The 70337-nt window shown below is 35.1% G+C and overlaps 6 protein-coding genes across 7 annotated transcripts in view; 5 read left to right on the forward strand and 1 right to left on the reverse strand.

The window, feature by feature from the left end:
• LOC116123181 (ankyrin repeat-containing protein NPR4-like) overlaps positions 1-3424 on the forward strand; it is a 7730-nt gene extending 4306 nt beyond the window's left edge. Inside the window, exons 2-3 of the mRNA XM_031408988.1 lie at positions 2105-2567; positions 2654-3424. Of these exons, the coding sequence (XP_031264848.1) occupies positions 2105-2567; positions 2654-3424 (1234 nt within the window). The remainder of the gene's footprint in view (positions 1-2104; positions 2568-2653) is intronic.
• Positions 3425-26104: 22680 nt separating this feature from the next.
• Positions 26105-38177, forward strand: LOC116123182 (ankyrin-3-like). Its single transcript, XM_031408990.1, has 4 exons — positions 26105-26387; positions 35678-35791; positions 37144-37644; positions 37891-38177. Exons 1-4 carry the CDS (start codon positions 26105-26107, stop codon positions 38175-38177), a joined length of 1185 nt encoding a protein of 394 aa, XP_031264850.1.
• Positions 38178-45301: 7124 nt separating this feature from the next.
• On the forward strand, positions 45302-48879 carry LOC116123086 (ankyrin repeat-containing protein At5g02620-like). The gene is given in 7 exon segments (XM_031408870.1): positions 45302-45413; positions 45556-46414; positions 46503-46812; positions 46814-46980; positions 47116-47265; positions 47413-47855; positions 47981-48879. Coding segments are annotated over 6 exon segments (1977 nt in total). The 5' UTR covers positions 45302-45413; positions 45556-46146; the 3' UTR covers positions 48620-48879.
• A 526-nt stretch (positions 48880-49405) lies between these two features.
• On the forward strand, positions 49406-51655 carry LOC116123127 (p21-activated protein kinase-interacting protein 1-like). The gene is made up of 3 exons (XM_031408927.1): positions 49406-50124; positions 50493-50790; positions 51315-51655. Exons 1-3 carry the CDS (start codon positions 49459-49461, stop codon positions 51389-51391), a joined length of 1041 nt encoding a protein of 346 aa, XP_031264787.1. The 5' UTR covers positions 49406-49458; the 3' UTR covers positions 51392-51655.
• An 830-nt stretch (positions 51656-52485) lies between these two features.
• Positions 52486-55764, forward strand: LOC116123234 (probable arabinosyltransferase ARAD1). The gene is made up of 3 exons (XM_031409035.1): positions 52486-53480; positions 54257-54622; positions 55271-55764. Exons 1-3 carry the CDS (start codon positions 52566-52568, stop codon positions 55457-55459), a joined length of 1470 nt encoding a protein of 489 aa, XP_031264895.1. The 5' UTR covers positions 52486-52565; the 3' UTR covers positions 55460-55764.
• A 484-nt stretch (positions 55765-56248) lies between these two features.
• On the reverse strand, positions 56249-58592 carry LOC116123173 (14 kDa zinc-binding protein-like). Of its 2 annotated transcripts, XM_031408980.1 has the most exons (6): positions 58473-58592; positions 58257-58376; positions 57579-57665; positions 56903-57050; positions 56609-56726; positions 56249-56507 (listed from the first exon to the last, which is right to left on the reverse strand). In XM_031408980.1, exons 1-6 carry the CDS (start codon positions 58547-58549, stop codon positions 56440-56442), a joined length of 618 nt encoding a protein of 205 aa, XP_031264840.1. In that variant the 5' UTR covers positions 58550-58592; the 3' UTR covers positions 56249-56439. The 2 variants fall into 2 exon arrangements, with proteins under 2 accessions (XP_031264840.1, XP_031264841.1); XM_031408981.1 differs by lacking the exon at positions 56249-56507 and having other exon boundaries at positions 56847-57050.
• Positions 58593-70337: the final 11745 nt, after the last annotated feature.

Raw genomic sequence — 70337 nt, forward strand, 5'->3', positions numbered from 1 at the left:
CCAATGTAAAACAAATAATAAATCATAAATGAATCGATATATCATAAAATCTCCCTGTGGGTAAAGACATTACATATTATGATTCATTATCCTTTAATGATGAAACTAGAAATTATTAATATTTCATAATGCCTGTGGGCTAATTAAGAAATAAGAATAATTTTTATTTCATCCCTAATTAATCATAAAAATATAACATTCCCTGTGGGTAAAATGATTATACTAATATGATTAACTACAAACGATGTTATTAACCTTAATATGATCACAACTAATATTTATAAATACATATATTATAATAATTTAGATGCTGCGGCTACTCTAAATTAATCAAAAATATATACGATCATAAAACACCATATAATTTATAACATGAATTTGTATAATATAACACAAATCAATGCAAGCATAATACATTATTTATGCATAAAAAAGTAATATATAACATAAAAAACCATCATATAAGCTGTCACCGACTTCCACGCGCCACCGTGACCAAAGGACGCGCCCCCACGCGCCGCCAGAAGGCAGCACACTCTCTCACGCGCCCCCACGGGCTCTTCACGCGCCTGCACGCGCTTACACGCGCCCAACCCTAAACCCTCACGCGCCTGGCGCAAGCGCAAGTCTTGCACGCGCCTTCACGCGCCGGGTCTTGACCAGGGTCGGGTTTACCCGTTTGACCGGGTCGGTTGATCCGGTTCGCCCCATTAGACCGGTCCGTTGACCGGTTTGACTCGTTGACCAGTCCGTTGACCGGTTTGACCCGTTGACCGGTCTGGGCTGTTGACCAGGTCGGGTTTGACTGACGGGTTTGGGCTGAGTTGACTGGGCTGTTTGACCCGGTTTGACTTTTGTCTTTGACCGGGTCGTTTTGACCCGTTTTCCTATTGGGTCGGTTCTTCTTGACCCGGTTTTCTGCAACTTTTACCCAGATTTTCCAGATTTTCAACAGCCCGTTTCCGGCCATTTTTCAGGCGTTTTCGATGGGAAACTCAAATGTGGACTTATAAAATATATCAGTGACATCCCAAATGACAATTTCGTCCTAAATCGATGCCATAAATGGCTTCCGAAAACACCCAAACAATAACTACCAACCAAAACTTTAAACTAGCATAACTTTGCATCCAGAACTCCGTTTTTGACAAATAATATACCGTTGGAAAGCTTTTTCAACAAGGATTCCAATGACATCAAAATCGAAAACAAATTCTATTTATAATAAAAGTTATGCTTGATTTACAGTACGGGTTTTAATGGAAAAATCCTAATTTTATGCAATATTTTTCAGATTTGCAACAAACAACTTTATGCTAGGCAGAGATTCATATAATGCTCTGATACCAAATGTAAACAAATTCATATTCCATTTACTCATTTACAATACAATCAATTTCAGTTTAAAAACTCCATAGAATATATGCGGAAATAAATGACAAACCTCCAGCCATAGCAATTACTTTTGATCTTTTTGTTCCTTTATGAATTACAGGATCTTCCACTTGATTGCAATTTTTGGGTGATGGTTTTGGGAATCAAAAATTAAAACTGCATCAATGGGGACCTGTAAACTTCTCTTTCTTATATGCAGTTGTCTTTCCATCAAAGACAACTGCTCAAGAGAAGAGACACGACTTTAAAATCCACATCAGCACAAAAGTGTAGGACTTTAATGAAATTATATTACAAGTGTAGGACCATAATGTAAAAAGTCTAACACGAACACCTGTATATGCCAATAAAAAAGGTTATTTCCTCTACTTTTTAAAGCCTTAAGCACGTCTTTATTAGTCATTTGCTAAATGTCTTGGGTTTCACATTCCATTTTGACACCATGACCTAACAAACCTACCGATCTATTTTTTTTATTCTGTTAAAATTTTACTTAAATCAATTTAATTGTACATATGTGCTGCCTCAACGTCAAATTGCTTCTTTTCTTCGAAGGTTGAGTTGCAATTTCTGAATTGTTTTGACATTCTTAATTTATAAAAAAATCATTTTATACATAATCAATCACTAAATATTCTCTTATTTCTAGCCTTTTTCTCTTTCATTCTTTCAATGTCTTTACAAGATATGTCTTTCTTCAATTTTAAAGATCTTTAAAGCCTCAATTTTTCTGTAAGCTAATTGAAGTTGGCTCAACCAAACCTACAAGTTCAGGTAGCGACAAGGTCCGCCAAGAACGGCCCCAAAAGTTGCCCCCAGAAGCAGTTGAATTAGTCAAATGGCTTTTGCAACAAATCAAAAGTTTAGATGAAATTGACTACACGGTAACATTTGATGCTGTTGAAAAAGGAAACTTTGATTTTCTAACCATAGTTATTCGTGAATTTCCTGATTTGATATTGAAAGTTGACCGAAAAAACCATAGCATATTTCACGTTGCTGTTTTGAATCGCCAAAAGGAAATCTTCCGTACCATTAATATTCAGCAGATAAGTTCAGCATTGAAGAAATTTATTCTTCAGCTCAAAGATGACGAAGAAAACAATATCTTGCATTTGGCTGGAAAGATGCCATCACGAGAACAGTTGCAGCAGGAGTTCTTTTGGTTTAAGGTAAATATTTACATCACTCTTCTGTACATGAGTAGAAAACAGTTTTTTTTGTTCATTGATAAGATTTTTTGTATCAATAAATGTAGGAAGTGGAAAGGATTGTGGATCCAATGGATGTTGAAGCTGAAAATAAGGATAAGAAAACTCCTACAGATCTGTTCAATAAGAAGATGACAGATTTAAAGAAAGAGGGTGAGAAGTGGATGAAGGAAATTGCAAATTCATGTATGATTGTGGCAACACTTATTACCACAGTGGCTTTTGCTGCAGCTTTCACGGTGCCAGGTGGCACCAAAGATGACACGGGGACTCCTCATTTCCTTCGGAAAGTTTCCTTCATAATTTTTGTGATATCAGATGCAATAGCGCTGGCATCATCCTCTTGGTCCATACTAACAATCTTATCCATTTACACCACACGATATACAGATGAAGATTTTGTTATGTTGCCTAGGAATTTGGTTGTTGGACTGTCAACACTATTCCTATCAATAGCGGCAGTAATGGTGGTGTTTTGTGCAACTATTTTCATTGTCTTCAAAGATGGAAAGATTTGGGTTCCTACTCTTGCTAGCATGATTGCTTCTTTGCCTGTCATATCATTCACCAAGCAACATCAGCAACTCTTTTATGGTGTAGCCCGTTTGACCTTTGAAAAAAGTTTTCTTGCAAAGACAGGTAAACACTCTCTTTTCGACGATGATGACAACGATGAAGGGAAATCATGGAACCTTAAGGAGCAGAAGGACGCAGCATGCAGGAACTTTCTTTTGAAATGCTGGGACTTTATACATTATAGGTGCTCCAACTTCCTTGAGGAATGCTGGAACTCTACATATAGTAGGTTCTTTGATTAATTATAGAGATATGTGCTCAAAGATAGTAGTTGTAACAATTTCCATTTAATAATAGTTTATATCTATCAACTTATGCTTGTCTTATGGGTAAGATGGATCCAATATCCCTCCCATACTTGACCTATATAACTTCTTTAATAAGTTGGCTTTTCAAACTCAGTTTCAGGTGGCAACAAAAAGATGCACCCACCAGCAGTTGAACCAGTCAAACATATTTGGCAACAAGTTATGTTGTTGGGTGACTTGGAGATATCACAACTAATCGAAAAACCTTTATTTGATGACGGAAAAAAAGGGATTGTTGAGTTTCTAACAGTACTTATCAATGAATATTCCGGTTTGATACTAAATAACCATCATGGCTGGAGCGTATTTCATTATGTTGTTTGCTATCGTCAAGAGAACATCTTCAAACTCATACATGAAATAGGTTCATTTAAGGATTTCATAGCTACACTTATAGATAAGGAACTGCAACAATATGTTGCATTTACTAGATGAGAAAGTAAGTTAAGAGAGTTCGCTTTGCTAATTTAGCTTGTGCGATAAAAACAAAAACAATAGAACAAACTTCACAAGGGTGAACAAGAACCTTAAACATAGAGATTGTGAGGTTGAGTGGTTAAGATCCCTTTTAATCTAGTAAAACAGGTAGTCTGTCTGTCGTGGACGTAATCATTTTTAGTGAATCATGTAAGATCGATTGTGTACTGCGCATGGTTGTAGTTTGCTTGTTGGTTGTGATATTAATGGCATTTGTATAACTATGGTTCATTAAATCCGCCCATAAGGTGTTCGACAAAAGTCCCAAGTGAACACAAGTGCATATTAATATGTTTTCGGGCGCACCGTCAACGTATATACCATATCTGACTTTAGTATTGGTATTACGTTATTCTGAATATGCTTTTACTGCTCTTGGCAATGACTTTGCATTCGAAAAATGAGTGTTGAGTATGAATTTAGGTGCAAATTGGAGCTGCTCTTTCATTGTTCTTGGTAAGGATTTTGCATTGGAAAAAAGTTGGTGATTTGAAAGCCAATACATTCAGTACATATACAAACATGATTATATGAATGAAGAAACAATCTCTTAAATTTCAAGGCCTCTGTATATATCAGTGTTGGTATGATTTTCTCATCAATTTCAACTTCCCCTTTTTAATAGCAAGGAATATAACATCATTTGGTTTTCCAACTTTGCTCTGCATTTCTTCAGGTAATGTTAATTTAGATGATGACGAGATCCTTCTTGATTGAACAAATTCTGCGGTTAAAACGTCTGAACTCAATTATATGTATTTTGTCTTAATTTATTATGGTTGATCAATATTCATTTCTCTATCTACATTCCAAACAATGGCAAATACAATCTAGTTGTGGTTTGTTCTTCTAGATTAGGGGGTGACTTCTGAAAGTTTGAAGAATTGTATTTTCAATTCATTGATTCATCACTACGAAGTTACATCCTTTATATAGAGAGTATATGATCTCGTTAATCTTCTAACTATATCAATTACAGATTACACAATATTTTGTCTAACATAATTAGGAGATTACATAATTTCTAGAATATTATGAGATCATATACTTGACATAACTAAAGCATTACAAAAGATTTACACAATATTTTGGAAATCTCAACACTCTCCCTCAAGTCGATGCGTAGATGTTACACATGCCCAACTTGTCTAAAACTTGTGAGAATATGCATTAAGAGACATATCTAGTAAGGATGTTAGCCAATTGATCCTCTCATCACATCTTGGACAATTCAATAATCTTTTTATCCAATTTTTCTTTGATGAAAAATCTGTCAACTTCAATATGTTTCATACGATAATGTTGAATTATTGGATTATGAGTAATATCACATGCTACTTTGCATAACTCAGCTGATGCAGGATCTTAATAATCAGTCTGCACTTAAATCTCTTGGCTCTTTACATAACTTTGTTGGTCTGCAGGCCAAAACAACAAGAATATGCATTCTTGTGGCTGTTGATTGCATTTGGACGGACTAGCCTGATTTTCAATCCTAGTTTCAAGAGCTTGAGTACGATTGAATAACTTTATCCCCTGTAGTAGCTCAGTAGTTGCAACACCGGTGCAGTAGTTTTTCTATTTTCATTTTTAAGTTCTTTAGATTTTTTTTAAAAAATCTTTTGCCTTATGAGTGGTTGAAAAAATTTCTTTTTCAACTTTTCCTTTTTAATTAATACAACATACGATTACTAAGTTCTTGTTAAGTCTACCAGTCATTCTTTGTTAAGTGTTCTTACATTGAACGATTTGCAATTTGATAATATCCCTATATATAATCGAAAAACCTTTATTTGATGCTGCAAACGAAGGGAATGTTGAATTTCTAACGGTACTTATTAATGAATATCCTGGCTTGATACTAAAAGTTGACCATCATGGCTGGAGCGTATTTCATTATGCTGTTTGCCATCATCAAGAGGACATCTACAAACTCATACATGAAACAGGTGCATTTCAGGATTTCATAGCTACATTTACAGATAGGAACCGCAACAATATGTTGCATTTAGTGGATGAGAAAGTAAGTTAGAGAGTTCGATTTGCTAAGTTAGCTTGTGGGAGAAAAACACAAAGGGTAGAACAAGCTTCACAAGAGTGAGCAAGAACCTTAAACACACAGATTGTGAGGTTGAGTGATTAAGATCACTTTAATCTGGTGAAACAGGTAGTCTCATGTGGACGAAATCATTTTTAGTGAACCATGTAAAATCGATTGTGTATTGTGTGTGATTATGGTTTGCTTGTTGGTTGTGATATTAATGTCATTTGTATAACTTTGGTTCATTAAATCCACTCAAACAAGGTCTTTAATGTATTCTGTGCGATAGTCCATAAGGTGTTCGACAAAAGTCCCAAGCGAACACAAGTGCACATTACTAAGTTTTCGAGTGTGCTGTTAACGTATATAACTTATCTGACTGTAGTATTGGTATTATGTTATTCTGACTATGCTTTTATTGCTCCTGGTAATGACTTTGCATTGGAAAAATGAGTGTTGACTATGAATTTGGGTGCAAATTGGAGCCGCTCTTTCATTGTTTCTGGTAATGACTTGGTACGCTTGAAACTTGGTATGGAAATGGAAGTATACCAATTATAATAAGTGTATCAAAGCTTCATTTTACACAAAGGTCAACTCAGTATGTATGTATTAAACATCCACTATCTGTAAACCAATTATAATAAGTTATATCTATGTCAATTCTGAAAAAGATCCATTACGGGTTTAAGTCTTGACTTTTGAGTGTATGCATGCCAAGTTCTCTAATCTATATCTCTTTCTCATTTTTTTCCTTTTCTGCTTGACTGACTTTCAATACTCTCACAGCATGTCCATGCTCATTTACTTTACTCAGAAGATGAGCAGATAATTGATTTCAAATATTTCCTCATCTACTGCTCTCTCCAAGATAATTCTTTTTCTTTTCTTGCTCAATTTACCCTTAGCTTAGTGATACAATATTTCAGCATCGTTTAACATACTTTATGCTACTATAATTTCTTTCACATTATTATCGCTGATTATTAATATATTTTTGTATGTTTGTATAGAATTCATTTCCGGCTATCAGTTTTAACATTAAACTTTGTTGGTTGAGTTATATTCATAGTTGGGATTTCGGGCTTGCTTCTGAGCTAAGAAATGACAACTGAAAGTAATTAACATACCCAGAACCATTCAATTACGAAATCTAATCTCAATCATGTTATAGCTCAGGATGGAAATGGAGAGACGGCTCTTCATCTATTGGCAAGGAAGCCTCTGGCATTTGTAAGTAGGAGTCAGCTTGGGATTTGGCAGAGGTGCATTTACTCATTTTAGTGCGATTCTAATTGCTTCAGTAGCTTGTGTTCCTGTCACCTTGTTTGCCCTGCTCTAATTCCCTCTTTTTCTCTGATATGATTAGTCATTTATACACAGTCTAGTATTTTCTCTTGTCCTAGCCATCATTTCTTTTACCAGCTCAATCCAGATAATCTCCGGTGAAGTTAATAGGAAAGTGGATTGCATATTGTAACTAGTTCTGCCTATAACATTACTTTCTTGAAAGAAGAAATTCCGAGTATATAATATGGTTTGTATACCATCTTTTAACTTTGATTCTGACAACCTTGCATAGGACAATATATCTTCATATTTTGTCTTCTGCATCAATGAAATTAATGCGTCAAAAGCTAATTTGATATGAACATGTCAACTATGGTTAGTGGTGACCTATCATCGAGTTCTCTTTGGAATAATAATTTAATAGCTAATTGACTTGAAGTCTTTCTTTAGAATTTTTTTCTTTTTGTCAAAGTGATCAAGAATGTTAAAATTATCTGACATCTGTCTACCACTGCTTGACCAAAATTATTGTTCTTTGTAATTTTTATTTTTATTTTTCTTTCTAAGTGTCAGTTTCACGTAGAAGTTAAAATCCTTGACAGGGGAGGTTGAAAGGAATTGCTTTACTGCTTATGTCTCCTTGTCGTCTTGCAGATATTTTTGATTTTGCATCCATAAAAGTTAATTAGAGGCACCAACCGAAGAACAACGCCTTTGTGTATGTGCAGAAATTTATGAACAAATTTCATCAAGGATTTAAGGGAAGCAGTTAAATGTTTGAAGAAATTTAGTTCTTTTCATGCAAATTCTGAAAGCGATACTCAAGGCAGAGAAACTAGGATTGAGGAGATTAAAAAGATGGGGCAACTACTAAGTCCACAGTGATGGATTTGACAGTTGAGGACAAAAATTGTTCGTCTTACAAAAATACCTACTGTTAATTAATTAAATCTCAAATAAAAGTTACAAGTTTTGGTCATCATGTAAAACCTGGAGAAAAATCGGCCCACGAAAAGGGCACCTAAAGTTCAACCTACAGGGAATCGTGACAGAGATTAAAAAAAAAAAAAAAAAAAATCACTGGGTACAAAAGAACCCGCTGAAGTTAAAGCTAGAGGAAGTCATGCCTCGGTGGCTGAGAACAAGAAAATGGCCACAAGAAACCACCTAAATTTCAAAGTCGAGAAATTTCTCTCTGCCTTTCCTCTGTTTCTCTCCTGTTTTTCTTGCCTTTTTCTCACGAAACAAACACAAATCTTATCATTGCCCAGCTTTGTCGCAACAGAAAAATAGTAAAGAAAATATCATTTATGAGTTGTCTGTATCTTATAATAAGACAAATCGAAGAGATTTAACGTCTGAGGCTGTGGATGGATGGAAATATGAGTTCATATGATTAGAACCATATCTCTCTTACAAATAAGAGTGATTGTTCTTATGATGAATGCTACTATATTTTCCCTTTATTAGTCTTTTCGAAAATTAAAAGTACCATAGAGTATTAGGATGAAATTTTTAATTTTATACTATAGAATATTAAATATAGTCTGTGGACAACTTTATGTAATAAATCCACTTTCATATATTTTAGTCATTATTTGAATATGCTTATACTGTTGTAGTGTGTCGTTAATGTCTATATGACTGCAAATTTTGTTTAACATCTGGAGGAATCTGAATATGCCTTGCCAATAGTAAAAATGGCTGCTACTGGTCACTTTTTTTCATTTTGACCAGAGACTTTTTCTTTACGAATAAGTGATCTTTAAGAAGCAATATACAATAATGAGTGATGCCATTGATAAATGAAACTGATATCTGACCATTTAAACATACAAATACCCCTCACATTTTCTGATTTCATTCCACACACAAATGCAATAAAAATGAAAAACCGAAAAAAGCTTTAAAAGAAGATAATATTTAAGCACTTGTCCTTAAATTCAACATCCAATAAAATTGCTGGTCATCAAATCAGAGGCAGTGATATGAGTTGGATAACCATTGACAAAGAATTCAGACAGGAACTTCACTCTCTAATCAAGGAAGAAATTACTGTGCATGAGGGTGCTTGCAGATCATGTACAAAAACCAGGAAATTCCTGTATTTTGGATCCGTCTCTTTCAATTCCACAAACCTTGACACAATATCTTCTTTCTATAGACCCTGTTGTCACTGCTAGCCCCACTATCAAATGTCACTGCAAATAACTTACGATCTTATATCACAATCCATTTGACATGTCATTATAACCTCTGAACTCACATCTTCTATGTGAGAAGAATCAGTCATAAGGAAATTCAAAGTCTTTCAATTGCCAATCTTCATCAATAAAGTGTGTTGTCAAACACAAATACTCAGAATCACCTGTAGTAGCCCACCCATCAGGTGTCCCCCTTTTTTACCCGATCAAAGTCATTCCACACAACAAATTTTAAACTGCTGGAATTGACAATGACTGCATCTGACATATCCCTTGCATCAATCTGATCTTTAACACTCTGCATAAAAAACAAACGAAATCCATTATTTAACAAAATAAAAACCTGGTAATCATGGAATTAATACAACCTTCATTACGCCCTAAAAGAGCAGCAATGAGTACAGGACGCCAAAAACAGTCATTAAGAAAAATAGCTTCAGAAGAAAAATTAGAATAAGAATGTCAGGTACACTTTAAAAGATGATTATAATGAAGCCCTTGTGATTGCCATTATTGCCAGCAAGCTTTACATCAGTGGCTTTAAAGACTCCACTGCTGAAATCCCTCAGTATCTTGGTGGAGAATTCATAACTTGCTACTTTCCTCAGATATCGCCACTTTTCTCCATCCACAGCGAAGATCCCATGACCCAATAGATCTGCAGAACAAAAAGTAAACAGCTTTTGATACTAAGAAATCAACAAAAAAAAAAAAAAAAATACCCTTTTGGAAGGCCCAGTAGGGATTGTCGTCGTTTTTAAGACACGGCTAGCTGGTGGTCGTCCGTTGGAATGCACGGCCGGCTAGTGGTGGTCGTCCGTTGGAATGCGTGGCTGGTTGGTGGTAGTGGCTCGTTGGAAGGCGTGGCTGGTGTGGTGGTTAGGGTTGCATATGTTTTGACGGAGAGAGATTTCATTAGGAGAAATTTTCCTGGTTAGGGTTTGCAAAATTTGGCAGAGGATATGATTTGGGATTGAATAATTTTGGGAGGGATTTGATTTATTGTATATCGGCAAATTGGAAAAATTTGGTTTGAAAAAAAACTGTTTTTATGTCTTTTAGTTTAGGGCATTAAAAAGGGTTAGGGCCCACTCGCCATGCGTCACTGACGTGGCGTGTCACACATGGCATGACACGTCAGTCTGTATAAATTCTTATTGAGGGGAGTTTGCAGAAAATAGCATTAGTGATTTAGTGCTTTGGTCCTACACGCAAAAGTCAAAACTCTAATGCCCTTTTCCGCCCCTTGAGACTCAAATTTCCTTTCCGCCTTCTCCAGCTCCGTTACTCTTCTCTTTTCTTCTCAACATTATCGAAGTCAACCCAACTTTTCACTTTTCAGATTTATCTCTCTTCAGACAAGCTTCTTTTCTTTCTCTCTCTTTTTCTTTTTAATTTTTAGGGTTTTGATGGCTTTGTACTTGGACAGATTCTAATTTCTGAAATTCTTAATACAAGTAAATTATTCATGTTGTTGTTTCATTTTTCAATTTCTGGCCTGTCAACTTCTAACATCTCCATCTATCTACTTTTTAAGTCTTTCTAGAAGAGTAGCATTGTTCTCATCCTCTCCACACTCCACTTGAGAACTTGGGAGCTCCATTAATTTGCAGTTTCAGATTGCGTCCTAGCAAGGTACTAAAAGAGATAGCTCTATCTTTCAATCCATTTCTATACTATCAGTCTGTTGATTTGTTGAATACTAGTTTAGATCTTTCTTGTTTTCATCCAACATATATAAGATTCGGAAGTATACATGATGCACGAAAAATTCTTGAAATTAATATAATTACTTTAAGATTTTTGATTAATATCAAAATTTGTGAGATGTGCTTAATAAACTCGTATTTCAACATAGCCTTAACTAGACTCCAATGAAAGTTCTATGTGAACAGAACTATTATTCACAACGACATCTCATAATATTTTATTGTATTGTATGGGGAAACGAGTTGTATAGCCAGGATTGTCAGGGTAAATATTTTTTCAATTAAGTAATATATTATAATTTAGTTGTAAAATATCATCCACTTGTCTTTGGAAGTGTATATAAGTTAGTTCAGTTTTTCATCGCCTTGAGCCCCGATTATTGTTGTCTTTCGTTGAACTATTGAGGCCTTTCTTTCTAAATATTGTTTACAAAGCTGAAGATAGCAGGCCACACTCCAAAAAGAGGTAAGTTTTTTAACCCACTTTTTCAATTTTAAATCTAGCTAGTTTCATCTGAAAATATGTAGGCTTATAATAAATTAAATTTAACTTTACATGATCTAAATTACCTTGCTGTATTTATCACAAAAATGGATACTAATGATCAAGTGACGGTTGACATCCCACCTCAGATGGATGAGTTACATGAAATTGAGAATGAGCTTGTGACATCTCCTCAAGAACATAATGGTATGATTCGAAATATTATCTTATAAATTGTACTTTTACATTATATATATAAGCGCAAAATAAGTATAACAAAATGTTGTGGAATCAAATAGCGATGGATATATGGACTGTATCACAAAATCAGTCATCTCATGAAGAAATAGCTGAGATCAGGGCATCTCCTCCAGATGAAATTGGTACGTTATGATATTATGTTATAGATTGCTTATAATTTTATTCTATACTTCTAAAGATGCATTTTTTTTTAATGTCCTTTTATTTTTAAATCTTTAAAGTTCTTCATAATCATGTAACATTAGAAATAATATCTTTTAACTTTTTTCCTCAAATTCGTCAGATTGCATGCTGGAAATCAAATTAAATAATTCAAAACAAAAAGGGTTTGAATTATATAATTTAAAAAAAATTAAAATCTAATAAAATTAAGAAAAAATAAATAGAAGTAGAAAAAGGGTTTCAATAATTGTTTATGATAGCAACAACTTGAGAAATATTATATTTAATGAGAATTTGGAAATATGTTTTGTTAAAGAAAAAAATGAAAAAGAAGTTTTAACAAATTGTATTTTGAGTATAAAAATTGTAAACACAAAATGAGCATAAAATTTTGGCACAATATAAAAACATTTTCAAAATCAAAGTGGGGTCAATTGCCCCTCTTATCCCTTGATAGCCCCGCCTATAACAATCAACCCCCTCGAGATTGAAGTCATGGGTCTGACACTATATATCTAATATGGAAGGAATGTATATGCCGTTTATTCTTAAGAAGTAATAGTGCGAAATATAGTTTTCTAATAAATTAAATTATTTTCATCTTCATCTTTGTGCTGCTTGAGTTGCTGTCATGTTATTTAATTATATCTTTTCACTTTCCTAAATTGCGTTGTAATCAATAGTTTAACATTTTATACATACATATCGTATATTCACTTATATTTTTAATAAGTATTTAATTTATTAATACTAAAAATATTTAAAACTAAAACATTATAATATCTATTTGTCAAAAATATGTAGTCTTATAAATTAACTAAGTTCAGCTTACATCTAATTATGTAAATACATAAATTTGCTTACATGGTTTTGATAAGAGCTTGAATGTTTATATTTTATTAGTGATTTAATTGGTTTATTTATGGAAAAATGTGTTTAAAATATGGAATTTGGATTATTTCTTTCATAAATACCATTTATGGGATCACGGGTGCATGTTGAGTGTTTTCAGGATCAAACAGGTTGTTGAAGGGAAAAAAATGATGTCGATAGGATTCACGACCCGTAGGAACAAACGGCACAAGAATCAGGATCGAAATGAGGGAGTTGTGGCACATCGAAGATATTACAAAAAATCTGGAAATTCTTTATCATGAGTATGTCTCGATGTTTCTGTCATAACTTGAGTTGTAGAAGTCAGAATTTGACGATTCTGGTGGCGTTCGAAAGCTTATTTAGAGAGCTACAATGTTCGTGTTAATGACTTCATCTAATTCTGAAGATTACGGATGCTTTAGACAGAAAGAACGATCGCCGCAGCCATCCATTCTTACCGCCGCGGCGATGGGTCACGGGTTTATGTTAATTCATTACCCTAATCCGGATCTGAATGGGCTAAATTTTCTAATCTTTTTCCTAAGCACGATCAAGAACCCCGGAGATATAAAAGAGAGTTTTTAAGAAATTAAAGGGGACTTTTGGAGGAGGAAGAAGACGGCTATCAAGTTGGAGATCGGGATCCTGAGAGCTCTCGTTCACTGATTAGAGAAGTTTTTATTCTTTTTCTTTCTTGAATTGATGTCATTGAACAAAATGATGGATTCTGTTATTTTCATTATGAACAAATTCTCTTTTCTAGGGCTACAAATGTAGCCCAATTTATGAACATGTGTTGACAATATTATATTGATTTTATATTGAGCATGATTTCTAAGTTTTATTATTGTTAGACCAATCGTCACAGTCTAAAAATTAAACCTACAGTCCCGTAGTTAGCGGTAAGCAGGATCGAATCCACAGGAGCAAGACTAACAACCTAATGTATTTTAAGTAGCGAAAATGAAATTGGCAATGGATTAATGAAACTAAATAGACTAAATGCAAATAATGAAATAGCGCAATTAAAACTAATGAAAACTTTATAATAAAAATGTTGCCGTTACGTTTTGGTCCGACACGAGACCGACTCACACAAGTCTCCTCCACCCTCTACGATCCCCTAAACCTACAAGGCAAGGTAAATCAATGAAATGGTTTCCCGACACTCTAGGTATAATCTATCCTGTCTCACCCATCACTCAAGTTCGTTGTGTTAAAACTATCATTGAACGTCGATAACGCTACAAGGCAATACAACTAGTTGGTACGCGATTAACAAATACAATCTGTCAACACGTAATATCCAATCAACCAACTTCACAAAAACCAACAATAGTAGAAATTAAATAAATCCAAACACAACTCAATTACAATCGATGCAAGTAATGTAAGCATATTCATCTTTTTATTCCAAACCAAGGTTTATCATTCAGCAAGTTCTATGAAATATTAAATCACAATGGACAACAATATTGTCACAAATTATGCCAAATCATATAAGTATCGAAATCAATCATGAAACGAAAACAAATATAATCCAAGCACAATACTACCAATGTCCTATATCGGCTCATCCAACTATCGAGAGCTGATGAGGAGAGTCGTGGAGTCAATCCCGATCTCGCCTATGCCGTAACGACAACCGGAGCTTAGCCGCTCATGGTGGTGATGACGGAGGCCGAAACGGTGGAAACGGAGCTGACCATGACGAGAGGAGTAACCGACAGCGATATGATGCAAAAAGGGGCGAAAACGCCCAACGGACAGCCCGGAATACGAACAGCCGCGGTTCGCCGGAAAACGTTAATTTTCCGGCGGGTCTCCGGAAAACGTGGCAAATGGATCCGAAGGTACCATGGAAAGCTCTGGTGATGGGGAGTTCAGATCAGGTCCCGGGAGGTGAGAAGTCGCCAAATGAGCAGGATCTGGCCTGGAAGATGAGAGATCGCGCGGCTAAATCACGAATTCCGCGGTTTTCGCGCGGCTGAAGCTAGGGAAGTGTAGATCCGCGTGGGGGAAGTGAGATCTACCCTTGGGAGCTGGAACGTCACCGGAAAATGGCCAAACTGCCGGGAAGACAAGATCGCGGTGGAAGACGAAGCGTCGCGGCGTGGTGGTTCTCCGTGGTGGTTTGCCGTGGTTTTTGCCGTGGCTTTGACATGATGATCTGTGGTCGAGGAAGATGAAACGTCGCCGGAGTCGCCGGAAATGAAGATGAAAGGTCCGAAAAGTGAAGATGAACAGCCCCCTGGACGCGATCTGCACTTTTTTCTTTTATAGCACATATTGCAAAATTTCAGTTTAGTCCCTGCACATTAAAAAGTGACAAAATCAGCCCTTTAAAACATGACATTTTACCCCCTAAACAGCATAAATGAACAAAATCACCCTAATCCATAAACCAAACCTAATATCAACTCATATACTTTCCAAAATCATTCCAAACATGTTAAATTCATAAGAAAAATATTAGGAAGTGATTTCATGAATATTCATAATTCTTTAATTGTCTCAATATACCTCATTTTAATCACAAATGGGGTATTTTTATCACCAAAATAGAGTCACTTTCATGACTCTAACACACTCCCCAACTTACTCTTTGCTCGTCCTCGAGTAAAGTTAAAGGAACTCTTTCACATTCTCACAAAACCAACACACCATATTCATCAACAACCAAGACATTCATCAAAAGGTAAAGTGAAGAATTTGAACATAACAAGTAAATAACACAATCCTAAATAAAGAACTAAAGTTTCTGTCAAGATTTGCCTATCTCCATTCAAGCTTCTCAAACCACATTTCTATCCTATCATAATGTTAAAATTTCATGCAAAACTCCCCAACTTATGTCCACGCAACATAATGCTCATTTTCCACACAAGATTTTGACATATAATTTCTTTTTCATTCATCACCCTTTTTTTTTTTTTTTTTTTTTTTTTTTTTTTTTTTTTTTTTTTTCTTGTCTTAACTTCTTAAGCTTTCTAAAGGTCCGTGTAACGGGCTTTAGGTCAATGACTCCCAAACCAAACGGCTTATGGGCACTAAATGTAAAACACTCCTCGGACTTACTCACCCGAACCAACTAGCTACAAGTCAAGACTTTATTTCTTTATTTCTTTTCTTTTTTTATAAAGCTCATGATCTATGTAATGATTTCTTAAGCTTTCTAGAGGACCCATGTAACGAGCTTTAGGCCAACCACTCCCAAGCTAGATAGCTTTAGGGGATTAGGTGTAGAACACCCCTCGAGCGTACTCCCTCGGTCAACGGCTACAAATCATCACCAAATCATCAAGCAACATTTAGCACTTTTAATACAGGCAAGTAATAAAGAAAATTCGCTCCATGGGCATGTAAAGTGTGTGGAGACTTGCATAAACACTAAAACACATGACATTTACACAAAACAGTGTCTAACCACAATTATGGACAAACCTAGCACAAAACAGAACCAATAGTTCAATGTTTAAAACCATGTTGCACAAAAAATTTTCAAAACCTCACAAAACCTTTCAACTAGCACTTTAATTGCTTCTAAAATGTATTATGCATGAATTCATGAAAATTTTTAAAAATAACTCACTTTAGTTCACTTTAACCACTTTTGGACTTACAAGAATAAGATCACATATTTTCAACAAAAACATCATCATGCCACAAAAATTTAAGCACACTCTCCACAAAAGCATCATCAATAACACTTCACAAAAACTCATCAACACACTTCACAAAATAAAATTAAATCAACACTCCCCAACTTCAAATGTCATTGTCCTCATGCCCCCACACACACCTCCTCCCCAACTTAGCATCAAATGACTCAAATGGCAATATGATCAATCATAAAAAAATTGTCCAACGATTTGAAACAAGAAATCTAACAATACAAGCATATAAGGTGGAGAGATACACACCTGAGGAACAATGGTGGGGTTGTCATCAACAGAGTTTTGTGAGCATGCAAAAGCGTAGCCTTGGACTATTAATGAGTTCCCAAACAGACAATCCTGCGAAGACAAACACACAAAACATAAAAGCAATAAAACATATTTACAAAGATGGGTTGCCTCCACAAGCGCTAAGTTTAAAGTCTTCAGCCGACTCAGTGCACTGACAGGGCTAATGTGTTTCAATAAAGAACACTCCTCAATCACCTCTCCATCATTAATGCCATCGACATAAGGTTTAAGTCTTTGGCCATTCACCTTAAAAACTTGTCCTTTTTTTGGGTTTCGGATTTCAACAGCTCCGTGAGGGAAACATTAAGAACAATAAAAGGGCCATCCCACCGTGACCGAAGCTTTCCCGGAAAGAGGCGAAGCTTAGAGTTAAAGAGCCACACTTTTTGATTAGGAGAGAATGACTTCCTAACAATGTGTTTATCGTGAAAAGCTTTAGTTTTCTCTTTAGAGATGCGAGAGTTCTCATAAGCTTCGTGTCTTAGCTCATCTAACTCCGAAAGTTGGAGTTTCCTATGGTCACCGGCCGTGGTCATATCAAAATTGAATTTCCTTGTGCCCAATATGCTCTATGTTCAAGTTCTACGGTAAATGGCATGCTTTCCCAAAACCTAACCGATAAGGGGACTTGCCAATAGGTTACGATATGCGTTCGATAGGCCCAAGTGCATCATTCAGACGCATTGACCAATCCTTACGTCGGGCCGTACCATTTTCTCTAAGATAGTCTTAATTTCCCTATTAGCACGTTCCACTTGTCCACAGTTTGAGGTGTAAGGTGTGGCAACTCGATGGTGTGATGAGTACTTTTTCAATAGTGAGCCAAAGTGCCTATTGGTGAAATGTGACCACCATCACTGATGATGGCGCGGATGACCGAATGGCTAAAGATGTGCGATTGAACAAATGTTGACGCCACCTTATGATCATTGGTCCTAGTGGCAATGGCTTCTACCCATTTAGACACATAATCAACTGCAAGCAAGATATATTCAAAGCCAAAAGATGAGGGAAATGGACCCATGAAATCAATACCCCACACATCAAACACTTCCACAATCAAAATAGGATTCAGGGGCATCATATCTCGTCTACCAATATCCCTACTTTTTGACATGAAGTACAGCACGACAATAAAGAATGCATCACGAAAAAGAGAGGGCCAATAGAAACCACACTGGAGGACCTTTAAGCTGTCCTCTTGCCACTATAATGCCCACCACAAGCATAGAATGACAAAATGCAAGTACACTACTAAACTCGTGGTCGAACACATCTCCTAACATCTGGTCCGCACACACCCTGAAAAGGTCCGGGTCTTCCCAAAATAATGCTTGATGGTTGCAAAGAAATGATCTTTCTGAGTTTTGGTCCACCCTAATGTAATTGTCCTACGGCCAAGTAATTGACTATATGGGCATACCAAGGTGCTTTGGATTGGGATATCGCAAACAATTGCTCATCCGAAAGATTCATTCAAACATTGGCTAGGGACAAACTCTGTAAAGTCTAGACAGTGGTCGCGACCACATTATCACTACCCTTTTTATCTTTGATTCTTAGATCAAACTCTTGCAACAACAAAATCCATCGAATTAGTCTAGGCTTAGTGTCTTTTCTGGCTAACAATACCTGACTGCAACGTGGTCTGTAAAGACAACTATCCTAGACCCAAGAAGATAAGACCGAACTTATCAGGAAAACCTACCGCAAGCAACTCTTTCTCCGTGGTGGTGTAATTACATTGAGCATCGGAGAGGGTCTTGCTTGCATAGTAGATCACAACGGGCTTTTTATTCCCCCGTTGGCCAAGGACTGCACCAATGGCATAGTCCGACCGTCACACATCATTCAAAAGGTAGGTTCCAATCAGGAGGTTGCATAATGGGTGCTGTGGTCAATGCTTCCTTCAAAATGTAAGGCAATCATACGAGTCATCAAAAACAAATGGCCAATCTTTAGCAAGCAAATCACACAAAGGCTTGGAGATCTTGCTAAAATTCTGGATGAAACGCCTATAAAATCCTGCATGGCCTAGAATTCTAATTTGTTTGACCGACGAAGGCGGGGTAGTTGAGAAATCAACTCTACCTTTGCCTTATCCACTGATATCCCCTCCTTGGAATACATGACCTAAGACAATTCCCTCTTGAACCATGAAATGGCTCTTTTCCCAACTAAGAACAAGATTTGTCTCTTTGCAACGTTTTAACACCAACTCAGTTTTTCGAGACAATCATCAAAAGATGTACCAACGAAAAATCATCCATGAAGACTTCAAGAATTGACCCACCATGTCAGAAAATATCGATAACATGCACCTTTGAAACGTTGCCGGTGCATTGCACAACCCGAAGGCATGCGACGAAAGCAACGTGCCAAAAGGACATGTAAACTGGTCTTTTTCCTGGTTTCGGGGCAACTGGTACTTGGTTATATCCGGAATAGCCATCCAGAAAACATAGAAACTTGCCCTGCGAGTTTTTCTAGGATTTGGTCAATAATTGGAGCGGAAATGATCTTTCCTAGTGGCTAGGTTGAGCTTCCTATAGTCAATGCAACTCTCCATCCTGTGGGAGTACGGGTAGGAATTCGCTCACCTTTTTCATTTTCAACAACGTAGGGCCACTCTTCTTAGGTACAACAGGGTTGGACTCACCCATTGGCTGTCGGATTAGGGTAATGATACCCGCATCAAGCCATTTGATCACCTCTTTCTTCACTACCTCCTTCATGTTCGGGTTTAACCTTCTTTGAGCTTCATGCACCGGTTTAGCATTCTCCTCACAAAATATGCGATGCATGCACAAAGAAGGCTAATCCCTCGCAAATCGGCTACCGACCAACCGATTGCTTCCTTATGTGCTATCAAGACCGCCACTATCTCTCCTCTTGCTCACTATCTATTTGGCGGCAATGATCACGGTAAGGTCTTGTTGGTTCCTAGAAAACATACTTTAGAGTATCAGGCAAGGCTTTCAACTCTAGACTGGTGGAGACTCAAGGGACCTCGGTTGTGTCGTCTTAACAAGGTGGTAAGTTTCATACTTGATGTTCCAAGGTCGACGCTCTAAGAGTGGGCGACCTAGCTATATACCACTAACCTCCTGAATCTCAGACACTACACTCAAGCTAGATATCTCCTCAACAAATGGATTCATAAGAGTGTAAATTGCATCATCACATAACATCTGTGGGGCGTGAGCCTCCACTAGACTGTCAATAACATCAACCATGAAACCACTCATTATCGTCCTCACGTGGTCCTAAACCAGCATTAACACATTAGTCTCAATTTCCTATTCCCAAAAGACACTTCCATCTCTCCAGTCTACAGTTAATGCAAGCTTTGCCGTTGCTAGAAAGGTCTCCCTAAAATAATCGGTGGCATACTTCCACTGCTCGTATACTCCATGTCTAAGACAAGAAAATCCACCGGAAAATATAGTTCCTCAACCTTAACTAACACGTCCTCAATTAAGCCCCTAGGCATTTTGACCGATCGGTCAGCTAACTGTAGTATGACTTCAGTCGACTTGAGCTCACCTAAGTTAACTGTTCATACACGGAAGTGGGTAATAAGTTCACGCTCGCCCCTAAGTCTAAGAGTGCTCTATCAATCGTGACATTACCTATCACACAAGAAATATAGAGCCTCCAGGATCCTTTAACTTTGGGAATGCGTTTGAGACAACCGCACTTATATTTTCCGGTAAATGTACAGTCTTAGGTGTGTGATTTCATTTTCCTCTTTTGCGTGCACAAGTCTTTGAGGAATTTGGCATAAGCAGGTACTTGCTTAATGGCATCTAAGAGTGGAATGTTAATCTGCACCTGCTAAACAACTCAATCATTTCATCCATCCTAGCGCTTTTCCTAGTAGTGGGAACATTTGGGGGCTCTAAGCACTGAAAAGGGTGCTCTCGGTATGTACGATGCAGGGGATGTTCATTCTCCCCAACTTTTTCCTTACCCGGTCTCTGAACACTCAACTCAACAAGAGGCTCACTCTCACTCTCTTTCGCTTGGTCCCTACCTAACTTTCCTCTTCTCTACCCTGGACTTCTACTTCCCTCTCAGGCCTAATAGCTCTCGGCCGCTTCGAAGAGTCATCACGCCTTAGCTTGTTCGAAAACCCTCTCTGCTGAGAAGAACCACTAGGGTTACCTATGACTTGACTAGGCAATTGGCCTTTTTCCCTCCTATTGACTGCTTCGGCTATTTGACCAATCTGGGTCTCTAGCTTACTAATAGATTGGGAATGGGAATGTAGAAGTTGGGTATTCTGCTCTAAATCCTGGAACCTAGCATTCATGTCGGCTTTTTGTTCCTGCGGTTTGAAGCTTTGAGCCATCATTGATTCTAGTGAACTAGACACCGGAGTAGGCTGCTGAACGGGAGGTGAGAACCTAGGTTGGATGGTGTTTGGATTGAAGGTTGCTCCCTATAATTGCCTTGCTGATTTGAAGGATTGTTCCTGTATGGCATGTTATTAGGGACATTCTGAGGTGTTTTTGGCTTCCTGAAAAATTAGTGGTTACGCCACCAGGATTGTATGTGTTCGAGTACGGATCGCTCCGTCTCTGGAAGCCTTGTGCAACTTGCACTTGCTCCTCAAAGGGTCAGGGGCAGTTTCCTCAACCGGATGGTCAAGAGTGGAGTGCATGGCAAAAACATCCTGATTCACCTTCTGGATGATTGTGTAGAGGTTTTGCCCTTGTATAGATACAAACTGGTCAAATCGTGGGCCAACACCTCTAACTTGGACTAATGTCATCTACCCGTGAACCTCATACACCCACCCTTCTTGGATGGCTGCCCTGAGATAGGCATTCTAGACGCAGAAATGTGGTGCATTGAATTTTCACTTAAGGTCTCGAAGAGTTGCCATAACTCATTCTCGTCCTTGTGCATAATGTTCCTCCACAGAGGCGTCTACCATATTCCATGCCTCTCGTTAGTCCGTCATAGAAACTACGAACTAATTGCCACCTAGGGACTGCATGATGGGGACACTTCCTAAGTATTTCCTTCAAACGTTCCCAACTCTCATAAAATTCCTCGCCATCAAGTTGAGCGAAACTAGTAATGGCTCGTCGTATGCTGTTGGTTTTACACATGGGATAATACTTTTTTAGGAATCCTTCTTGCATTTGGGTCCAAGAGATAATGGACCCTGCTGCCAAAGAATTGAGCCACTGTTTGGCTCGATCCTAAGTGAAAATGGGAACAAAATTAAGCGCACGCCATCTTCATTCACATGTTGAAGTCTAACTGTGGAGCAAACCTCTAAAAATTCATCTAAGTGTTTGTATGGCTCCTCATTTAAATTCCCATAATAATTTGGCAACAATTGGATGACACTAGTTTTGATCTCATAGTGCTGTGTCGGGACATTGGGGATATGGATACATGAGGCTGACGTGTAGGTGGTGGTTGCGAAATGTTGGCTAAGGCACATGTGCGGGTTCATCCTGGTCAGCCATCCTCCGTGCTTGTTTTCTATTCTTTTTACAAGTGCGTTCAATTTCAAGATTCAAAGGTAATAACTCTTCGTTAAAAGACCTTCTAGTTTGCATTCATCAACCAAACACACAAATCCTCAACAAGCAACGCAGCAACAATGTCAAAGAAAATAAACTAAATGCAAAACCTAAGAAACAAATTTTACTAAGCACACGAAACAAACTAAAAAAATCTAAAATCTAACGAAACTATACTCAATGAAATTTCCCACACACAAATGTTTAATCAAAACTAAATTTATCAATGCAACCTAAAGAATTTAATACTAAGGACAAAACATCAGGTTAAGAGAATTTCACAATCGGGACGTGCAGGATCTTCAATGCTCACGACACGCTGAAGCGTTTTCCCAATTGCAATTTTCCTGCAAACAAAAACAAACACAATGAAACTATTCCAATGAAAATAAAATAGAACAAGTGAAAATGAAATTACGCAAACAACCTAAAAAGAAATAATTAACTAAAAATGCAAAGAGACAAACTAAACGGAACACAAATATTAAACAATTCACCAAACAATAATCACAAGAGAAAATAACACAACACAACAACAAAACAACAAAGATTAAATAAACCTAGAATAAAACTAATAACTACCCAAACACACAAGTCAAAGCACGTTGCTCCCCGGCAACGGCGCCAAAATTTTGTTAGACCAATCGTCACAGTCTAAAATATAAACCTAAGTACCGTGTTAGCGGTAAGCGACGAATCCACGGGAGCAAGACTAACAACCTAATGTATTTTAAGTAGCGAAAATGAAATTGGCAATGGATTAATGAAACTAAATAGACAAATGCAAATAATGAAATAGCGCAATTAAAACTAATGAAAACTTTATAATAAAAATGTTGCCGTTACGGTTTTGGTCCACACGAGACCGACTCACACAAGTCTCCTCCCCACCCTCTACGATCCCCTAACCTACAAGGCAAGGTAAATCATGAAATGGTTTCCCCGCACTCTAGGTATAATCTATCCTGTCTCACCCGATCACTCAAGTTCGATTGGTTAAAGACTATCATTGAACGTCGATAAACGCTACAAGGCAATACCACTAGTTGGTACGCGATTAACAAATACATCTGTCAACACGTAATTCCAATCAACCACTTCACAATAAACGCAACAATAGTAGAAATTAAATTAAATCCAAACACAACTCAATTACAATCGATGCGAAGTAATGTAAGCAATATTCACATTTATTATTCCAACCAAGGTTTATCATTCAGCAGTTCTATGAATATAAATCACAATGGACAACAATATTCGTCACAAATTATGCCCAAATCATATTAAGTATCGAAATCAATCATGAAACAAACATATATCCGAAGCACAATACTACCAAATGTCCTATAATCGGGCTCATCCAACTATTCGAGAGCTGATGAGGAGAGTCGGGAGTCAATCCCATCTCGCCTATGCCGTAACAGACAACCGGGAGCTTAGCCGCTCATGGTGGTGATGACGAGGCCGAAACGTTGGAAACGAGCTGACCATGACGGAGAGGAGTAACCGACAGCGATATGATGCGAAAAAGGGGCGAAAACGACCAACGGACAGCCCGAATACGAACAGCCGCGGTTCGCCGAAAACGTTAATTTTCCGGCGGGTCTCCGGAAAACGGTGGCGGAATGGGATCCGAAGTACCGATGGAAGCTCTGGTGATGGGGAGTTCAGATCAGGTCCCGGGAGGTAGAAGTCGCCGGAAATGAGCAGATCTGGCCTGGAAGATGAAGAGTCGCGGCGGCTAAATCACGGATTCCGGCGGTTTCCGCGGCGGCTGAAGCTAGGAAGTGTAGATCCGCTGTGGGGAAGTGAGATCTACCCTTGGGAGCTGGAACGTCACCGGAAAATGGCCAAACTGGCCGGGAAGACGAAGAGTCCGGTGGAAGACGAAGCGTCGCGGCGTGGTGTTTCTCCGTGGTGGTTTGCCGTGGTGGTTTGCCGTGGCTTTGACGGATGATGATCTGTGTCGAGGAAGATGAAAACGTCGCCGGAGGTCGCCGGAAATGAATGAAAGGTCGCCGGAAAAGTGAAGATGAACAGCCCCTCGGACGCGATCTGCACTTTTTTCTTTTATAGCACTATTGCAAAATTTCAGTTTAGTCCCGCACAATTAAAAAGTGACAAAATCAGCCCTTAAACATGACATTTTACCCCCTAACAGCATAAATGAGACAAAATCACCCTTAATCCATAAACCACAACCTAATATCAACTCATATACTTCCAAAATCATTCCAAACATTTTAAATTCATAAGAAAATATTAGGAAGTGATTTTCATGAATAAATTCATAAATTCTTTAATTGTCTCAATATACCTCAATTTAATCACAAATGGGTTTTTTTATCACCAAAATAGAGTCACTTTCATGACTCTAACATTATCGTGTGTAATGCTTTTAAGTCTCAAGGGCCCGAGAGTTGAATGATATCATGGGTTGGGTTGAGATCGAGAGATGAAACTGATTTGTCTTAGGTAATAAAACCATAGATTGAGCGAATGCTAGAGATAGATTACCGCAATCTGTGAGCTCCGGTAGATTCCATAGAACTTACGATCTTTTAGCACCTAAATCCAATTTAGAGATATCTTGGGTTATTGCTTTAAGGTTAATTTGCTAATTGCTCGAGAGAGAGTTAGTGATTTAGGATATTTGGCCTTTGAATGTGCTCAATTAGGTTAGCAATATTGTCAATGCATAGGATTAAATTGGTGTAAAATCTATGCTCTAGTTTAGTCATATTGATCTTTACATCAAAGCTTTAACAAATTCTGCATTTATTTAGTTTTTAGTTTGTTACGTTGTCATTTACATCAAAGCTTTAACAATTCTCATTTATTTAGTTTTTAGTTTGTTACATTGTCATTAAAGCTTTTCTTAAATTATGTTTCATCAAACAGCAATAAGATATACTAGTTTGGTACTTAGTAAGTAGTTTTTTTGGGATTCGACACTCGTTTACTCGAGCTTATTACTTGCACACTCGAGCTTTATTACTTGCACGATTTCGTACACTTGCGAAAAGGTTTACAACAAATGTCTACTAATGCAGTGATGAGTTACATGAAAAAAAGGATGGGATGAATCATAAATAAAAAAGTGTAGTTAAATATTAAAAGGTTTAAAGTTAGCATTAAATTTAATAGATAGGTTTAAAATTAATTTAATTTATAAATTTTATTTCTAGTTTCTCTCAACTCCTATTTCAAATGTTAGCCAAGGGTTTATTGAAATAATCTGCATATATAGAGAACATCAATTTAATTAAGTAGAAACTTATTGACTCTGTATAAATATTATTTACTCCATCAATTTACCTCGAAACCAGTTTGAAGGCATTAAATTTTTTTCTTGGTGTAAAACTTGTTCTTGTTTGTCCTTTTCAAGATTATTCAAGGAAATATGAAGCTTGTAATATATTGTTCAGAGCTGCATTGGACAATGATTGGAACACAGCTGATAAGGATGTTTTGAAGAAGATCCAATGAAATATTCAAACTATTTAAGTGCTACGAAAAGAAGACCAAACGGGAACACCCTTCTCCATGTAGCAACTGAGGCAAACTCAATTTTGTTTGTCAACGAGCTAGTAAATTATATGACGAAAGATCAATTGACTATTAAAAATCGTGATGGCAACACAGCTTTTTATGTTGCTGCATCAAAGGGAAGGGTGGAAATTGCCATGGCGATGTTTGAGGAGAGTAAAGAGTTAGCAAATATACGTGGAAATGGAAATATGGAGATGTTATCAATTCACGCAGCGGCTCAGTGGGGCAATAACGAGATGGTGGAGTTCCTTTACATAATCCAAGAACCCTTTGAAGAAATTGATGAAAACAGATTATTTCTAAATGTGATGAATAGAGTTTCTTTGCTTGGTAAGCATGCACTATGTCTGCTGATATTTTAATTGCATACTTCATTATTTTACTTTTAATTATCAACATAAAATTTAAAGTTTCTTAGCGTCAACCTCAGTTATTCTCGATATCTTTATATTTAGTCACTAGACTAATGACCGAATTAATAAATTGGATTGAGCAATAACTCAATCCCACTGTGGTCACAGCTTTAATGTCATTGTCATTCACTTAATTACGCCGTAAGATAACTTCTTCCGTACCCGGGAGTGATGAATCATCTGTCAATATACTATAGTCTTAATACACTTTTCAATGCAACCAATTACCACCGTATTGATAGCTCTGAATAGAACTACGTTGGACTAGTATCAAACTATACCAATTAGTGCACAAGGCGTCCTAGTAATCTCAAGTCTAAGGATCGCATGCACCACCATTCGTTAAAGGATTTATTCCATAGACACTAGGGTTACCATCTATATGGAATCCTCTGATGGGTCTGTCCAGTGAACTTGCCTAAAGCAAGAACCCATGTGTCACACCAAGTTGTCGGTAAACAACATTGATAAGTAAGATTAGTTATTGCTTTTTGACAGGGTCGTTCAATACTATGATAGTCTTACCGTATTAGGATAATACTAGGGCTACGGATATTTATAGGATGACCATCATATGTGATCATAGGGTTTTCACTATCAAGATTTGAAACACTTGATACCTTTATCACGATTTTACCATTCTAATGACGTATATTAATACGTACAACTATGGTTTACATGATATAACAAAAAATGTGTTTTATTGATTAATAAACATTATTACAAAGAGTCAATTCTACAATAATTAATTGGCTTTAGGGTATTTACTCTAACAAATTTTATATGTTGGAGAAGGTGTAAGGAAAATAATCCTAACAAAATGTTAAAAAAAGTTAAAAGACTGGAATGTTTGTGTTAACCTAACAATATTTTCTATACACCTTTGAAATGCTAAAATCTTAGTAGAGATATGTGTAACTAACTCATTTTAAAAAATATAACTTTTATAAATAATTTATTAATTTAAATTATCAAAAGGGTTATAATGCAAAATAAAAGATCAAGTCAAATTTATAAAATAATATAAATATATTTTCGAAATTTCAACAATTTAAATAAACTTGAACTAATTTAGAATTCAAAGAACGAAACTGAGAAGAAGAAAAAGACAGATTGTCGAAGAAGTTGGTGCTATTTCTATTGAGAGTACATGGTTTCCTTTTATAGCTGAAATTAGTATAATTAAAGTCAAAGCTAAGTCAACCGGACTCTTAACAAAGAGCTGACGATTACACAGTCTTACTAAATACTAACTGAAAAAACACTTTATATTGTGATTTGTCAAGACGTTGTGCTTACAGATAAAGCTCAAAAAGAGTTTACGGCAGAAATTAGCAGTAACTTTGTGCACGGTAATCTCAAGTGCATGTAACAGTAGATTCCATTTGTTGATAGAGCGTATTTCATTATGCTGTTTGCTAATTGCTATCGTCAAGAAGACTTCTTTAAACTCATACATGAAATAGGTTCATTTGAGGATTTCATAGCTACATTTGCATTGAGTGGATGAGAAGGTAAGTTCGAGAGTTCGCTTTGCTAAGTTAGCTTGTGGAAGAAAAACACAAAGGGCAGAACAAGCTTCACAAAAGAGTGAGCAAGAAACTTAAACACACAGATTCTGAGGTTAAGTGATTAAGATCCCCTTAATCTAGTGACACAGGTAGTCTCCTGTGAGGCTGAGTGATTAAGATCCCTTAAACACACAGATTTTGGTTGTGATATTAGTGGCATTTGTATAACTTTGGTTCATTAGATTCACTCGATCAAGTTCTTGAATGTATTCTTTTGGATAGTCCATAAGGTGTTCGAAAAAAGTCCCAAGTGAACACAAGGGCACATTTAGTATGTTTATGGGTGTGCCGTCAACGTATATAACATATCTGACTGTAGTATTGGTATTACGTTATTCTGAATATGCTTTTATTGCTCTTGTTAATGACTTTGCATTGGAAAAATGAGTCTTGAGTATGAATTTGGGTGCAAATTGGAGCCGCTCTTTCATTGTTCTTGGTAATTCTTTTTCTTTTCTTGCTCCAGTTACCCTTAGCTTAGTGATACAATATTTCAGCATCATTTAACATACTTTATGCTACTATAATTTCTTTCACATTATTATAGCTGATTATTAATATATTTTTATATGTTCCTACAGAATTCATTTCCAGCTATCAGTTTTAACATTAAACTTTGTTGGTTGAGTTATATTCATAGTTGGGATTTCAGGCTTGCTTCTGAGCTGAGAACTGACAACTGAAGGTAATTAACATACCCAGAACCATTCAATTACGAAATCTAATCTCAGTCATGTTATAGCTCGGAATGGAAAATGGAGAGACGGCTCTTCATGTATTGCCAGGAAGCCTCTGGCATTTTGTGAGTGGAAGTGAGCTTGGGATTTGGCAGAGGTGCATTTACTCATTTTAGTGCGTTTCCAATTGCTTTAGTAGCTTGTGTTCCTGTCACCTTGTTTGCCCTGCTCTAATTCCCTCTTCTTCTTTGATATGATTAGTCATTTATACAAACTCTAGTATCTTCTCTGGTCCTAGCCATCACTTCTTTTACTAGCTCGATCCAGATAATCTCCAGTGAAGTTAACATGATAGTGGATTCCATACTGTAACTAGTTCTGCCCATAACATTAGTTTCTTGAAAGAACAAATTCTAACATTAGTATAACATCTTTTAACATTGATTCTGAGATCTTCATATTTTGTTTCCTGCATCAATGAAATTAATGCTTCAAAAGCTAGTCTGCTAAGGACAGTTCAACTATGGTTAGGGGTGACCTATCTGCCTGTCATGCCAAGTATGTCTCCAGGTTCTCCAGAATGGATATAATTTCAAAATTATTTAGTTGGGCTAACCATATGTATGAGTACTACCATGATTTCTTTTCATCTATTTGTTGTGTTTCAAAATGAATTCGGAAGTGCAAATTATTTAGTTGGGCTACCCATGTGTATAAGTACTACCATGATTTCTTTTCATCTATTTGTTGTGTTTCAAAATGAATTTGGAAGTGCAAATTATTTAGTTGGGCTAAGGCTTGAAACCTGTAGTAGCTTATTAATTTGTTCTATCAGCCAAGTAGTTTATTTTCTGCTTTTTACAGAAATGTGTTTTTATTGAATGATATATCTAGTTTGTAGGTGGTTGATTACTTGAAAGTAGAAATGGTAATCTTCTTTGGGTTCTTGTGTATAATTTAGACCAGTCATGTCATCTGCAGGTTTATTCTTACGTATATGTGGTCTAAAATTGGGGCTTTATTTTGCCTTCTAGTACCCAGTAGAAATCTCATAGCACCATGATTTTACTATTATGGTACAAATGCAGAATTATAAGCTTTTGAAGTCTAAAGCCCTGCTGTTCAATCCAAGTGCAATGAACCTGTGTTAATTTCATTTGTAATTGAAACGTTAGTATGACAGTAGCCATTTTCCATAATTCCATTAATGAAAACTAAAGGAACCATTCATACTTCTTTTAACAAACTAAACTAAATTTCAAATTTTTTTGCGCCTTCAGCCTTATGAACTTAAGCCAAACCTCCTTTTTAAGCTCTTATTGTTTTTCTTCTCAGATTGTCAACAACATTCCAAGTTTCAGCTTTGTGAAATTATTTAATAGAAAACCTCTGTTTTGCTGCTGTATTTGGGATCAAAAACATCGCTGTGCCTCAACAAGAATGATTGATCGAGGACAAAAATTAGCTGTACAAAGAGAATTCCTAGTGTTAATTAATTCAAAATCACAAAGAATGCTTATAAGAAAATGCCTGGCTATCCCTCAACTAGCAAACAAAGAAAACAGAAATTCTAGAAAGAAACACTTAAGAGAAAAAAGAGAAAATAATTCCAATGTTTATAACTTACTCGTGTTTATCATTCTGTTAAGCAAATAACTATTCTAATGCATGAGTATTAAGTATTAATATTACAATTATAAAGTTTGCATCCAGATTTTACAAAGACATTGACATAGCTTTAATTTTATTCTTGAAGATTATATTATTTGTCAGATTATGTTATCATAATTCATAAATGTAACAGTCTTAAATTAATTAAAGTTTGTCAATTGAATGTGGGGTTTGGTTCACGCATGCTTAACCACAAATGTTTCATGTGGGATTTAATTTAAATATTATAATGTACTTTTCAAAATCATTAAAAACTCCTTAATAAAGAATCAACAAACACCATGATAAAAAATATATAATACTTATTAATAACAATGTATTTCATATTAAAAATGAAATAAACTCTTTCTTATTTTCATATTTTCCTATTACTTACATCTTGAAATAAAGACACTAGTCCTTTAGTTAATGGCTAGCTTCATGGAGGTCTTTCTATAACAGTAGTATTGTTCTTAGTCTTTCTATAACAGTAGTATTGTTCTTACTCTTCCCACACTCTTGAGAGCTCCATTAATTTGCAGCTGCAGATTGCATACTAGTAAGGTACCAAAATTATTTACTATTTAAACCAAGTCGATAGATCAAACTTAATAGTTTTACACAACATCACTTATGATATCATTCAAAATTAATATATTAATAAAGACCCACTTCCAAATTAAGCCAACTTATACATATCAGTCAATTTGATAGACTTATTAGAATAGAGTAAGCTTTTTATAAATAGTTTATTAGTTGTTTGGTTAAGAAAAGAGCTTTTTGAAATTTCAGCAATTTAAGAATATTTTTGAAATTTTTACAATTTAAATAAACTCAAAAAGAGCTTATAGAAAAATGTCAAATCTAAAATTTTCCTAATAAACGTATAATAGCTATTCTTATAAATAATTTCTCTCTCTGTCTCTCTTTTAAGTGTATATGGTGTGCATGGCTAGCTATTCCAATGGCCACTGTTGCTTGTGTTCTTGTCACCCTGTTCCCTCTGCTCCAATTCCCCATTCTTTCTTATATGATTAGTCATTTGTATAATTTTAGTACTTTTTTTCTAGTTCAAATCATCACTTGTGTTAGCTCATTGCAAAATAATCTTTTCATTATGTATCGGAAATGCTGAGTAATGAACAAGATTCATTTAATTTATCAAGTCATGATTAACAAATCCCAACAATTTATCTAATTGCTCAATCACTCACTAGTAAGACCTCTGATCATGTGACCAACTTATAAACTTCATATAAAGTTTGCTTTTATTGAAACTAATGTTTGACACCAACATATAAATGCTAAAATTAAATTATCTAATTATTTATGTTTAAAACCCATGTGGGACATATTAATTTTGTTCCAAGTTCTTTACCAAAGTAGTCAAATTCTTTTAAGTTTGTTTCTTCGTTTTAAAACAATATTACGAATAACCAAACTTCAAAGAATTTGATGAGTAATTTGGTGAAGAACTTACAACAACTTTAATATATCCCGCATGGTAATTTAATTAGACATAATATATATCTTTCCTTTAGGAAGAAACAAATTGCAGAAATCCCTCAGGAAATGTTACCATCATTTGGCATCTCCTTCACTTTATGAGGCCTTGAGCCATATATTATTCTCTTACTCTTCACTGCAGGCCATAAGACTAAGAGCCACATATTCTTCTCCTACCCTTCACTTCATGCCAATTTTATTTTATTTTTTAATTTTTTTAATTTTTTTTAATATCCTCATTATGGAAAAGTTATTAGTTTCCCTTGAAATTTCATACGATTACCAACAAACCCACGTACTTTTTTAATAGCACATGGACCCAAACCATTAAAATTCTTTTATTTCAATAAATAATTCTATTTATTCATTAATTTTATTCAGGTTTAACGATTAAATTAAGGTTAGTATTTCAAAAGTTTGTAAACTAGTTATTAATTAGAACACAAGGTTCATATTAAGCTGCAAAATTCATTGTCTAATACTTAGTAAACACTCTTTTTTTTTTATTGTTATTCTTGGATTCATATAAATCAAAGGCAAAGAATATCCAATTTTATTTTATTTTAATTTTGGGGGAAAATTGATATGTCACTTTAAGGCTCTTTGTTCTTTCAAGAAAATAAAGATAGAAGATTCATATTGGCACACAAGATATAATTCTATATTGCAATGAAGACATTCATGGAAACATAGATCACAAACCATGTGACCATTTTATTTATTTTATAGGATGTCCTTGATATCTTCACCTAAAAATATTGGTGTCAGTTATTGCATTTATTATTTCCTTTGTAATTCCAGAAAAAAATATATACTTATGGCCAATAATGTATCCATAAATGCTTTTCTTTTTGTAACTTATTTTAAAAAAAGGGTAATTGTTTTAATAGGTCATAAATTTGTGAAGAGGAATTACAAATGTGACAAATTTAACATAATAATTTGGTTACATACCAACCAAACCCTTTATCTTTGATTCTTTAATTTTTTTTTTAAGTTTATTCTCTGAGTAACCCTTTATCTTCTATTGACCAATTGATGACTTACACGTAAAAAAAAAAAAAAAAAAAAATTAAAAAAATTTAAAAAAATTTAAAAAAAAAAAATCTTTAAAGTGATTAGGTTGATAGCTTCACCTCCAATTATTAATCACTTCTTGTAATATTTGCTTTTGCACTGTAAATGGCAATACTTTATTCACTTGAGGAGTACTTGTTTTGCTTTTTCTTGCTAGTCAGCCCCACGCTAAGTATAATTTAATGGTTAAGCTACATCTATCTACTTTTGAGGTCTTTATATAAGAGTAGCATTGTTCTCATTCTCTCCACACTCCACTTGACAACTTGAGAGCTCCATTAATTTGCAGCTTCGTATTGCATCCTACCAAGCGACCAAAAGAGGTAACATCTTTCAACCCATTTCTTCACGTTATTTACTACGAAGACATGGATATTAAGCATCAAATAGTATCATTTAACCCTTTTTTTTTTAATTTACTATGTAGATACGACATTTAAATTTTGACATATCTAAATTTTTATCAATTTTTTACTCAATTAATATTAGTCTTGTACCTTTATTCTGTTAGAGAATATTCAACTAACTTTTCCAGAACTCTCCTCTCTGCTCTTTATCTCTTTTTTTGCTCCTTGATTCTAAAGTCGTTCAATTAACAACAATATATATCAGTACATATTCGTTTAAATATAGAGAAATATGAATAAAAAATCTATTTTTTTTTTTTAAATAATGGTTCTTGAATTTAGTAAATTAATGGTTTTATACCTATTTCTGAGAATCAAGCTCTTCTAACATAATTTTTTTAACATTGATTCAATTTAAACAAACAATTTAAGATTTTTTATTATTTGAAAATAAATAATAGAGCTACCTTTAAATTTTATGTCAAATACAGACTGCATTTCGTCACCTGATAAGAATAACTTCCTGTTATATATGTCAAATGTCTACAGCTGACGTAAGGCTTAACATTGCATCGGAAATTGACTTAATGGACAAGATGAGCTTGTGTCCTCTTCTTCTCAAGAAAAGGCTGGTATGATTCAATATTAATTACCTTATAAACTGCATGCATGCTATATTATTTAAAACTTATAAAGAAAGCATTGTTTGAGCATGGATCCTTTTATATCATTAAACTTCTTTTATAATCACTTTGGTAAATTAATTTGTTTACCTAGTAATATATTAAGCGCATGTCTTGGGAAGTGTATATAAGTTATATATGTCATTGTTGTCTTTTGCTGAACCATTAAGGCCTTTCTTTCTTTATAAAATAGATATTTATATTTATCCATCTGATTTTCAATTTTTTATTTATAATCGCTTGACTTGAAGTCTTTCTTTATAATTTCTCCTCTTTGTCAATGTAAAAATTTTGTTACGAGCTTGCTTTGTATTACAAGAGATTCAGAGATATTAAGATCTATAATAGTTTGTTTCATTAAATTCTTTATAATTTCCCCTCTTTGTCAATCTAAGAAGTAATAATGCGGAATATAGTTTTCTAATAAATTATTTTCTTCTTCCTAATTGTGTTGCTTGAGTTGGTGGCATGTTATTTTTATTATACTTTTATTTTCCTAAATTGCATCGACACAACAGTTTAACATTTTATACATATATACATGCATACTTGCATATATTCACTTAATATTATTGACAAGTATTTAATTGATTAATACGAACATTGTTCAAAATTCTTTGTTACGAGCTTACTTTGTATTACAAGAGATTCAGAGATATTAAGATCAATAATAGTTTGTTTCATTAAATTCTTTATAATTTCTCCTCTTTGTCAATGTAAGAAGTAATAATGCGGAAAATAGTTTTCTAATAAATTATTTTCTTCTTCCTAATTGTGTTGCTTGAGTTGGTGGCATGTTATTTTTATTATATTTTTATTTTCCTAAATTGCATCGACACAACAGTTTAACATTTTATACATATATACATGCATACTTGCATATATTCACTTAATATTATTGACAAGTATTTAATTGATTAATACGAACATTGTTCAAAACTAAAACATTTTAAATTCTATTTATTGGAAATATGTAATCTTATAAATTAAATTTAACTTACATCTAAATACATAAAGTTGCTAACATGGTTTACAACAAAATATCTGTTGAAGAAGTGAGGATTAACATTACACAAAAAAACGAGGAACATGAAATAATGGATGAGCTTGTGACATCTCCTACTCCAAAACGTATTGGTATGATTCGATATCACCTTGTAATTAAACTGCATGTTATATTATTTCATACCCTTAAAGATGTAAGGTCTAGATAGATCTTTCCATGTGTCTTTAATCTTCTTTAATAATTGCTTTGGTTTTCCTACAACAAAAAGAAAATTATAATTTTAGTATTATATAAGTGCAACACATAAGATAAAGTTTTGATAATGAAGTAGTGAGTGATGCAACAACTACATCAAAGAATGAGTCATCTAATGAAATAGTTGAGATTTACATATCAGATCCTCATGAAGACCAATTTGTTTAGTTTTAATATTATCTTTTTAATTGCCTATTATTTTATGTTGTATTTTTACAAGATACATTGTTTTGCATATCCTTTCATTTTCACTTCTTTAAACCTTTTACTATGTAAATTAAGTGTTAAACGATTCTATACATCTTTTCACTTCTTTAACAATCGTTTTGGTTTTCCTATAACAAAAAGGAAATAAATTTTGTTTTCCTAGTATTATATAAATGCACAAGATTTATTACAAAAATTTGGATAATAAAATATTGAGGATTACAACAGATGGATCAAAAAAGGGGTCATTTGTAGAAATAGGTGAGGATGTGACAATAAAACGTGGTTCATTTGAAGAAATAGAAGAGCTTGTGGCATCTCCTCCTCACAAAGACCAAGCTGGTAAGTTTGGATATTATCTTGTAAGTTGTCTTTTTTTTTTAAAAAAAAAAAATTTAAAACGATGAATTTTCTTAATATCCTTTCATTTTTACGTCTTTAAAATTTTTAATCACCGTTTTCGTTTTGATAAACTTTATTTGAATAGTGCAAGGGCATATAAATATTTTACAATTTTGTAATTTTAAACTATCAGGAATAATTTAATTTTAAATTTTAAATTAAAAAGTTTAGTAAAAATTTAAAGTTATCTTTAGATTTAATTGATACAAATTGCTTGGTAAGTATGATCTGTTCTTGATATTTCTAATTGCATATTTACTTGATCATCTTAATTTTGATATCAATTTTCAACAAAATATTTTATTTTTCTCATACTTTTCATTTAATTAACATTAATTATCAACAAAATTATTTTGGTTTCCTTAAAATAAAAAAAATTAATAATTTGTCTATTGTAACAGTATAAGCACATAAGAAGTATTGGCCATCAAAATAGGAGATCATTGTTGACAATACCAAACTATAAATATTTTATAATATTTTGAAATTTAAACTTTTAAATTAAAAAGTTTAGTTAAAAATTAAAAAGTTTAAAGTTAGCATTGAATTTAATTGATAGGTTTAAAATTAATTTAATTTGGACCATAATGACCCATACTAATTATTAATTATTGAGCACGGTTAGTTCTTAATCCTATTATGAATCCTTTTATCAGGCATTGGCCAAGCCAATGACTCTAGCCAAGCCTAACACCAGTGAGGTTAATGGTTCTAAAATTTTAAAGTTTTAGTTTTTTTTATTTATTTGAAACGTGTCAACTTTTGAATGGTTTCTTTCTAAACGTATATTTTTTTATATGGAACACGTATTTATGTATAAAATAATATTAACATCTTTAATATAGTTAAATATAACGGAAAAGCACCATTAAGCGTCTATTTTAAGATCAAATGTAACTTCTGTTAATTGTATTTTTTTTTTTTTTGTTTAAGATTTTTTTTTTTAAATTCCCTAATTATAGATAACACAATATGTTTAAATAAATAACTCGTGGATGAAAAATTATTTGTGATGGTTTCATTCGACCAATTTACTTTTAAAGGTTGCATTTGACATTTGAATAAATTTTTTGTGAAGGCTAATAATCTATCCATATATATATATATATTTTGTAACTTAATTTAAATAAAAAATAATTGTTATAATAGGTTATAATGGTCTATTCAATAAATTTGTCGAGAGGAATTGCAAATGTGACAAAGTTAACATAATAATCTTTTTATATATCAAAACCCTACATGTAACCTTTGTTAATTGTACTTAATTATCTTCTCTTAGTTTTAATCATCAGAGTTTAATGTGAATGTATCAATGATAGAAATTAAATGGAGAAATAGGCGCTTCAAATTGTACCTGGCTGCATTGGAAGGTGATTGGATCACTGCTGAAAGAATTTACATGGAAGATGAAAAAATGATAACAGTTGAGCTATCAAAGGATGGGGGCACAGATCTCCATATTGCAGCTGCAGCAGGGCACACTGATTTTGTGAAAATGCTGCTTGATAAAAAGAATGAAAAGGATTTAGAAGTAAAAAATAATGCTGGCAATACGGCATTTTTTCTTGCGGCAGCCTCCGAAAGGGTTGAAATTGTCAAGGCTATGATGAAGAAGAATAAAGACATGGTAAAGATTAGAGGAAAAAATGATATGTTACCGCTTCACAAGGCAGCTCTAATTGGAGACAAAAAGACGGTAGAATACCTTTATGAAGCCACTAAGGATAAGATATTTGATCATGATAATGATCGTATCGATTTGCTTATCAGCCTCATTAACCGTGGCTGGTATGGTAAGTAGTAATATTTATATTGGGAGCATTAGACTTTTAAACATCTATCGGTAACATAAATATCTGACAAGATAGTCTTGTGATATTCGACATCTTTTCCTCCACATTAATTTTGGCTTGGTGAGTACAAGTTTGAAAATGGCTTTTATTATTTGATCATATTGGTGCACTAAAGAAGGGTAGGATCCAATTGATATTGTAGGGTATAATCTATATTTTTAATAATGTAGATTTTTGTATTACTAGATATTGCGCTGGATTTGGTAAAGAGGCACCCAAAGCTAGCCACTGCACGAGATAAAAATGAGGAGACAGCATTGCACTCCTTGGCTCGAATGCCTGTATTGACACCTGCTCTCGATCTAACAGTAAGTGGAGTTTTGAAGAGAACGTTTAATATCAAGGATCTGGTGAAGGACATGGTGGAATGCCGGAGGCAGGGGCAGGGCTGGTCGGATCTGATGAAGGTGTTTATATTTGGCATCTTTGGTGGGTATTTGTTTGCTTTCTTTCCTTTTTTGTTTTTAAATTGATATGACGAGATTTTATGTTAATTTTTTGTTTAATAATTAGGAATTATGCAAAGTGAAAATTAAGATAATTATGATGCACTGTCCCGTCCAGTAAAACGAAATTTTTTAATTATGAACGTAAAATCTAGAATTGAACTTTCGTTTGCAAGAGTTCTAAGTCAGGGTTTTATAAAACATTGAGATGTGGAGAAGGGGAACTATATACATTGGTGTACTATTTTTAAGCGTAAAACTTTTTCTTTCTTTATTATATTCTGCCAAAATAATTTCTCACTGCATTGTGTGTATTGTAGCTATCTTACATTCTTGATTGTATGCGGAGTAGTTTTGCATTTTTCAGTAAACTAATGTTGGCTTAAATCATATTTGCTTTTTCAGTTACCACTAAAGAGATTCCCCGATCAGCAACTGAACTTATCAGAAGACTTTGGGAACAAATTGTGCTTTTGGATGACTCCAAAATTTTAGAAATTATTAGAAAACCCCGGCCAATAACATTTGAGGCTACAAAACAAGGAAACCTTGCGTTTCTAAACATAATTTTTGGTGCATATCCTGATCTGATATTTGAAGTTGACAAAGAGAAGAACGGCATATTTCATTGCGCTGTCTTGTATCACCAACGTAAAATCTTCAAAATCATACGTGAGAATGGATCATTTGGGGATTTGGTAGTCCAGAACACAGATGAAAAGAACCATATCTTGGATTTGGCTGCAAGGTTACCACCATCTGATAGGCCCAATACTGAATCAGGAGTTGTTGCGCAACTGCGGGAGGAGTTGTTGTTCTTTAAGGTGAATATTAATTAACTACATGCACACGATTTTGTTTGGAAAACCATTTTTTTTTCCACTAGATTGATTAGATGTTCTATAACCAACTACCGCAGGAAGTGAAGAAAATTTTGCATCCATTGGATGCTGAAGCTACAAATAGAGCTGGAGCTGAATTTGCTGAAAAACACAAAAAGTTAAAGGGTGAGGCTGAGAGAGGGATCAAGGACACTGTAAACTCATGCTTGATGGCAGCAACAATTGTTGCTAGTGTGGTTTTCGCAGCACTTTTCACGGTACCAGGCGGCTCCAAAGAGGAGACAGGGACTCCGCATTTTGTTCGAAGAGCTTCCTTCATAATTTTTGCCATATCAGATGCTATAGCGCTAATGTTATCTTCTTTATCCATACTAACGTTCTTATCGATTATCTCTTCCCCATGTGCAGAAGAAGATTTCATTTCAAAATTACCTCGGAGTTTGAGTTCTGGATTAGGGGCACTTTCTTTATCAATATCAGCAATGATGGTAGCGTTTTGTGCGACTATTTTCATTGTCTTCAAAGATGGGATGCTATGGATTCCTATTCTTGTCACGGTAATGGCTTATTTCATAAACTTAATATTCCAGGATATATTTCAAAAAATCATGGTAGATGTAGTGGGTTTTAGCATTTAACAGCAGTTAACTCTTCAAGTCCTCTGGTGAAGAGTCTTTTTTAAAGATGGGATGAGATATATGTACATCATTTGGCTCCACTTATCGATGAAATGTAAGATAAAATTCATGTGTTTCTTGTTTATGAATAGCCCTTCAATTTGGTTAATGGCTCCACTATTTGTTTCTTACATATAGCTACAAGTTCCACACTGTTATCATCTCGGCTGCCTCTATTTTAAAGACATTTATACATTTATCAAAAACTATTAATTGGACTTTGAGGTCTTTCTTTATGAATTTACCTCTTTTACTCTAACAATGTTGCTATTAATTGGCTCCATTCATCTACCGGCTTTTACTCTAAAAAAGAAAATATGATTTATGAGTTGTCTACATCTATTTATAATAACAAAATAACCCAGATAATTTGACATCAATGGGAATGGATGGATGGAATGTTACCTTACCTCTTTCTCTACAACTAATATATATTTCACCAAGTTAAGTAATTATTTTGAAGAAATGATAAAATTAAAGCAATTCATTAAACAATTAAATATGAAACATAATTAGTAGTCAAGAAATTAAAATTAAAAAGAAAATTTTGGTAAATTTTGAAAAACAAATAATTTTCTTGAATTTCAACAACTAATTTGACCTTTGTCTGTTGGTATCATCACTTTAATTCTTTTAAAGTTTAAATAGTAAATTTAGCAGATTTTAGAAGAGATTGGGTTGATAGCTTCACGTCCACATATTAATCACATGTTGTAAATGGCTGCACTTATTATTGACTTGAGGAGGAGTACGTCACTTTTTCTTGCTAGTTTGCCCGACTCTTATTGTTGATACTTTCCCTTTAGTTGATGGTTAGCTCCGTCAGTCTAATTTTGAGGTCTTTCTTTCTATAATAGTATTGTTCTCATTCTCTCCACTCTCCACTTTAGAGCTCAATTAATTTGCAGTTTCAGATTGCAAGGTACCGAAAGAGAGGTAACTCTATCTTTCAACCCATTTTTTCACATTATTTACTATGTAGACATGGAAATTAAGCATGATCTAAATTTCCTTGTAGGATATATCACAAAAATTAGGGGTGCTCCAAAAAATGCATAAACTGAACTAAACCGGTAAACGAACCAAATTTCCGGTGATCCAAAAAACCAATTTGGATTCGGTTCAAAGAAATTAAAAAACAGAATTTTAGGTTCGGTTACCGGTTTTGAAGAAAACCAAAACCGGTTTTACTAACCTTTACTAACCGGTTTACGATAAATATATTAAATTAAAATAAAAAATAAAAAAATTCTATTTATTATAAAAATATTAAATATTAAATTAAAACCGATTCAAAACTGGTTAACTAGTTTTTACTAACTGATTAATCGGTTTTTCGGTTAACCGAAAACCTGGTTTTTTCCTTAACTTAAAGACATGTCTTTCTTCAAATTTAAAGATCTCTGAATTCTCAATTTTTCTGTGAACTAATTAAAGTTGGCTCAACAAACTCGCAGGTTCAGGTAGCGACAAGGTCCGGCGTGAAAAATTGCCCCTAGAAGCACGTGAATTAGTCAAATGGCTTTGGTAACAAATTCATGATTTATAGTTGGATGATAATAAGATTTCAGAAATTATTGACCAGCCTAGGCCAGTGATATTTGAAACTGTCAAACAACAAAATATTGATTTTCTAGCCATTCTTATTCGTGAATTTCCTAAGTTGATATTGAGAGTTAACGAAAATAATTATAACATATTTCACGTTGTTATTTTGAATCGTTAAAAGGAAATCTTTAAACTCATTGACAAAATAGACCAGAAATTGAAGAAATCAATACTTGAGATCAAAGATAATCAAGAAAACAAAATCTTACATTTGGCTAGAAGGAGCCCACCACAGGAATGGCTTAATAATGCGTTAAAGCAAGAACGGCTTAATAATGTATTAGGAATAGCTCTCCACCGGCAGCAAGAGTTGTTTTGGTTTAAGGTAAATATTTACATCACTCTTCTGTAAATGAGTAGAATTTTTTTTTTTTCATTGATAAGATTTTTCATATCAATAAATGTAGGAAGTGAATAAGATTGTGGATCCAAAGCATGCTGGAACAAAAAATGAGGGAAGAACTCCTAGAGACGACAACAGATTTAAAAGATAAGGGTGAGAAGTAGATGAAGGAAATTGCAAATTCATGTATGATTGTGGCAACACTTATTACCACAGTGGCTTTTGCAACAGCCTTCACGGTGCCAGATGGCACCAAAGATGAAACAGGGACTACTCCTCACTTCATTCAGAAAGTTTCTTTCATAATTTTGTGTTATCAGATGCAATAGTGCTGGCATCATCCTCTTGGTCCATACTAACAATCGTATCCATTTACACTGCACGATATACAGATGCAGATTTTATTGTGTTGCCGAAAAATGCGGTCGTTGTACTGTCAACACTATTCCTATCAATAGCAGCAGTATATAATAGTGGTGTTTTGTGCAACTATTTTCATTGTCTTCAAACATGGAAAGATTAGGGTTCCTATTCTTGCTACCGTGATTGCTTCTTTGCTTGTCATATCATTCACCAAGCAACATCAGCAACTCTTTTCCGGTGTAGCCCGTTTGACCTTTGAAAACAGTTTTCTTTCAAAAACAATAAAGAAATGGGAGGACTCAGTATGCTGGAACTTTCTTGAGGAATATTGGTATATGTTCTTTTTTGTTTTTTAGTGAATGCTGCGAGATATTTTGTTATTATTGCTTGCACTTTCCGTTTAATTTTTGTAGAGAATGACGTAATAGATTGTAATCTTGTTGTAGAGATATGTGCTCAAAAGATACGTAGTTGTAACAATTTCCATTTACTAATAGTTTATATTTATCAACTTATGCTTGTTTTAATGGGTAAGACGGATCTCATATCCCTTCCTTCCAGATATAACTTCTTTAAATACAGGGAGAGTCTTATCATAAAAGTGTGAGAAGAGTATTCCAGAATCGATTTGGGAGAAAAACAGAGAAAACAGAATGAAATTGAAGAAGAGAGAATTAAGATACTTTCATTACAAAATAATAGGCGGCTTTCCTTTTTTATAACCGTAGATAAAAAACCTTGCCTTTCTACACAGCTTTGATTTCTGACATTTTAACCCAGACTTGACTACTTTTCAATATTACATTTTAACCCAGACTGCTCCTAAGCTTATATCTTGACAAAGTGTAATCCATATGATATCAAAATATAAATTGGGCAAATTTAACTTGGCAACCCTGAGTTTTCATTACTTACAGACACAAAATTTTGACTCATTTTGGTCAAAAACTACCGTCACCATTTTCAATATAATGTAATACTCAACAAAAGTACGCGTATTGAAGCTTCATTTTACACAAACCAGAACTCAGTTTGTATCAAACTTCCACAAGTACGTAAACCAGTTAGTTATCTATGGATTTACTTGTCAACTCTGAAAAAGATCTATTAGGAGTTTTAAGTCTTGACTTTTGAGTGCCTGCATACCAAAGTTCTCTGCTTGAGCACTGACTTTCAATACTTGAGCACTGCTTATATGCTTCACGCTGAAGATCAGCAGAGAATAGTTTGCATGCTTATTAAATGTTGTTAATTTAGCGATATTCATATGCAGATTTCAAGCTATCATTCTGAGCTGAGAATCACAAATAAAGATAATAAATATATACTCTGAACCATTCAATTGCAGAATATATTTTCTCTATTTCAATTGGAGAATCACAGGGTTTTGCATTAGCACGCTTGGATCTTGTAACAGTATTCAGTAACACTATGGTAACTGTTAGGGTGCTGCAGCTACCTCTTTTGAAAAGCCATGGGGGATCTTTTCTCTTTCTGCATAATAAACCATATGAAATTTAAATTTAACTTTCATGAAATTTAAAATTATCAACTAAAAAAGCAAAAAAAAAACAACAAACAAAAGCAACCAGTCTCTTTCACATTAATTTAAGGGAGATTTCCAAATTAGTTGGTATACAAATTATACATCGTGCGCTATGGGTACTTCTAAGCCTAATTTTTTCAAAAAATAAAAAATGATGGTCTTTGATGGAAATCATATTTGTGGAAATTCAGATTTAAGACAATTCGATTCACTATTGAGTCAATAAACTTGGAATTTTGAGCAATGAGAAAATAGCGATTAGAAATAATAGACAAGGATAATTTTTTAGGTCATCGCTTATTCAAAGTTTAAAGTCTAGCTCCTAAAACAGTTTAGAAATTTGGTCACTTTGAGATTGACAGAATAGTCAAGCCGTGTTGTTTGATTTTATCAAATCGATGAGCCCATAATTCCAAGCACACAATCTAGGTCACTGGTTGTTGATAGACCTGGAAATTAGGAGCATTTTAATTTAATCTATCCCCTTTTTTAATTAATTTTTTTACAAATACATTTGAGATTCAAAAACAAAACACAAAGAAGTTATGGAGTTACTTCGGCTTTTTCTTGCTGATTTTAGACGCAACTTCTACAACGCATGACAAAGAAGGATTGAGCTTCAAAGAATAAATATGGACGAATAGCTCTTTTTCTTGCTGCTGGAACTGGAATGGTGAAACTCGTCCGTGTGATGCTGGAGAAGAAGGAAACCTTAGCAATGATCCGAAGTGGTGATGGAATGTTTGATGGTTTTTAATTGAATATCTATGTAACATATCTGATTCTAGCAATGTTATTTTGCAAAACCGATGACTTTCTGAATATACGCTTTTATTGTTCTTGCCACTTCTTGGTAATGACTTTGCATTAGAAAAATGAGTTTAGAGCATGCACAGGTACAAATTGGAGGCACTCTTTCATTGTTCTTGTAATGACTTTTCATTGGAAAAAAGTTAGTGATCTTTAGGCCGATTTCATTCAGTAAATATACAAACATGATTACATGAATGAAGAAAAACTATCGTATTTATTTTTGAGGCTTCTATTTATATCAGGGTTGGTATGATTTTCTCATCCATTTCAGCTTCCCCTTTTAATAACAGGGAATATAAAATCATTTGGTTTCACTAATTTGCTCTGCATTTCTTCAGGTAATGCTAATTAAGAAGATAAGACCCTTCGTTCATTTAACAGATTCTGCTGTCAAAAGTTATTAACTCATTAATGCATTTTGTTTCCATCTATTATGGTTTATCAGCAGGATTAGACCACTGCAAAGATGTTAAAAGAAATATTCATTTCTTCTCTATATGATATTCCAAACTATGGCAACATACCATCCAAAATTGTAGTTTTTTCTTACAAATTCAGGGGTGAGTTCCCCTGTTTTTTCCCAACAATTTAGTTAAAAGCATGTAATTCTGGTGTAAAATTGATAAATTACCTATATTATCGATCACACTGCTCTCTACTGGAAATTTCTTAATCAGAAGTGATTGCATTCTGATGTAATACATTTGAAACTTGGTTACAAGTAGGTATACGTGGCAGCACCTATCTCATGGAAATATACCACCAGCTTCGGTGTCCTTTCCAAGAAAGTGTATAAAAGCTTCATTTCACACCAATGTCAACTCAGTACGTATCAAACATCCACAACCAGTAAACCAATTATAACGCGTTTAAGTCTTGACTTATTGGTGCATGCATGCCAAGTTCTCTAATCTATATACATCTCTTTGTCATTTTTTTTAGTTTAATTTGTGCTTGACCTACGTTCAACACTGTAAACTCTCTCAGCAGCATCCATGCTCATTTACTTTACTCAGAACATCAGCAGAGAATAGTTTTGCATACATTTCATCATCTACTGCTTTCACCAAGGTAATTCTTTTTCTTTTCTTGCTCCACTTAACCTTTGCTTAGAAATGCAATATTTCAGTGTCAGTTAAAATACTTTATGCTACTAAAGTTTTGTTTGCATTATTATTGTTGATGACTAAAATTTCCTTGTATCTTTATACAGAATTCATTTCCAGTCATCTGTTTTAACTTTAAATTTTGTTGGTTAAGCTGTATTCACATTTGTGATTTCAAGCTTTGCGTCTGAGCTGAGAACTAACAACTAAAGGTAATTAACAAACCCAGAACTATTCAATTACAGAGTCTACTTTGTCTACTGGGTTAGTTATCTCAAACTACTGAACTTAAACATATATATGTAGAAAACTAAATTAGTTTATTATTAAGTATAAATACATGCATACAGTTTACGGCAGAATCCATCTTGTTTATGTATTTTATACTTCTTTTAATCCATTTGCTATTACGTCCTGATGCAATTTTCATCAAACCCATTATTGAATCAAACGAATTTCAATTTTGATTCCTGTCAAACATCACAGCAATCGGGTTTCCGTTACCATTTGATCTATTGATGAAGACTTCAGAGTTTTACTAATTTCAACGACTTTGTTCCTAAAATTGACAAGTACGATTCTTCAAATTACGAATAGTAGAAGAAATTATTGTAGGATTTGTCAACAATTCCACAGATCTTGCTATACTGTATACTCTCTTACTTTGGTTTTGGCACTTTCTCTACTAGTTGAAGGGAATGATGATGAACAACCTTAATTCGTCACGATCCAAAAAGGGTCTTTCCATTCAAACATGTTTTCCAGAAATCAAATCTGTTGTACACTCTACCCAATCTTTGTGGGAGCAAAATACAAGCGTAGCTTTACGCTCTGATGTTGGCATAACAATGAATTATGGTTTTGGCCAAATCGCTTCCAATGATGTTGCACAAATAAATCCAGAAGCCATAGGTTACTATGTAAGTTTTCCACAAGAAGCAGTGTCTCAGTCACGGACAACTTCTGGTATGTTTACATTTACTTATATGCCATAAAGTGAACTTAGATATTTTCAGTAACTCGGCACTTATGGTGTTCCAAAAACTTTTGAAAGGGGAGGTAGAAAGGAATCGCTTTACTACTTATGTTTCCTTGCATCTCGCGGCGCTTAAAGGTGACTGGGAATATGCAAAAGCATTTTTTATGTTGAATCCACAAGCAGTGTCTGCTAGGATAACTAGGAATCAGGAAACTGCCTTTCACATTGCTGCCGGAGCTAGGCATACTATATTTGTTCAGGAGCTTGTGAATATTATGACACCTGATGGCCTGGCACTACAAAATAAGGTTGGGAACACATCTTTGTGTTTTGCTGCTGCATCTGGAATCAAAAGAATTGCAGAAGTGATGGTTAGTAAGAACAAAGTTGCCATCAATCCGAGGTAGTGAGGGAGCAACACCATTGTGTATGGCTGCCTTGTTAGGTCATAGAGAAATGGTCTGGTATCTTTACTCTGTTACCAAGGACACTGATCTAAAAGATGAAGATCGAATCGAACTTCTTGTTGCTGTCATCAATACTGGCCTTTATGGTAACTTACCCTTTTCCTTCTCAGTATCTTTCTCTAGTTTTGTAAAATCTGTTTCACTCTTTGATCTAAAGATAATGTTGCAACACTTTATCTCTTTGAACAGACTTTAATGAGAATCTCATGTTAATTTGCCAGATGTGGCATTACACTTAATTCATCATCATCCTGAATTAGCTATAGCTCGGGATGGAAATGGAGAGACAGCTCTTCATGTATTGGCAAGAAAACCTTTGGAATTTGTAAGTGGGAGTCAACTTGGAATTTGGCAGAGGTGCATCTACTCATGTGAGTAACTCTATTATTGGCCATTCTCATGGTTTTAACATTTTTTCTTATAGTAGCAGATTGATTGTTCTTTACATGATTATTATACACTAGACTATTTGAATTTTGAGAAAAACACCTCCAAGTGATGGTTCTTTGTCGTGTCAGTGCCAGGTATAAGAGCAATCCTTAACAGAAAGCTAACACATCTCCAAGCTCTTGAATTGGTGAAACAACTTTGGAAACTGGTGTTGTTTCTAGATGACTCAAAAATTGGAGAACTACTTAGGAAACCTTCTCGTTTGTTGTTTACTGCTGTGGAAGTAGGGAATGTTGAGTTCATAACTGTGCTGATCAGAATGTGTCCTGACCTCATTTGGAAGGTTGATGATCATAGTCAAAGCATATTTCATATTGCGGTTGTTCATCGACAAGAAAGTATTTTTACTCTCATACATGCCATTGGTGCTCATAAAGATCTGATAGCAGCTTATAAAGATGAAAACAACAATAACATGTTGCATCTAGCTGGAAAGCTTGCGCTTCCTGATCGACTCAAAATAGATTCTGGAGCAGCTTTGCAACTTCGACGAGAGTTGCATTGGTTCAAGGTTAATTGATGCTCAACTACTAAGCTTGCACTTTGTTGATTTTGATTCTCTTCCACTGAATTTATTTATGTTATTACCATTAGTTTCCAGGTTTGAATCTTAGTATAATTTCCTTTGAATCACAGGAAGTTGAAAAGGTTGTCCAACCATCTTATAGAGAGTCCAAAAATTCAGACGGGAAAACACCTCATATTTTGTTTTCGGAGGAACACAAGAAACTTTTGCGAGAGGGGGAAAAGTGGATGAAAGACACATCATCTTCATGTATGCTTGTTGCAACGCTTATTGCCACTGTGATGTTTGCTACAGCCTTCACCGTGCCTGGTGGCAATAACAATCTTACAGGCAGGCCTCTTTTTCTACATCAAGTATCATTTCTTGTTTTTGCAGTATCAGATGCTTTGGCGCTATTCTGCTCTGCCACTGCAATATTAATGTTCTTGTCGATTCTCACTTCGCGTTATGCAGAAGAAGATTTCCTACATTCATTACCAAACAGATTGATAATAGGGCTCGCAACCCTCTTTATCTCTATTGCCACCATGATGGCAGCATTTGGAGCCACTCTTTTCATTGCTCTTGGTGATGACCTTTCGTCAGTAGCTATTCCAATTGCTTCAATAGCTTGTGTTCCTGTCATCTTGTTTGCCCTGCTTCAGTTCCCTCTTTTTTCTGATACAATCAGTCATCTATATAAGTCTAGCATTTTCTCTCGTCCTACCTATCACTTCTTGCTTAATCCAAATAATCTTTTGGGAAGTTAACAGTACGGTGGATTCCATATTGTAACGCATTCTAACAGAGCATATAATATAAGTTTGCATGTTCTGCATTTTGCGATTGGATTATCTTTCTATATATGCTGTCAAAATTATGTAGTAGTCTATTCAAACTCTCTTTCTAGGCTCAAAGGAATTATTCAGTTGAAATTCATACTATACCATTTTCTTTGGCTTACACTATGGTATGGTCTAAATTGGGGCTTTATTGTATATTTGAGTATCCAGTAGAAATCTAATAAATGTAAGCACTGTGGTTTGCCACTGTTTCATATTTAATTATGAATAGAATAAAGAAAGAATGGGCCAATAGTTCTCTATTTTAATAGAATAAAGAAAGAAAGAATAAATGAGGATAATAAGGAATTCTAAAATGTTTTATTCATCTTGTTAACTCTTGAAATCAGAAAGAACAGTCCGAGAAGTGTAAATGCCAAATTTGACGAAGTTTCCCTTTCCACCATGTATTGCTTATATTGTTTGGTTTAGCAACACATAAATGCAAAATGCTAACTTAATTAACTGAATTGTGACCACAAGTTTTTCTTGTCTATACTTTACAATCTATATGATTTTGTAATTCTAATGTTAATAATAATTATGTGAAAAATATACATTAAAATTCTAAGAAAAAATATATTGAAGACTACAGTGGGCTGCTGTCTTGATTCTACTAACTAATTTTGAAATTAATCTGGACCGTTGATTTGATCCTACGGTTCAATTTACCTTCCCCAACTTTGATTATCTTCCTTAAACCCTAACAAAACCTTATACTTCAATTTTTTTACACACAGAAGAGGAGAAGAGAAGAAACAATAAACATGAGTTTAATTGCAGGTTCTTACGAAAAATTCATCTGGGGTTATAAGCTTAAACCCTTAAAAAACTCTTCTTCTTCTTCAACCCTAACACTAACCCTAACCCAGCTTTTTTCCTACCCGTCCCACCTCGCCCCCATCACTACAGTGGCCGTCGCCGGGACCGCGGGGGCCTCCGGATCCAGTGACGACACCATCCACCTCTACGACCTCTCCTCCTCTGCCTCTCTCGGCGCCCTGCACCTCCAAGATTCTTCCTCCGTTACCTCTCTCGCCTTTTACACTCCGCCCAATCTTTCTGTCCCTCGTAACCTCTTCGCCGCGTCTGCCGATGGGTTCGTTTCGATTTTTGACGCCGACCCTTTTGTTCTTTTGAAGTCTGTTAAGGCCCACAAGAAGGGAGTCAATGACTTGGCCATTCATCCTTCTGGGAAGCTCGCGTTGAGTGTGGGGAGAGACGAGTGCTTGGCTATGGTTAATTTGGTGAGAGGGAGGAGGAGTTTTTATCATAAATTGGGGAAAGAAGCGAGCTTGATTAAATTTGACTTCAGTGGGGATAAGTTTTTTATGGTTACAGAGGAGAAAATTGGGGTTCATCAAGCTGAAGATGCAAAGTTGCTGTGTGAATTGGAGGGAAATAAAAGGATTCTTTGTGCAGCTCCTGGAGAGGTTAGTTTCATCCTTTGGTGCATATGTTTTGTTGTTATCAATTGACTAATAATTGTTTTGAATGATTGATTGAAGTTGTTATTTTACCCCTGAAGCAAATGCATATTAGATTTATGCGTCATTTGGGTTGTTGGAATCGAAGAATAGGAAGTTCTATGTTTTGAAATAGATTTAGAAGTTCACTGGTTGAGTCTAAACTGATAAAGTTTAAGGTGGGAACTCTGTGGTGAAACAGTATTGCATTTGGCCTAAAATTAAACAACTCTCTGTTTATAATGTGTTTTGGCATCTTGAAACAGATAATTTTTTCAATTTTGTGCATGTTAATTTTTTCTTTTAGTTCTTGAATTTTATTTCTATTTTAACAGAATGGAGTTCTACTTACTGGTGGTGAGGACCGTAGTATCACAGCCTGGGACACAAACAGTGGGAAGGTATCATATTGCATTGGAGATGCTCATTCTGCCCGTGTGAAAGGTGTTGTGGTGCTTTCTAAGAATGATGGTGGTGGTGATGCTGATGATCCATATCTAGTGGCATCTGCATCCTCAGATGGGGTTATACGTGTTTGGGATGTACGCATGGCAGTTAAGGAGAAGCCAATTCCATTGGCTGAGGCAAAAACAAATTCAAGGCTGACTTGTCTTGCTGGATCATCTATCAAATGTGAGTATTATTATTTTCTTATCTCTGACTTTCTTCCTATGAACCCAATGACACCAGCTGCTCATTTTTTAAGATCCTTTGTTCTGTGTTTTCTTTTGTCAGATTGTTTCTTTGTTTATGGTGAATGTGTAATTCTTAGCTGTAAATTGGTGTTTTCCCTTGACCCGTAATAGTTACTGTATGCTTTTGGTGCCTAGTCTTTTCTTGAAAATGATGGATCATCTTATACCTTGACATCATAGTATGTGTTCTCCTCCAATCAATTAATTGGTGCGTAATTTTTGTGGGGGCTCTTTATAATGTTATGCCTAACATCTTTGTTGAGGCTACTGCTTTCCTTTTTTAATGTTTCTGGCACTATCAAGAGTATGGTCAAGGTGTAAGTGTGGCTAACCTCAGATTTCCTGTGTCTTTTCCTTTCTTCGTTCTTCTATGTTGCGATTTGCCAATTCAAAGATATTGTGTTCTTTATCCTGAAAACTGCAACTGGTCCTCGATACTTTCCTAATTTTCTTGTTTATCAGCTTTCAAACTACCTCATACTGGAAACAATGCTCCACAAGAGAAGAAGAACAAGAATGGAGATACTGAAGATTCATAACTTCAAAGAAAGGATAATTTGGGAAATTGACTTGATATGTTCAAAAAGGGTTCTGAGATTTTGAGGTGGAGCATGTTTTACAAATTCCCAGCCCACCAACACCTACAAATCAATTTTGACAGCTGAGAAACTTGTTCATGCTAGTTCTGGCATATGTATCATTTGATTCAAAGGTATAATATTATTTGATCAGTTTTGCATTGCAGTTGTCATGTAAACAATGAAACGTTAATTTGAGTATTAGTGTAATGTTTCTATGAGTAAGTGGAATGTAATAACCAAAAATATATAGTTGTTTGTTGAGAAAATCTAAGATTTGCTTGTTGCCACCCATATTACTATGCCTATCTAGTAGTAGAGCTGTGATAATAATGTAATAATCTAAACTTTTTGACTTTTGAGAGTTGAGTTCTGGTTTAACAGCACATAAATGATATGAACAGTAAATGGAAAATTAGGTCTTAAAATTGATGAATAGTAATAGTTCATGTTTTAAATTAGCCAAAAACAGAGAATTTGCTTGATGCCCATAACAATTAAATGAAATCATGTAACATAAGTTTAATGTTATGTAAATATCACCATCCCACTCCCATTTAATGGTGTCACTAATCACTAAATAAACATGTTCTCCATTTAAGCAACGCCTGTACCAGGCAATATTTTAATTTAATGATCTCTCATACCCTTTTTACCAAAAATCACATATTAACACCATTCATTTTCACAAATCTTTTAAAAAAAAATATATATATATTATAAATAAACCCTCTTGATATTTCAAGTTTAGATTTCATTCTCAAAATCATTAAATTATAATGAATCAATAAACCTTACTAATAATATCAACATTAATAAAAACTAAAACTTCATTTTCAACATCATTTATCTCCTTTTATAATTTTTAACCATCCCTATCTCCCTCAACCTCAACACCTAATTTTCCCCCAAAATCACACAAAAATCAAAATCGATAACCTATAAAGCCTTAATTCATACCAATTTCATAACCCAAAATTCCCCAAAAAATAGTAAAATACATTAAAAAAAAAAAAAGAAAATCCCTAAATTCATACAAAGTTTCACTCAACCAAATAAACAAATAGACAAACAAAAACAGAAGCCAACGTCCAGCCATTTCACTGCTCATCTCAGTGGCGAACCCACAAATGAAATGAACAGAAAAACTAAACCCATTTCACCTTTTCCCTCTCCCTCTCCCCACTCATCACTAAGCTCCACCCCATCTCGCAAAACCCTATCCCTTTCCTTCTTTTCTCAAATGGCGCGAAAATCTTCCCTCCTCAAACGCCTCGGTATCTTCGTCCTCCTCTTGGTTTTCGCCGTCTTCGCTCTCGCCACCTCCTTTTTCCACCCTTCGCCGCCGCCGGACCGCCCCGCCAACGACGTCAAGCTCTCTTCCGATGTCAAACAAAATCTTGAAAATTTAAAAGGTCGAAACTTGAAAGTCAAAATTTATATGTACGATCTTCCCAAGAAGTTCACTTATGGCATCATCGAGCAGCACGCTTTGGCTCGTGGGGGTTCGGTTCAGCCTGGTACTGGCGTGTCGTCGTTGAAATACCCGGGTCACCAGCATATGGGGGAGTGGTATTTGTTCTCGGATCTGAATCGACCCGAGGGGGAAAGAGTCGGGTCTCCGATTGTGAAGGTGACGGATCCTGAAGAGGCGGATCTTTTCTTCGTCCCGGTGTTTTCTTCGTTGAGTTTGATCGTGAACAATGGAGGTGGGCTGGCGACCGAAGGTGGGGCTCTCAGGTACAGCGACGATGAGATGCAGGAGGAGCTGGTGGAATGGCTGGAGAAGCAGGAGTATTGGAGGAGGAACAATGGTTGGGACCACGTGATCGTGGCGGGTGACCCGAATGCGATGTTAAGGGTGGTGGATCGGGTGAAGAATGCGGTGTTGTTGGTCTCTGATTTCGGGCGGTTGAGGGGTGACCAGGGGTCGCTTGTGAAGGATGTGATTATTCCATATTCGCATCGGATTAATTTGTATAAGGGTGAAGTTGGAGTCGAAAATCGGAACACTTTGTTGTTCTTCATGGGCAATCGGTATCGAAAAGAGGTAAATTGATATCAATTTATACTTTGTTTATGCTTATTTAATCAATTATTTAATTGTGTGTGTTGTTTTGCTGAAGAGTTATATGTGATGTTGAGCATTTTAGAGGTTTTTGGATTATACATAAGGGAAAGTGTATGAAGATAATTGTTGGTTAAATGTTTGGATTTATTAAGGGTTTAGTGTCATGAAATTTAGATTGTAGGATTTGATTGCTTTGGTGGCATTGGAGTGTGATGAAGTTATCAAATTAATAATCAGTATGGTTATGAAATTCGTAATGTCTGGCTATCTGATCTCAAACAAACATAAATTTGTGTGCTTTGTTCAATTTGATTTTGTAGTGCCTTCATATTATGGTGTTCGCTTATTGTTTATCTGAATATGCATATGAATGTAAGCTGGAATGGGGCTTTCTGTGTGAGTATGCTTAATCGGGAGGTTTCATCTTATTAGTGAATATTGAACCAAGTTGGAGAATTGGATTGAAGTCTGTGTCTGTGACAATGAAGATTTCTCATAGAGCCTTCATTTTCACATTTACCACTTTCCTTGGAACTAGCTTGTTTTTGTGCTCGGTGAAACCATTGTATAGAATTTTATTCATATGTTAATACACAGTTATAAGACAGCGTATTGTGACTAGAGTTTCTTAGATCTGTGTGCTTGGTTGCAGGATTTATACTCCTCTTGACTCAGATTTAGGGTAATGGGTATTCCTGATTTTATGACTTCTATATATTTTTTATGGTCTCTTATCTCCTTTTTTTCCTTTGTAGGGAGGCAAAATTCGGGATTTGCTTTTCAACTTACTTGAAACAGAAGAAGGTGTCATAATAAAACATGGGACACAATCTAGAGAGAATAGACGTGCAGCCACCCGAGGGATGCATACATCAAAGTTCTGTTTGAATCCTGCTGGTGATACACCATCAGCTTGCCGGCTATTTGATTCTATAGTTAGCTTGTGTATACCTGTAATAGTTAGTGATAGCATTGAGTTGCCTTTTGAAGACGTGATAGACTATAGAAAGATTGCAGTATTTGTAGAGACCAACGCTGCTCTGAAGCCTGAGTATTTAGTTTCAATTCTGAAAGCAGTGACCACAGAAAAGATTCTGGAATATCAGAAAGAGCTCAAAGAGGTAAGTAATATTTGCAGTTCCTTTACTTTCAAACTTTTGATACTACAGTTGCTTTCACGCCTGTACTTTTCACTGGTGTTCCGGATAAAATTTCAACATTTATTTTGTGTTGTGTAAACATGAGTATTCATTAGCTTAAAAGTTGGCTATAAAGCAATTAGGTTTTTGTTTGCCTCTAAGGCACTAGCATCTTGTAACCAAATAGGTTTGAATGTGCACACTCAAGAACTTCTCTCCTTGCAACATTTAACTCTACACACTTGTTTAAAGCATCTTCATTAGAGTACTTTATTTTAGAAATGAACTATAGAAACATTGATATTTTATTTTTATTGGTCCAGTTGCTTAGAAGCCAAGCAGTTGTTAGGGTTTGACATAATGTTCACAAACTTCTCTGTCATGGTTAGACTTAATCGGAAGCAGGCACAGCCTGACAGTGACAACATTTGTCAGGGCAACTGCAACACTATAGCTTGTTAGATTTCATTTACTTTGCAATGAGGATTATGAGGCGCATTAGATAAAACTTTCATGCACTTTGTTTTACTTTTTACCTTCAAGGTTTGCGATTTTTTTCCGTTTATTGCAATATACCAGCTACCTAGGTTACTTAAAAGTTTATTTTTCTTTATGTAAATTGTTTTTCAGGTGCAGAGATACTTTATATATGACCATCCAGGGGGAACAGTAAACGAAGTGTGGCGTCAAGTCTCACAGAAGCTACCTCTAATCAAACTTATGATTAATCGTGACAGACGGCTTATCAAGAGGGAATTGAGTGAGCCAGATTGCTCTTGTCTCTGTTCAAATAAGACTGGGATTATTAGCTCTTTGTGACACCCCCTTTATCTGGAAGTTCGATGCCCACACAAACTGCCATAGTTTTCTCTGAAATTGGCTGTTAAAAGGTATCCGAGTTATAGGCATCACCAAGTACAAATGCAAAAATTTACTGACCCTCTAAAGTTCATGGTCAAAGTTATTTTATCTTCATTATTTTAGGTTGTATGTGGAAGGGGTAGAGTTTTCTTGCACGGGATGTAGATTTATGTTAATTTATTTGTATCTTCACTAATACTGTAGCTGGAAATGCAATTTTTTAGCTGCCAATATAATTGATTTGTACATTTAGAAAATAAAAGAAGTATCATATATTCATAATTGTCTTTGATTCCCAAATTTCACCCATATTGTTTTGATTGCCTTAGTTTGTTTTGGCAGTGGAAATTGTGAAGCTGCTGAACTAACTACCTTCAGCTGGCATATATATTTTGGTTGTCTTTGAAAAAAATACGAGTTATTATTAAAGAAAGATTGGCCATAGTACTGGGATTCAAGTCTCAGTATCAATAGGCAAAAGGTAATGAATGTCACAATGTTAACATGGAACGTTAAATGCTGAACTGGTAAAACGAGAAAAGTTTCAATCCCACAGGTGAATTATAGTTCTAATCCATTTTACTAAATGGCATGATTCCAATGCCAGATAGAGCACACTAGCAAACATGGACTTGTGATTTTAAACCACAAATTTTAAGATTACAAGCTTGTAAATCAACACCGTAAGCATCACAGCAATGAAATAATTCTTATTTCAATGAATTATTCCAGAGCATGGCTAACTTATTATAATATTATGCATAAATAATAAACTCCATATTTTATTATATTCTCTTAAAATTTGAAGTCAAAACATTCCTAGCTCATGAGAATAATCCTCCAAATGTCCTAGATTAATAGCTGAACATAGTTTGGGATCTGAATGAAGAACAAGGAAAACATATTAGAGTTCGCTAGCGTAAATATGTTACAAACTTTCAACCAGCCGGCCATGTCATCTGTCGCCCACCCAAGACGTGTAAGTGGAGATGATAAACAGATTGACCTGGAGGAGAGTGAGAGTGTCAAGATAAATATATCAATCAATGCAGTGACCTAAAAAGAAAAAATCCTCCAGGAATTATATAATATGGGATGAAAGCTTACATCCACCAGGACCATTGTTGATTACAACTCGAAAACCATCCAGGATACCTTCTTTCTCGGCCACTATTTTTGCAGCATAGAGTAGATAGCCCAATATTTCTGTATGCCTTTCTTCAGCCTGACAAGGAAGAGAGACACAAAATTACACAGAAAAATCATCCCAATTGAAATGCATAGAGAACACCAAAAAGCGTATATAATATTGTCGATACATTTGCAAGTGGAGTAATCTAATTACTGCAACAGCAGACCTCTTTTGTCAGGAAAGACAATAGTAATAACATGAGAACCAACCTTCCCAAGCATTGTTAATCCATCCCTGAACTTTGGAATGACTAAAACATGAACAGGAGCTTGTGGGTTGACGTCACGAAACGCTAAGACCTTCTCATCCTCATATACAATGGACGAAGGGATTTCTTTTGCTATGATCTTGTCAAATCTGAAAAGGACCAAAGATAGAGAGAGAGAGAGAGAGAGAGAGAGAGAGATTTTTCCATCAGCAAACTCAACATGTCCCTACACTTAAGCAGTAGTCAAAAGTATATTCAGTTTGTGATTTAATCTACATAAACAATAATCCTTAATCATTAGAGAACGCTCTCCAACACAAACAAAAGCAGTAGAAAAACAAATTTCAGTCTACACATTAGAGGAAGAAGGTAATGTTACCCCCTCTTTTTATAATAGTGTTTTTATACATATCATATGCCTCCAAGCACTCAAATTAATACAGCTTATTTACTGACATTAAAATCACGATCAGCATTAAAGTTTCTCACTGGAAACTTCTACAGATTCTCAATCTGCAGAGAATCTCCACAAATTTTAGCATTTCAAAAGTTTCACTGAATTATAATACATATATGTATATGACTGTTATCCATAAATTTCAAGTTAAAAAAAAAAAGTGTATCTATGAATTACACTATAACTAGAATTTGAGATCAAACCAGGGTTATTATGATACATGGTTGGAGCTTCACTATCAGCATTCACTGCAGCTGCTTTCGCTAGGGCCTCTTCATCATTTGTAACACCAATACGAGAGAAGGATCTGTAGATGTTTCAAGTTAATATGAAGAAAGACGTCAATTGTCATTGAACATAAATTAAAGTTCATTCCAGCAGCAAACAAAAGCTATTATCATAAATAATACCCTGTGATTTCACTCCATTTTCAATTTCCAACAAAAGAAACTTCTTATCTCTTCCACCAACAATAATACGATCAACAAGGTACAGAACTCTAAGCTTTTAGGAATATCTACAATAAGCACACAAATACCTAAAACTGCCCACCCCAATTTTCCTCTCTTGTTATTTTCATTAAAAAAAATGGGGGTAAACTCTAAACTACAACAGCTTTATCTTAAACCCATTTTGTTTCGATCATTATTCTCCACAGTTTTTTCCATTCTATTCTTATATCTACCAACAACTCAATCAACAAAGCAAGGCTCTCTCTTTAGTTCTGCTTTCTCAAGCATCAGAATTCAGTTAACATTTAACAAATAAACAATTGAAGAACTTGTTACAAGTTCAATGAATGAAATCTAAAAAAGAATTATATAATTATTTTCTGAAAAAGAAAAAACTTTGCCACAAATATCAACCTTTTGACATGAAAAGAAAAAGTAAACTGTACCTGCGAGAGTGAAATGGAAGAAGAAAGCTAACGGGGTTGTAATTAAAGAAGGTTCGTGGAGGAGGAACCCTCACATTTGCAAAAGCAAACGCTCTAACAGAAGCACTTCCAGCATAATTCCTTTTCAAACAAAACAAATAGAATAAGAAATACCCAGTTCAATTAAATTCTATATTACACATCAAAAAAAAAAAAAAACGCAGAGATTGAGAGTACCGAAGTAGAGAGGAGGTTATTGCAGCCATTGAATGCAATTTTGGCTTAAAAATCAGTTCTAGCAAGTTTTTAGACATCCTAAAACATGCCCACCTTAAGGGTAAATCTGTAATTGAATAAAAAAAGGGTGGAAAAAAAAAAGTTTCGCTTTCTGTGCAATTTGTTTACACAGCACATATATAATTATTGTAGCATTATTGACGCGTGAATGAAACTTTTCCCACCCAAAGTTGCGGTAATTAAATGTTTCACACATAAAATTTGAAAAAAAAAAAAAAACATTTTTCCACCCATCATTAAATTCAGACTTTAGTTTTAATAGCAAAGGGCATTCTTGCCAGTTAGGCTTAGGACAATAAATATTATAGGGTTAATGTATGTACACCCCTAAAGTACAAACACATTTTGGAAAATAGGCATTAAACCCTACCTTCAATTTCTATTTCAATGGAGGTTTGCTTTTAAATAGTGCCTTAAAACTTGGCAGCCAGCTAGCTAGTCAACCGGTTCAACCGAAACCTAGGGCTTTCACTAGGTTGGGTTACCAGTTTCCCTATTCACCAAAACCCTAGAAATTGGGATAATAGTTGGCGATAATTGAAGGCCAAGATGTGGGGGCTTTTAAAGAGAAAGTGTGTGTGATTGCAATGGTGGCGACGGAGTGATTTCCGATGAGTAAATCGATCGAAAATTAAAAAAAACACGCTACGACAACAGTCAGTTTTGTCGGTGTTTGACGATTGGCAAGGCAAACAGGGTAAGGTGAGATGGGTTTTGATAAGGGGTGAGAAGAGTATTTCATGGTTATAAGGATGGTTGTCGACGCTAGCGATGCTGAGATCTGGCTTGGAATGTCAACGTTGGCGTCGGTTAGATCTAGCCAAAATCGAACGAGTCTCGATCTCGGGTCGATTTCTAGGAAATGGCTCAAAGGATGATGGGAATTACATTTGGTGTGTCGTTACTACCAACAATCGACGCGATTTGTTTGGGGGTGTTTGCCAAATTTTAAACCTGTAGAGACTTAATATTTTTAGGGGTGTATTTGCTACTTTTAAACTTTTTAAAACCCAGTTTGACTGGCCAGTCAAACCGATTAAACTATCAACTAAGACCCGACAACTTTGCCAGGTTTCACCCTAGGTTGGTTATTAAAACATGCTTTTAAAGTAGTGTATTTCTTTAAAAAAAAAAAAATCAAATTTTTATAATTCTTTATTTTTTCGATTTTTTATTTAATAGCACTTTTATTTTTATAACTTTTTTTTTTTAATTTATTAACTCTAAAATTAATATAAACCAAACTATATGAAACGCACACCCCCCCACCAATAGGCCCGATGAAAATACATTTAATAAAATTTGGGTAGGCAAATGTTATTCAGCCTCATTAAAAATTTTAAAGTCAACTAACAAGGAGTATTATAGTCTTTTCGCAGTTTTATCCTTGTTAGGTTACATATCCACTGACGATGGGTGGGAAATTGTTTTTCTCAAAGTTTATGGGTGGGAAGACACATAAGAAAATTAAATTAGGAATTTGTGGCCTTTCCCACTCATTTTCTCAATCTTCTGTTTTGTTCTTAGCAGGGTATTCTGTTTCTGTAACTACTACCTCATCTCATTTCATATTTCAATGGCGCCCTCCAAGCCTCCACTAGATGCTTTAATGCTGAGAAGAGAAACAATTGAAATAAATCTCATTTCAATTTCTATTGTTTTTAATAACAGAAAACAGCGAAAGGCTTGGTATATGGCTTAGTTTTTGCAATTAAGAAGGGCATGCTGACAGAGTAAGTGTTTTAAAATTTAGTTTTCTGGTATTCACTAACATTAGCGATTGCCCCTCTTAATCACTAGTTTGTGTGAATATGAATGTGCATCTACGCTCTGTAAAATTGAAAAATGTAGATACCACTGCTCTGGTTGTCTGATTTGCTTCATACACCATACCCCATCCCTGGTTTTTTCGCACGATTCTTTGGATTTGGAGGTACATGTTTGATATGATTTCACTTTTCCCTTTCATTTTCAAGGGAAGACATTTTTCTGTTTTGCTTCCTACCTGATTGAATACTATTGCTGGAGACAACATTCAGACAAAGACAAAGTTCTTTTTCACTACGTAGAGGTTAGCTCATATCTATCTTTGTATTTCTGCGTTCAGATAGTCATATTTTCTCAGCTTCTTCCGTTTACCATGTTCCGCTCATTGCACAAACGAAAGACTGGGACAAAGAAACATCAGCTGTTAAAGGTTTCAGTAAATAAGATGCATGAATCCTCCACCTCCAGGCAGTGTAATAAAGCATTGATTTTGATGACTTGATGTTATCATTATGTTGTGACTGTTGTCAGTAGGCTATATCTAAACTCATGCTCCATTATCAATGCATACTTAGGCCTAAATTTTTTTTATCTTTTGTTTCTGAAACTTGGGAATAGATGAAACTTTGGTTGACACTTAGCTTAAGGAGAGTGCCCAATTTTTTTTTTTCTTAAATATATTAAACAATAAGGGCAACAATAAAATTAGAGTTTACTTGTAGTCTCGCATGGGATTGTGGTTTGCTCCATTAATCCACATTAAATCCCACCACAACTCTTGGATATAGGTTAAATCAAGCTCCATATTATAATATAAATGGTTGGCCTAAACTCTGTTTTAAAAACTGGACCAGACCGGTTGGTCGAATCGGTCCGACCGAGACTCTACAGCTTCTCTAGTCCGGTTCAGGTCTTAGGGGGGTTTTGTAATATTTCAAAATTATAAGTGTTAAGTAATTTTATAGGCATGTTTTGGAGATATGTCAAAAGTTTAGTAATTTTTGGGGTATTTTTGAAATAAATAAAAATTTTAGGGATTAATTTGAACTTTTTTAGAGTAATTTTTGTAATATATTAAATTTAAGGGATTAATAATAATTTTTTAAAAATAAAATTGTCGCTGACGTCATCGATCCAACCGATTAGTTGGACTGGTTGACCTGTGACCCGAGCAGCAAAACGGGTTGCCCTCCAATCCGAGTTTTAAAACAATGGGCTTAAAGATATATATACAAAGAGTAATGCTACAGCTACCGAAGGTTGCGCACCGAATCTGTGCACCGAATGACGTGGCAAAATCCTGACCGTTGATTCATTTTCAGTTAATATTAATCAATGGTCAAGATTTTGTCACGTCATTCGGTGTATAGATTCGATGCGCAACCTTCGGTGGCTCCATTATTTTCGATATACAAATTATAGTAGGTGGGATGTTCATAAATCTATTATATTAGATTATTTAATGCATCCCATATGCAGCAGTTACAGTTAACTATGTTTTTCTATTTATAATCTCTTAACCCTACAAACATGAAATTAATTTTTAATTCCATAAAACTAACTGAGACCCATGAGAATATAAATTAATCAAATTCCTTTCCATAAAAATCTAAAATTGTTTTCAACTATATAAAAACATTTTTTTAGCATTATATAAAACAATTGCTCTCAAATGTAATTCAAAGAATTTCCTTGACAGTGAAGTTAGTATTAGAGATATATAATTATTGCTAACCTTATATCACTACTGGAAAACTTCAACAGAGTCAGTACACAATCACAATACCTTATTGGTTGGTTAATAAAAATTATAATCAATTATTATATAAATAACAATCTTACCTTTAATTTAAATAGAGTCAAATTGTCAATGAGGGAGACTAGTGTTATAACCTTATTCTGCAATGTCGTGACAAAAATAGCAAGCGCGGAGAGTGTGGTTTCGCGAAACATTCATGTGGAGTGTGATAATTGAGACCGTAAGGTGTGTTTCGTTTTGGCCTTTTGGCAATGCTTCATAAAACTTTTTAGGAGGAGATGCTTTGTAAAATGGGAGTGTAAAAGCCAACAGAAGTTCTTTATAGTTGACAATGAAAAAGGGATTAGACCATCCTTGCACAAACTGGTAGGGAATTGGAGTCATTCCCTCGATGGGTCCATGGCAGAACAAAACCAATGAACCTCGAGCCAATGTAGCGTACATGCAACGGTGCAAGTTTAACCCCGTTCAAGTGTGATGTTGGGGTGTCGCATGGGTTGTTTCGTTGTATCGAAACTCTAGACCTGTGAACTAGAGTTTAGAGTTTTCATAAACTCAGACAAACACCCCCTTAATAGAGTAAACAAGGGAAAATGGAGAAACCATACTTATGAGAAAATAGTTTTATTAATATTACACTAAATGGCCCGGCCAAAATCCCTTTGACAACATACCCCCTCCTTTTATAGGTATTCCTGCCTTGGAGGAAAAATCTCTTGATTCAACCCTCCTTTTGATAATGTCACTGTTCGTCTTTCCTTCTTTTTAGTATTCCTTTTCTTGGGCTTGGGATTACACTCTATTACTTCTGTTGAATCTATACCTGTAAATTCAAACCTAAATATAACCATACAAATATCCATTGTGTTGCTTTATAGTTTCGTCATAGTTGGATTTTGCATGGAACGTTCATTAACATTGTAATGGCTTTCTGTTTTTGCTTTGTACCGAATTGATTTGAATATCAAGTCTCAACCATTCAACAGCTCAAACATCTGAACAGCTGGAGGCTCAAAAATCAAGATATATTCTGTTTAAAATATTGGATATACATTCAAAAGTTACAACGCTGACACTTTTGATTGAAAACGTGTTAATAAACAGTGTCTTTAAAAGTAAAGTAAACAGTAGCTGGGTAAATAATCCTGCAATGTCAGGGGGGACGCGTAGTGTAACAGTGAAGGACACGTAAGCTAATTTTATCCTATAAATAACGGTCTTAACCTTTAATTTTAACAGAAACAAACTGTTAATGGCGGGGACTAGGCGTTTTTCTCTTGGAGCTCAACCAGGTAACACAACTTCAGTCATTCTGTATTAGTTTTAATTCTTTCTGGAAATGGAGTTATTTGAATTTATGGTGAGTGCAGATGTTGAGCAGATACTGTTAGAAGCGGATTGCCCCTCTTAATCACTAGTTTGTGTGAATATGAATGTGCATCTATGCTCTGTAAAATTGAAAAATGTATATGCCACTGCTGTGGTCGTCTGATTTGCTTCATACACCATACCCCATCCCTGGTTTTTTCGCCCGATTCTTTGGATTTGCAGGTACATGTTTGATATGATTTCACTTTTCCCTTTCATTTTCAAGGGAAAACATTTTTCTGTTTTGCTTCCTACCTGATTGAATACTATTGCTGGAGACAACATTCAGACAAAGACAAAGTTCTTTTTCACTACGTAGAGGTTAGCTCATATCTATCTTTGTATTTCTGCGTTCAGATAGTCATATTTTCTCAGCTTCTTCCGTTTACCATGTTCCGCTCATTGCACAAACGAAAGACTGGGACAAAGAAACATCAGCTGTTAAAGGTTTCAGTAAATAAGATGCATGAATCCTCCACCTCCAGGCAGTGTAATAAAGCATTGATTTTGATGACTTGATGTTATCATTATGTTGTGACTGTTGTCAGTAGGCTATATCTAAACTCATGCTCCATTATCAATGCATACTTAGGCCTAAATTTTTTTTATCTTTTGTTTCTGAAACTTGGGAATAGATGAAACTTTGGTTGACACTTAGCTTAAGGAGAGTGTCCAATTTTTTTTTTTTTTTTTCTTAAATATATTAAACAATAAGGGCAACAATAAAATTAGAGTTTACTTGTAGTCTCGCATGGGATTGTGGTTTGCTCCTTTAATATTAAATCCCATCACAACTCTTGGATATAGGTTAAATCAAGCTCCATATTATAATATAAATGGTGGGCCAAAACTCTGTTTTAAAAACTAGACCAGACCGGCTGGTCGAACCAGTCTGACCGAGACTCTACAGCTTCTCTAGTCCGGTTCAGGTTTTAGGGATTTTTTTAATATTTAAAATTATAAGGGTTAGGTAATTTTATAGGGGTGTTTTGGAGATATGTCAAAAGTTAGGGATTAATAGTAATTTTTGGGGTATTTTTGAAATAAATAAAAATTTTAGGGACTAATTTAAACTTTTTTAGAGGAATTTTTGTAATATATTAAATTTAAGGGATTAATAATATTTTTTTTAAAAATAAAATTGTCGCTAACGTCATCAATCCAATCGGCTTGTTGGACCAGTTGACCTGTGACCCGAGCAGCAAAACGGGTTGCCCTCCAATCCGGGTTTTAAAACAATGGGCTTAAAGATATATATACAAATTATAGTAGGTGGGATGTTCATAAATCTATTATATTAGATTATTTAATGCACCCCATATGCAGCAATTATAGTTAACTATGTTTTTCTATTTATACATGAAATTAATTTTTAATTCCACAAAACTAAATGAGACCCATGAGAATATAAATTAATCAAATTCCTTTCCATAAAAATCTAAAATTACTTTCAACTATATAAAAACATTTTTTTAGCATTATATAAAACAATTGCTCTCAAATGTAATTCAAAGAATTTCCTTGACAGTGAAGTTAGTATTAGAGATATATAATTATTGCTAACCTTATATCACTACTGGAAAACTTCAACACAGTCAGTACACAATCACAATACCTTATTGGTTGGTTAATAAAAATTATAATCAATTATTATATAAATAACAGTCTTACCTTGAATTTAAATAGAGTCAAATTGTCAATGGGGGACACTAGTGTTATAACCTTATTCCGCAATGTCGTAACAAAAATAGCAAGTGCGGAGAGTGTGGTTTCGCGAAACATTCATATGGAGTGTGATAGTTGAGACGTTAGGTGTGTTTCGTTTTGGCACTTTGGCAATGCTTCATAAAACTTTTTAGGAGGAGATGCTTTGTAAAAGGGGAGCGTAAAAGCCAATAGACGTTCTTCATAGTTGACAATGAAGAAGGGATTAGACCATCCTTGCACAAACTGGTAGGGAATTGGAGTCATTCCCTCGATGAGCCCATGGCAGAACAAAACTAGTAAACCTCGAGCCAATGAGCAGCATATGTGCAACGGTGCAAGTTTAACCTCCCTCAAGTGTGATGTTGGGGTATCGCATGGGTTGTTCTGTTGTATCGAAACTCTAGACCCGTGAAACTAGGCACTTTGCTCTTAGAGCTCAACTAGGTAACTCAACTTCAAACCTTTGCGGATTTGGTTTTTATTATCTTCGCATAATATATTGGGCAAAATTATACGTTTTTATTTTTTATTACATATAGAACCTATTTAAATCGGAGTTCGTATGTTGGATATTGAAGGTTACTATAATCTTCAATAGAGTTACATAAGATTTAAGTAGAGTAAACGAGGGAAAATGGAGAAACCATACTTAAGAGAAAATAGTTTTATTAATATTACACTAAATGGCCCGGCCAAAATCCCTTTGACAACATACCCCCTCCTTTTATAGGTATTCCTGCCTTGGAGGAAAAATCTCTTGATTCAACCCTCCTTTTGATAATGTCACTGTTCGTCTTTCCTTCTTTTTAGTATTCCTTTTCTTGGGCTTGGGATTACACTCTATTACTTCTGTTGAATCTATACCTGTAAATTCAAACCTAAATATAACCATACAAATATCCATTGTGTTGCTTTATAGTTCCGTCATAGTTGGATTTTGCATGGAACGTTCATTAACATTGTAATGGCTTTCTGTTTTTGCTTTGTACCGAATTGATTTGAATATCAAGTCTCAACCATTCAACAGCTCAAACATCTGAACAGCTGGAGGCTCAAAAATCAAGATATATTCTGTTTAAAATATTGGATATACATTCAAAAGTTACAACGCTGACACTTTTGATTGAAAACGTGTTAATAAACAGTGTCTTTAAAAGTAAAGTAAACAGTAGCTGGGTAAATAATCCTGCAATGTCAGGGGGGACGCGTAGTGTAACAGTGAAGGACACGTAAGCTAATTTTATCCTATAAATAACGGTCTTAACCTTTAATTTTAACAGAAACAAACTGTTAATGGCGGGGACTAGGCGTTTTTCTCTTGGAGCTCAACCAGGTAACACAACTTCAGTCATTCTGTATTAGTTTTAATTCTTTCTGGAAATGGAGTTATTTGAATTTATGGTGAGTGCAGATGTTGAGCAGATACTGTTATAAGCGCAACATCGGGGCTTCATCCCCTGATTTGCGACTGCTTCGAAACCATAACAAATTTCGTATTTATCATCAGCCTCCTAACCTTCCGCCAAGTATGGAAAGAGAGAGTTTTAGCAAATAGTTTTTTTAAATTTATTGTCTCAAATCTTGGCTTGAATCTTGATTTACATTTTTTATTTCAGGTGGTTCGATTTTTCTTTTTGATCGAAGGTGTTGAGATACTTTAGAATGATGCCATAAGTGGAGGAAGAAGAAAGATGGAAGAAAGTGAAGGAATCCATGAAAAACTGAGGGTGAGTAACCAAATTACTTATTTTATTCAAAATATATTCAAAAGATGAAGCTTTGTTCTGGGGTTTAATCTTTCAGGTTGGGATGGTAAATGAGTTGCAATGCTACTACGCCCATGGAGAAGACAATAAAACTTTCAAAGACGAAGTTATGGATGCTTCAAGAGTAGTCCTCGAGATTTTGTTTGCAGGAGTTCTCTTACATTACATTAGCACTCTGCTGGTCAATGAAGCTTATATTTGTTGATTTCATAGGCAGAGCTAGCTATTGTGCTCTAACGAGATGCCATGGGGTTGTGTAATTAGTATTACTACCAAAATGGATGAACATCCCTAACCTGTTCGGAACAGAAATGTTCAGTTTCTGCAAAATTCTGCTGTGGTATCTTATTTAATTGACACTATTGACTATTGCAGGGAGCTTTCAAACATAGTTCTTGTCCACTACCGAGATGTAAGGTTAGAGACAATTATCTCTTTATATTCTGGCTCATTATCCCTCTTTATATTACTGAGCTCAAAACCTGTAGTCCACTATAATTTATCTCTCAGCATCTTATTTTTTTTTCCATGTTGCTAAAAATTTACGAATTGCAGCAAGCCTTTTCCTTGCTTTGTCTGTTGTATGGCTTAGACAGAATCTACTGATGCTTGAGAATGCACATTTGATGGTTTTATGCTATTTATCTTTTTTGTGCCGCCCCAGGAAGTTCCTAACTTCCAGCCACGAATATATCATGGAAAAATATCTCGATGTTGATCTCTGCCTCTCACCCATCATTTTCTTCAGCTCAAACAGAAACCATAGGAACATTCCTGAACAAGACATGGATTTCGGAACAGCTTGTTGCCAAAAGCTTTGGTGATCACGAGTTTAGGGATTCACCTACAGTTCCTTGGGGAGTGGCAGATACTATATAGTAGCTCTTCTTTTGCATATGTTTCAAGGTTGGTAGAAACGATTTAAAATAGAAAAAAAAAAATTTACTGAAGTTCCTTCGACAGTATCTTTTGGGATTTTTTATTTGAATTACATCACGGTGACAAGAATAGATACTTTGGAAGCTGTTAGGACTGAGAAATCTAGTGCTTGCATCACATTTCTTATCTACTTAAGTTCAATTTTTTTTCAGACTTAAATTTTCTTGTCGACAGACATTTGAAAATGATTCTGCTAGCAATGTCTCACATATTCAACTTGGAACAAGGTCTACTTCAAAGTTTTGTGAGCAAGACACCGATTGTGTTGTTTACTTGACTCCTTTGTCCCTTCCTGTGCACATCCACAAAATCAAAATGATGTTCAGAGACAGCTTCCAGATGCAGAACATGCACACATTTTGCAATCAGATTCAAAAACAATTTCGAATGTGGAGGGAAATCCATCTACTCGGAGCTATAAAACAACATTTATTAGACTGTTCACTACCGGAGAGGTTTGAGGAAGATTGAAAGTTCCTATGGCTTGATGAGTGAGAAACTGGCAGGTGCTGATGTGCAGTTCAGTTCCGCGGCCCACAGAAAGACAGTTGAAACTGGAATAGGATTGATGTTTCTAGCATTCCCACTCAACCGCATGTGGATACCTCTATGCCAGTTCTTCTCTCTCTGAAGACCAGCTATGTGACATTATTGATTTCACGCAAATGGGGCATTGTGTGGGCTCAGAAACTGAGGTATACTAAAATTTAAATTCCATTTTGATTGCAATATGTCAACTAAGCTCTAGGCATCTCAATTATTCGATACAGGCAGGAAATTAACTAAGGTGTCAGAGTGAAGCTTATTTCCCTTATGCAGTAATATTCAGTAATGCATTATCAAATTTATGGCTTTTTTTTGTTTTATTTTTATTCAGACTTTAATTTTCATTGTAACAGACATCTAAAAAGGATTCTTCATGTTTATCCAACACCATACGAACAGAAGTTGTATTCAGACTCGCGCATGATCTTACTTCAAGCTTTTTGTTGTCAAGATATTGATCGTTTTGATTTACTTAATGCCCTTGAGCCTTCCTTTGCACATCCGAACAAACAAAAGATGTTCAGACGCAGCTTTTAATGGAGGAAGATTTGAAGAAAACTGAAAGTTCCAACGGCCTGAGCAGTAGAGACTTGGAGATGCTGGCTTCATCATCCTCCCAAGATCAGCTCAGTAGCATGATTGCTTTTCTCACCAAATTGGAAATAATGGGCTCAGAAGTTGAGGTAATACTATATTTATGTATATGGTTGAAGTAAAGCTTTACTTCAATCCTGAAGTAATGCTTTACTTCATCCTGAGTCTAATTTGTAGTTTCTTTACCCTAGATAATTATTTAATTTTGTTCAGACTAAATTTCCTTGTAAACAGATAGCTGAAATTGATTTTGCACATTCATCTAATTGGCCCATGGATCATCAGTTATACCCAGACTCAGAAGAAAATCTTACTTCAAGCCTTCCTGGGATCTTTTCTATAATTAGTGTGGTATCCTTCATGTGCCATTCCGATAAGGAAAATGATCATCAGACTCAGCTTCAGACTCAGAATATGAATATTTCTCAGAATCGGAAGATCATCAGACTCAGCTTTCAGACTCAGAATAATGAATATCTCTCAGAATCAGAAAATGATCATCAGACTCACGTTTTCAGACTCAGAATATGAATATTCCTCAGAATTAGAAACAGATAGTAATTTGACCATTGAGAGCATATTTCAGTTGGATCTCAAACTGATGGAGGTCTGAGTCAAGAACTTGGAGATGTCTACGTGACAACGGGATTGATGATTCCAGCTTCCTCTCAAAAGGTATTGTCAATTTGCATTCATATAGCCAGGAAAGGATTGAATAATTAAAATAAAGCCTACTTCTCTGTTAAAGTAACATTAGTAAATGCGATTAACTTATTTGTCAGTCTTTATCATGGAAAGATTCCTTAAGAATCACCAGAAATATGCTGTACTGTTCTTCCTTGCCGAGTTCCTCCAAGTGAAAGTCTCCATATGCGATTGGAGTTGAGTCTTAACTCTGTTTGCCACTCCAAATATAATCCTGGAAAAATAGAACCTGCCCAAGCAGAAACTGTCCTTAACTGGCACTCTCAAAATGCCTCAGCTCGGATTCTTTGCAACTACGATCTCTTCTGGATGAGCTTCGACAGAAAATTCAAGACCTTCACCAAGAATCCTCTCTTTGATCTCTCTTCGCCAAGACTTCTCTCGGCAAGAAAAAGAAATCAAGCATTAAAATTCAACTAAAATCCCTAGAGCGTACCCTACTGAGCGTACTTTTTCTGAAAATACCCTTGGTATCAACAGACTTCTGCTATCCTTCAGTCCTGATTGATTTGGCACGAGGTGCTTCTGCCTCACTCTTTACTCCAGAAGAATATGCAAGAAATTGCAAACCACGACAAACCCCCACTGGAAACCAAAAACTCAGAATTCTCCACCCCCGTTCGAACCCACTCCTATTCCGGATCTGTATCCACC

This window comes from Pistacia vera, unplaced genomic scaffold, assembly GCF_008641045.1.
Source record: "Pistacia vera cultivar Batoury unplaced genomic scaffold, PisVer_v2 Contig140, whole genome shotgun sequence".
Lineage (NCBI taxonomy): Eukaryota > Viridiplantae > Streptophyta > Magnoliopsida > Sapindales > Anacardiaceae > Pistacia > Pistacia vera.

Coding starts and splice junctions, on each gene's coding strand:
- LOC116123127 (XM_031408927.1), top strand. CDS start 49,459: ATGAGTTTAATTGCAGGTTCTTACGAAAAATTCATCTGGGGTTATAAG. Junction 50,125..50,492: donor TTTGTGCAGCTCCTGGAGAG/GTTAGTTTCATC, acceptor CTATTTTAACAG/AATGGAGTTCTACTTACTGG. Junction 50,791..51,314: donor TGCTGGATCATCTATCAAAT/GTGAGTATTATT, acceptor CTTGTTTATCAG/CTTTCAAACTACCTCATACT.
- LOC116123182 (XM_031408990.1), top strand. CDS start 26,105: ATGACGAAAGATCAATTGACTATTAAAAATCGTGATGGCAACACAGCT. Junction 35,792..37,143: donor TCCTCACAAAGACCAAGCTG/GTAAGTTTGGAT, acceptor TTTAATCATCAG/AGTTTAATGTGAATGTATCA. Junction 37,645..37,890: donor CATTAACCGTGGCTGGTATG/GTAAGTAGTAAT, acceptor TTGTATTACTAG/ATATTGCGCTGGATTTGGTA.
- LOC116123234 (XM_031409035.1), top strand. CDS start 52,566: ATGAACAGAAAAACTAAACCCATTTCACCTTTTCCCTCTCCCTCTCCC. Junction 53,481..54,256: donor GCAATCGGTATCGAAAAGAG/GTAAATTGATAT, acceptor TTTCCTTTGTAG/GGAGGCAAAATTCGGGATTT. Junction 54,623..55,270: donor ATCAGAAAGAGCTCAAAGAG/GTAAGTAATATT, acceptor ATTGTTTTTCAG/GTGCAGAGATACTTTATATA.
- LOC116123173 (XM_031408980.1), bottom strand. CDS start 58,549: ATGTCTAAAAACTTGCTAGAACTGATTTTTAAGCCAAAATTGCATTCA. Junction 57,666..58,256: donor CTTCCATTTCACTCTCGCAG/GTACAGTTTACT, acceptor AAACATCTACAG/ATCCTTCTCTCGTATTGGTG. Junction 56,727..56,902: donor GATTAACAATGCTTGGGAAG/GTTGGTTCTCAT, acceptor CTTCCTTGTCAG/GCTGAAGAAAGGCATACAGA.